Genomic DNA, 72,089 nt, shown 5'->3' with positions numbered 1-72,089 from the left:
CTCTCAAAAATAAACATTAAAAAGAATTAAAAAAAAATTTGTGAGTCTTTTTCAAACCTTATTTAATCATGGCAACTTTTCTCCTACTTGAACCCTAAGGGGATAGCACTTTGCAGAGCAAACGTTTGGAAATGAAATTGCCAAAGAATTTTGAGCTTGGGCTCCGAAACCCTAAACTAGGCTAGGAGATCTAGAAAGAGGCTAATTCTCCTTGCCCCACTGCTTCACCCCCCAACCGTCCCTAGAAAACCAGCCTTAAAATGCTCTGCTTTCTGTTGGTAGTGATTTCCAGAATGGAGCGGTATGCAGATTGGAGGGGAACAGCAAACTAAGAGAGTGTGTGTCCAACAGAGGGACTAGACGGAAGAATTTAGGGTTTAAAAAAATGTGTATAGTGAAATATCTTAAAATACTAGCTGTAGTCCTCTCTGCATTTCTTGGAATGGGAGTCACTCCCCAGTCAACGTTCCTCTTCATCTAGAGGAGGACGATGGCTACATTTAAAAATAAGTTTGTCAAAATCCCTTCAGGGGAAGTATTCTCAGGCTGTATGATCCTGGGGAGGCTGACCCCGTCTTCGCTCTAGAACGGCCACGTGACCCCTTCTGGCTGATGAGAATCAGCTATGGGAACTTTCCAGGAACTTTTGAGAAAAGAGACATTATTTTTTGGCCTAAATGTCCAGCTCTTTGGACAATGCAACCTTAGGGCGACAGATGCTTTTTTGCCACCTGTTTTAGAGAACACTGCCTGAAAATGTGGCCCACACAAAGGAAAGCAGAATCATGAGACAGAAGATTGCAAGTTTCCGGGGTCTTCCTTGGAAACCCCAGATCGGCCTTGCCTCATCCATCAGCTGCGTCTCTGGACTTCTCAGCTATTGAGGAACTACGTTGTTTTTAGGTTTCGGCTCCTTGAGGATGGGTCCTTCTCCAGTGAGAAGAATCCAGTCTAATAGAAGCTACTTAGCTTCATAGGCTTTTAAGATTCACTGGGAATGTAACAACAGTGCCTGTTCCATTGTTAAAACTCACCCACGGTGAGTTTCCATTCCCACACCGGCTTTTCCCCAGGAGAGAATGTTCTAGAACGTGGCGAGGCCAACTAAAGAGAGAGCAAGAATTCAGAAGTGCAGGTAAGCTCTTATCCCAGGACCCCTAACGTTCCGGGACCCTGGGATGGAACTGAGAGGAAAGTAGCTGAGTTTGCTCAGGGTGTCGAATGTGGGATCCGGACTCCAAACACACGCATCCTCATACCTACACACGCGAGCTCACATGCATGGTCTTGCACACAAACACGTATACCCGCACTCACACAAATTCACACACACACATGCCCATGCACGCAGACTCCCGCACGCACACACTCGCACGCTCCCATACATACACACATCTGCTCATACACCCACGCACGTGCACACGCGTACTCACACACGCGTGCTCGTGCACACACCGGGACCGTGGTCTCCAAGCTCCAAACTGGAGGCCTGTTTGCAGACAGCCAGGTAGCACGGCCTGTGCAATTCCCGCCTCCTTCGAAGGGAGCCTGGGGGGGGGGGGGGGGGGGGGCAGGGAGGCAGGGCAGTGGGGGGAGGGTATCCAGGTCCCTGCAGTTTCCCTTATTACGGGGAAAGGAGGAGCGCAGTGACTGGGGAGGAAAAATCGGGCAGAGTTGTGGTTTTGCGCGGGGACACCGCGTGCTGTGTGCCCTTTGGTTCCATTGCTGAGAAATAAACAGGCCGGGGCAGCGGAGAGGAGGGGAGCGAAAGGGAGTGCGTGCGGGCGCAGCTTGAGTTTTCCCTGGAGGCCTTTGGGGCACCAGCAGTTGGCGCAGGCAAACCTCTGCGGGCGGGTAGGCGTGTTGCCAGTGACCGTGGGCTCTGGGGGCGCCCCGGTGCGAGCCCCGTGCTCCGCGCAGCTCTGCGTCCCCTGCGGCATCGCCTCCCCCACTGCATTCAGGCCTCAGCTCCGTGCACCACAGACGGGCCTACTGTGGTCATTTGGTACCAAGGGACCACGTCTTGAATTGTCCCCTCCCCTAGCACATTAGCCGCCTTACAGCCTTAAAGCGCTTTTCAGGTCCCGAAAGTGTCATGCTTGCTGGTGTACGTGTTCTCTGCTTCCGTCCACCAGAAGGTAAGCTCCTCGGGGTCAAGGACTGCCTTCCCCCCCCCCCCCCCCCCCCCCCCCCCCCCCCATCACTCTGAGCCGCTGGCGCTCCGCGAACGCAGTATGTTTGTTGACCGACCCGCTGCGTAGACTGGGGATTGGGAAGCAGTGAGTTAATGAACTTCATTCTCCGATCGAAGGCTCTGAGGTGCAACCAAACCAAACCCTCTTTAACGCGCGTTTCGGAAACAGAGAGTGCACCCTGCTGCGGGGGTGATGGTTCATTTTACGTGTGGACTTGGCAGTTGACAAAGCCCTGCTGGTGACCAGTTATTCGGTCAAACACCAACATAGAAGATGCCATGAAAGTTTTTTTTTTTTTTGGGGGGGGGGGGGGAAGGTTTTTTTTTTTTTTTTGATGTGGTTAACATTTAAATCAGTACACTCTGAATGAACAAAACAGATCACCCTCGATAATGTGGGTGGGCCTCGTCCAATCAGTTGAAGGTTCCCAAACCAAAGACTGAAGTTTCCTGAAAAAAATAATTCTCTTCAAGCCTACAATTCTGTATATTGCAGAAATTACCTGAATTTCTGGCTGACCAGCTGCCCTAACGACTTCAGGCTTGCCGGTCCTCACAATTATATGAGCCAATTCCTTAACGTCAATCTCTCTCTTTATTTCGAAGAAACATAATATATTTACAAATATAAATCAGTATACAGGGTAAGTGTAAGTTAATATACTTAAACATTTCCCCAAACACGCAGATATACATCTTTGATTCTTTGGTTCTGTTTCTCTGGAAAATCCTACAAACACAAGGGATTAGGGCATAATAGTAATTACCACCATTTCCTTGAAAGTTGCCCAGTGACAAACACCATATCACGTGCTTTAATTCTATTATGTTATGTAATCCTCACCACACCCTAAAAAGCAGGCATTATTATTGTTCTTACTTGACTGTGTGGAAACAAGGCCCAGAGAGGTTAGGTAACGGAGCCAACATCACACAGCTATAGCCAACCGTGGAGCCAATATTCACATCTGAGTCTGCCTGATACAGAAACATACGCTCTTTGGCCCCAGGCAACACTGAACCATGGGCATGAAACGGAACCTGCTCTTGCCTTTGCGGGGCTTCTGGTGTATTACAGGGAGATATAGACAGAAATAATTATAAGGTACAAGGTACAAATGGATAAGATAGCAGATGAGCCTTATGGAATTTCACAGGAGAGACAGGTTGATTCTGGCCTCTGCGGATCGTGCAAAGCTTAACGCGTAATAGGTTCCGTGTCTGGGCTCTGAAGAATGGATAGGAAAGAAATAGGTAATATTAAATGCAATAATATGCTTTATTTAGCCTCATATATCCAAAATATTATCATCTCCACAGGTAGTCTCTCTAAAAATCATCAGTGAGGTCTTTTCACGTCCTTTTTTTTTTTTTTTTTTGTACGAAGTCTTTGAAATCTTATGGCACATCTCAGTGCAACGTGTAAACAAGAAAAAACAATTATAAAAGGGGTGTTTTGCTTGCTTGCTTTCCTCACGAAGTCTTCGGGATCTGGTGTATTTTTCCCCTTAGAGTGCCTGTCAATTCAGACTAGCGTGGCGGGGGCTGCCTTATTGGTCACACAGCTCCAGATGGGGAGCCAAGCAGGGCAGAGACACAGGCGTAGGAATCCCCAGATTGTGTTGAGAGAAGACATGGTTACCGGTTACACCCTATCTCCCAGTCACCCAGGATGGGGAGCTTGGCGTCCTCTCTTGCCTTCTCCTGGGGCTCTTTCTCCCTTGCCAGAGCAAGGGAAAGACTTCTCCAGCAGGAAGGAGGGTGGACTACTGAACCCTTAAGAAAATCTCTGCCTTATGCGGAGTTCCCTCCGTCCTGGATGTTGTCTGAGCTGCGTGACTCCAACATCCCGCCGATGGTCTGGGGGCCCGGAATCCTTGGAACTGTCCCCACCCCCGCCGGTGTGGTTAGATAAGCAACTGGAACCCGCCATCGGGTGGCTGGCGGATGATCTGTTATTATATACTCGGTGCTTCCCTAATTGCTCTAATGAGCTGGAAGTCTGGAGGGGGAATGACAAAGATTTACAGCTTTTACTTGGGAAACCTACCTCCTATCAAGGGAGGAATTAACTGGACCAGGCATGACTCAGTCCAGCGGCTGCTGATAGCAACTAACAAAGACCACAAAAGCCTTTGGCGATTAGAACCAAGCACTACCACGGTGCCTTCCTGGCCACTGTTTATTTTAGATTGTGGCCATCCAGGGGGCCCACTCGATATGTGTCAGACAAGCTAACAAGACAGGTCCTTGGGAGGAATAAGAAGGTACCAGATTGTCATGGGGGAGACGGGTGGGCAAGTAGGTCTGGACTAATTCACATGTTGGATTGCTGGATACTTTATCTAGGGCAGGACTGCTGGAGACTTCTCCGACACACCTCAGTTTCTAGGACCGCTCCCCCCCCCCCTGCCCCGACCTTCCCCAAGCCTCCTCATCCACTCCTGGTTCCTTCCTTAATTGCTTTCAGAGTCCCTCTGTTGGGTCTCGGGGCTGTCCACTTGAATGATTCACCTTCAATGTCAAGTTTTGATCCTTTACTTCTCCAAGTGTTTCTCTCCCCCCTTCGTCCTGGTCTCCCTGATTCCCTGATCTCTGTTAGGCTCCCTTCTGTTCCCACTCGCTTTCAACTTTCCACTACATCCATTTAAAATTTCCATTCACCTTTATTCATGGAGGCACATGATGGGTGTGGCTCTTTTCTCAGGATCCCTTATTTTGTTTCCCTTATGCTGCTGCTTATATTTTCTCCCCCCACCCCCCACCCCCACCATTTGCTCTGTTTCTGTAACTTTTGTTACACCTTCCCTTCACCTTTTGCTTTCCAGCTGTCCTTTGATTAAAAAAAAAATCAATATAGGGGCGCCTGGGTGGCTCAGTCGGTTGAGCATCCGACTTCGGCTCAGGTCATGATCTCACAGTTTGTAGTTCGAGCCCCGCGTCGGGCTCTGTGCTGATGGCTTGGAGCCTGGAGCCTGCTTCGGATTTTGTGTCTTCCTCTTTCTCTCTCTCTGCCCCAACCCCACTCATGTTTTGTCTCTCAAGAATGAATACACGTTAAAAAATTTTTTTAAAAATCAATATAAAAAGATCTCCCTAGCACAATGGAATTTATACTAGATTATCTCCCCCGGCCCCAAAATGAAAATGTCCTCAAAGGAGCTGAAGACCCTTACTAGGATTTGAACCATGATGCTACAGGGGTCAGCACAGCTCATTGGAAATGTGACTTTTTGAACCGATTCTTTTGTATTGGTCTTTTTTTTTTTTTTTTTAAACTTGTCAGAAATGAAGCAATTCCAAAGGCTTTAAGCCTCAAAATTAGGAATGGAAGAAAAGAAGGCATATAATTGGGATTCTCTTGTTGACATCAGTGCTGTCACAAAGCCAAAGAATTTTCCATAGTTCTCCAGGGGATTGTTTTTCCAAACCACAAGCACGGTCCGCACAGAGAACTCTGCTCTGGACCAGCCTGCATCAACCACCCCACAAAACACACTGATTAGACTGGGGCTCCCTCCCTCCCTCAGCATCATCCCCAAACACAAGGGGAAACGCTAATAGCCCCAGCTCCCTTCTCTAATAATCCAATTTGGATCAATTGACCATATTATCATTCAAAGCCTTCTTTAACCTCTTTATACTCAACTCACAGGGGCTCCAGGGATAACGCGTTCCATATGGCACGAAGTGACTGAGTCCACCCTCATTTTTTTAGAGGAGGTCCGAAGTGAGCTGCTGCAGCCAGGCAAGGGTCTTCCGGCCTCCAGGTGCCCTCCGGGGACGGCCACCCAGCTGCCCTGTCCCGAGGGGGCGCTGCGCCAGCCGCGGGAAGGAACATTCCTTTCTCAGGGGACTGTGCAACCTGATGGGAGTCCCGGAACTGAGTTTTTCCAGCACTGTCTTCACAGTGGTCTGCAGCCAGGCTGCACCCGTCTGCCTTTATGGGGACACTGGGGTGCCGTGAAAAGGCACTGGGGTTTGCCGAGGCCTCTTGTTCTCATCCCTGCTCTGTTCTTTACTGGCCGTGGGAACCCCAGCAAGTCATTGGATCTTTCTAGCCTCGGTGTCTCGTCTGGAAAATGGACGTAACACCTGCCCCAGTGCCTTCTCACAGCATCTGCGAGGAGCAAATGAGATAAGAGAGTGCTTTGAAAATGGTAACGTGCTGCACAAAAGCACGCTTAGTATTGTGCCCACAGTCCTTTGGGAAGGTGGCTGTAGGAACATGATGGGTTGAAAGCCTAAGGCTCGCTGTTGGTGTGCACCTTTCCACCTTGGGTCTTGGGCACGTGAACTCTCTTGCCTCTCTCTTCTTGGCCACTCACGGGCCTTCCAGGTGGCCTTTTCACTCCTGGGAACCTCTTTTTCACTTGCATCGTGGGCTGGACAAGTCTACCAAAGGCTGGTATTTCAATCCAGAATGGGGTATGTCTTCGCCTTTTCCGAGACACTGTTTTTCTGACCTGCGTGCTTGCATCCTGTGGGTCGGGAAGGATTGAAAGCAGTGAAGAAGGGATGGGCTCATTCCAACAGCGACATCTTCAGAGAAGCTTAGCAGCAAAGGCTGGCCAGGACATCCGCTTGAACAGAGATGGGAAAATCATGTGCGAGGGAGAAACTCGGGCACATTGCACGGTTAGCGGGCGTCGAATTCTCGGCAAACGCTTCTCTTCTTTATGGAGCATTGCTTTGTGTTCATCACACTACCTTCCTTTAATATTTCGTGTGTTTTACACATGCTAGCGTGTTACGCATATTAGCTCTCGGTCCAGCAACCTACGGGGTTCGTGGTATCAGGTCTTCTGTTTTGCAGATGGGGAAACCGAGGTGCAGAGAGGTGAGGTGACTTCCTGAGGTCACCAAGCAGTGATGCCAGGATCCCAAGCACTACTGTGTTTCTCTAAAGCTCAGGTGGTTAACCAAAGAGAAGGGGGATGTTAGCCATGAGTCTTCGGCTTTAAGGAGTGACACCTGCTTGGCCGCTACTGTGCCTTCTAAACTGGAAGAGAAATGACTCAAGGAGTGTTGCAAACAGGGGAAGGACCATATTCATGCCGGCAACTAGGAAACATTCTGGAAACACGCTGAAACATTGAGGAATCCTTCCAACGTAGGATTTGATGGGACTGGAGGGCTCAGGAAGTGGCAGGAAGCTTGAACACACCCCATTTGCCCCTGGGGGGTGCAGCCAGATGGGAGTTTAGCCCACACCACCAGCAGAAAGCCATCGCGGTAAGAGGGTGACTGGGGTGTGGCAAGGTGGTCTCCTGGTTTCCTTCTCTTGTGGAGAATTGCTCTTTCCAATGACAGGGACGCGGAAGCCAGGCTATGGAAGGGACAGACCTCCTTGGCCATTCTGTTTGTACTTTGTGTAGCAGAAATGCCTCCAGGTATCGTGTATGGAGACCACCGTCCTTCTGAGAAGCCACACTTTTCACCACGTGGGTGTGTTTCGTCGGGGGGCATTTCCAAGGGCATCTGGAGGACTCAGGATGGAAGTTCGTGATCATTTTGTTGTCTTGCCCAGAAGACTTAGACCTCATTCTTTAGGGCAGACATATTTCTACGGATTCTTCTTCTCTCCTCTTCCTCCTTCTTCAAATTAATCTTCATTGTATCAAAGGTGCCTCCTTCCGTACGTTAAAAAGTCAAGTCTTGCTTACTCTCCAAAAACCCAAATCTCCCAATTATTTCAATTGTTCCTCTGTCTGTATTTCTAAATACACGCTCATAGGGATCCTCTTCCAACTTTGTGCTTCCCTTTGAATCAATATGCCCTTAAAAATCGTGTTTCAGGGGTGCCTGGGTGGCTCAGGCGGTTGAGCGTCCGACTCTTGATTTCTGCTCAGGTCATGATCCCCGGGTGGTGGGATCGAGCCCCGTGTCGGGCTCCGCGCTGAGTGTGGAGCCCGCTTGGGATTCTCCCTCTCTTTCTCTCTCCCCCCCTCCCCCTGCTCACACACACACTCTCTCAAATAAATAAAAATGAAAAAAAAATTAAAAATTGTGTTTTTTAAAATTATTTATTAAATTTTTTTTAATGTTTATTTTATTCTCGAGAGGGAGAGACAGAGTGTGAATGAAAGAGGAGCAGAGAGAGAGGGAGACACGGAATCCGAGGCAGGCTCCAGGCTCAGAGCCGCCAGCACAGAGCCCGACGCGGGGCTCGACGCGGGGCTCGAACCCATGGACCGTGAGATCACGACCTGAGCTGAAGTCTGACGCTTAACCCACTGAGCCACCCGGGCGCCCCATAAAAATTGTGTCTTAAATGCATCAAATAATCTGGTAGTTTCTTTGTTTTCCTTTTGCCCCCCACCCCCCACCCCCACCCCCGCCCCGGTCCTCCACAGTTCTTTGTCTTTCTGTTCCAATCTGTATGGTGTTTTCTGTGGTTTCATTGCCCGCAGCCGTCCTGGTCTTTCCCTTCATGGCCATCCTAGGGTTTCCCTTCACTTCTCTCCTGCATTCGAGCCCTTGCCTGGACCCTCAATCACCCCCCTCTCGATTTATGCTCTCGTTTTGATGCAGGACATTCTCGAGTAGCTTCCTGAAAATAATGATGCACAAGAGGCATATTTGGGGATTCCTGGCACATCAGAAAATATCTTTATTCCTCTTTCACCCTTGACCCGTAGTTTGGCTGAGTGTAGAATTTTAGGTTGGAAATATCTTTCCCTTGTAGTGTGGAAGGCATTGAGCTGGCTTTGTCTGCTACTCCCCACAAGCTTTGAAGATCTTGTTTTGGGTGTCTTGTTTGTGTCTTTCTCTTGCTGGATATTTGGTGGATTTTTTTTTTTCCTAATCTGAAGACTCACGTCCAGGTTCTGGAAAATTTTCTGTGTTATCTTTATTTTTTTTAATTATTTATTTTTGAGAGAGAGAGAGAGACACAGAGCACAAATGGGGAAGGGGCAGAGGGAGAGGGAGACACAGAATGTGAAGCGGGCTCCAGGCTCCGAGCTGTCAGCACAGAGCCCGACACGGGGCTCGAACTCACAGACCTCGAGATCGTGACCTGAGTCGAAGTCGGACGCTCAGTAGACTGAGCCACCCAGGTGCTCCTGTGTTATCTTTTTTGATCAATATACCCTGACTGCTTTCTATGCTCATTTCTTTTTTCTTGAGCTCCTTATTATAGGACACGGGCTTCCTGCAATATACCTTCAGGTGTTTTCTTTTCATTTTTGTCTCCTCTGGATTGTCCAGCTCTGTGTTTCTGTTCTACTTTATGAGAGACTGTCTCAACTTGGCCTTTTGCCCCTTTTCAGAATTAAAATTTTTTTTTCACTCTTAGATTCGAAATTTTCACATTTTCTGGCTCTCTGGCCATTCTTCCTGTTTCCTTCATATAGTCTGTTATTCTTGTTTCCTGTAGGCAATCTTCTTTCTATGAGGGTACAGTCAAACCTTGGCTTGCGAGCATAATTCGTTCCGGAAACATGCTTGTAATCCAAAGCACTCGTATATCAAAGCAAATTTCAAGACCCCTTGGCTCAGTTGTGATCAGGTGACATTCGGTGTCACGTACGACTCGTATTGCAAGACATCGCCCGTTTGTCAAGTTAAAATGTATTAGAAATGTTTTCTCGTCTTGCTCACAGAACAAGTTACTGGCAACCCAGGCTTTATTGTATTTATGACCTTTTTTCCCCATAAGTTTTCTTTTGCTTCCTGTGTTGTCCCTGTTTCCTCTAAGTTTTTTTTGTTTTTTTTTCCCTCTAGAAATTATTTCTTGTTGGGTGCCTGGGTGGCTGAGCCGGTTAAGCGTCTGACTTTGGCTCAGGTCTTGATTTTGTGGTGTGTGAGTTCGAGCCCCGTGTATGGCTCTGTGCTGACAGCCCGGAGCCTGGAGCCTGCTTCAGTTTCTGTCTCCCTCTCTCTCTGCCTCTCCCCTGCTTATGCTCTGTCTCTCTCTCTCTCTCAAAAGTAAATACACATAAAGAAAACTTAACAAAAATGAACGGGGAATTCTTGCTCTTTTGCTGGTGGGCTTGACTGTGGGGGCCATCAGCTGGCGACCCCACTCTGCAGCTGGTCAGCTGTAGGTTTTTTTTCCCTGTGGCTGGTCAGCTTCTTGGGTGTCCCTAGGGGTGGGAGTGGGGGAGTGTGTTCGCCGGGCCACGTGGCCCCGGGGAGAGGATCTGTGGTATGATCACTACACGTACAGAGCCCGCCCTTCACCCCTGCTTTCCATGACACTCTGTGCTCCCCCCCACCCCCCAACCTTCTGTGATGCCTCCGGGTTTACCAGCCCTCACAGCGGGGGTGGTGGCCCTCAGAAGCCAGCGGAATGGAGTTTTCACAGATCCTTTCTCTCTCTTTGCTTTCTGTCTTCCAAACCCTCCTGCTCATTTTATTCCCATTTAGGTGTCTACTTTTTTTTTTTTTTAAATCCTCTTGTTTTATGAAATGAGGTTTCCAGAGAGCGGGGGAGATAAACACGTGGGTTCCGTCTGCCAACGTTTAACAGGCGGCCGCTGTCCGCCCACGGACAGCACTGTGGGGTGTTGGCAATATACACGTGCAGGGGACACTGATGTGCGGCTGGATGGTTAGGGCATCAGGGAGATGTGGCCGCAGGCAGGGAGGCCAGCTGAGGAGCTTCTGGAGAATCCCCATGAGAGGTGGTAGGAGAAGGAAGAAGGGGCTTTGGTGGGTGTGTGTTGTGTGTGTAAATCGGTAAACAGTGCAGCCGATTTGAGAAGGTAACCAATGTCCGGGGAGGTAGATGAGCTCCATATTCAGTTCCCTTTTTTCTCCCCAAACGTTCTTTAATGTCTATTTATTGGAGAGAGAGAGAGAGAGTGAGGGGAGGGGCAGAGAGAGAGGGGGACAGAGGATCGATGTGGGGCTCGAACTCACGAACCGCGAGCTCTTGACCTGAGCTGAGGTCGGTTGCTCAACCGACTGAGCCACCCAGGCGACCCCACTACAGGTTCTTTAATAAGGACTTCTACTGGCATATTTGGCCCATCGTGTCTCCCTTCCTATGCCTCGTAGTTCTCTAGAGACACGGGGCTAGATTTTGCTGTTGCTGTTGCCCGTTTGTCTTTAAAATCCAGTGTTTCTTCAACTGTCATGCGTGGAAACGTATTTTCAACATGTGGATTCTGATTTGTAGGCCTGATTTCCAGGCCACCGGACGTGAGGTTCTGCATTTCCAGCAAGATGCTGCCGATGCTGCTGATTCCCAAGGTTCTTTGTTCCAGAAGGAGGTTCGAAGACTTAGAACGGCCCAAGCCTGAAGGGCACTGCACCCCCGAGGCACCTGCCAGCCGTGACTCCTCCCCCTGCCCTTCTGCAGGCTTGGGCTGGCCTGGGCCTGGCTCTCCTGCTGGACGAGTCTGTGTTAAGATCGGGTCCACAGGAGAGGGGCTCCGGCAGGCCCCATTGTAGGGACCTGTTGTCCTGGTCCTGGTCTGCTCCCTGGGCACCCCAGGACCATGCTCAGCTTACAGGACAGTCTGCATCACCCACGGTACACCTCTCACCTCTCACGTTGCTTCTTCTTTTTCTAGTCGGTCTCGCTCCAGCCCCATATCCAGTAAGGATCCAACGGGGCAAATGTATAGAAGGAGCAGTTGACTCACTATGGCAAGGTAGCTTAAATCCAGATGTCCAAGGGCACTTGGGTGGTTCAGTCGGTTGAGCTTTGGACTTTGGCTCAGGTCATGATCTCGCGGTTCATGAGTTCGAGCCCCACATCGGGCTCTGCGCTGACAGCTCAGAGCCTGGAGCCTGCTTCGGATTCTGTGTCTCCCTCCCTCTCTGCCCCTTCCCAGCTTGCATGCTCTGACTCCCTCTCTCAAAAATAAACATTAAAGGGGCGCCTGGGTGGCGCAGTCGGTTAAGCGTCCGACTTCAGCCAGGTCACGATCTCGCGGTCCGTGAGTTCGAGCCCCGTGTCGGGCTCTGGGCTGATGGCTCGGAGCCTGGAGCCTGTTTCCGATTCTGTGTCTCCCTCTCTCTCTGCCCCTCCCCCGTTCATGCTCTGTCTCTCTCTGTCCCAAAAATAAATAAAAAACGTTGAAAAAAAAAAAATAAACATTAAAAACAATCCAAACATCCAAAATTTAGGTGGGCTATCACCTGGCTTCTTTTGCCAAGGCAAACTAGCAGTTTTAATCACAGAATAGAGAAAACAAAAGGAGGTTTTTTTTGCCGAGAGGCAGAGAATGAAGCCAGAGTGCCCTCATGTGAATTTTGGCACGGGTGTTTGCTGTTTTCATTTGCCTAATCAAATTCTATTCCTCCTTATTCAGTAGGGATTTCATTTGCCTGATGTGGTTTTATAAGAAGCAAGAGAAGTGGATTAAGGAGGAAAAGAAAAACAAGTTCGTTTTTAATACCTTATCTTGATTTATTTGTAATGACTGTAACTCGTTTTGTTTTGTTTTGTTTTTCACGCATTTTTGTTTTCTCAAAAGCCCAAAATAAATTTGAGAACTCGGACATTAGGTAGCCCGGATCGGTTCAGGGTAGATCCTTTCTGGATGCCGTAGTCAGTCAGGGTGTATCTAGCTTCTGCTCCCCGGGGGGCGCGGGGAGGGGGCCCAGATATCCTGGATCTTTGCCTTAACATTGTCGGTTAGGGTCACCGTGTGCAACTTCCAGAATGATGTCTTATTAGCCCAAGCGAATCACAGTAATGAGGTCTCAGTTAGGTTTTATATCATGCCCAGCCTCCTGCCAAAACTCAAACAGATACGACTGAAGATACAATTGCATCAACAAAAACAGCATGTGCACGTTTTGAAGCGTTCGCCGTTGGGGAATCCGAATGAGTCTCTCACGTTTGCTCCGGATGATGGGACTCTACCTCTAATTACTTATTCCACAGAGGTTGGGAGAAGGAGACCCCGGATGAGGAAGCGGATGTATAATAATCGGCTTGCAGATTTGCTCACTGTGATTTGGTACAATATTAACATCCGTTTATGTTTCTTGAGTGTTTGCCCGGACTGTGTTTTCTCAGCAGGGTGGATGGGGACGTTGATGGGATCTTGGAGTGCCCGGCTGGATTTGGGAGTTGGAGCCGCTATAAATGTGGCCGTTTGCTTGGATCCCTGGCGAATGAGTGAAAGATCGCCAAGAGTAATAAGGCTTCAGCGGAATTTCCTCACTGATTGGCACAGCTCATTAAAAGGAGAAACAAAACAAGAGATGCCCTTGGGAGAGGCTGGGGGATGGGGTGGTCAGATCATGGAGGTGGGGGCTGTGGCTGAAAGGAATGTGGCTTTCACACAATTAGGTGTTTTGAAGGAAGACAGAGCCTGGACACAGTCGAATAATTTGGGCTAATTGAGATTTGCATGGGTCAAAGACCAGAGGTCTTGCTGCCGTTAAGACAGGATGACATCCGTTCTGGATCTCTGGATGAAGAGTGGCCCGTGTGTGTGTGCCTCGGGACAGTGGCGAGGGGTGCCTCCCTGACAAAGGATGGCTTTCATGGGAGGTGCCTTTCCACCCTGCTGCTGGTGGGTCTGATGGCCCCCAATTTACCTAGTGGAGTCACATCCAGTAAGGGCCACCACCCTTCTTCTCTGGGAGCGGGAACTAATGAGGCATCTAGAGGTGCTCACCATTCTGTGTTTGGGAGGTGAGAAAGCCTGACCACTGCTCTAGGCGAGTATGAATCTCCGTCTACAATAGACATTCCAACTCCTGGTTCTACATCGGACTCAAGCCCTGCCCCCCTCCCCACCCACGCCCTTTATACTCTAGTGATGGGAAATTCGTTCACAGTCTTTTGAGATGTTCTTTGCCCAGGGCGGCGCTAAGGGACCAGCAAGGCCTCTGCCGGGTCCTATGGTACCTTTGTGCCTTTTGGAAAAAAGAAGTCCCCTCCTCCGGGCGGAGGTACGCCTGCCCTGTGCTGTGTAGCTTGGCGGGCTAAGTGCAGGCTGGGTTTTAGCTACCGCTGGCCCCAGTGGCGGGGGCCAGGGGCACCCTCGTGGGGGCCACCGTTCTTGTGATTGTGCACGGTCACCCTGGATACCTGGTCTGAAGTGGCGGCAAAGTGCAGGGAAGTCCTTAGACTCATGGACCGTGAGGTCCACTGAGATACCCCCTGTCCATGCTCCAAAACCCCCTTCGGGTCCTATGACCAGAGACCTTCTGTACCACACAGGTGCCTCCTCTGAGTTCTGGCCTCCTTGATGGTTGGCCACACAGACTCAAGTCCAGGCCCTTGAAGAAGGTGCACACCTCTTCCTCTGCAGGGGACCATCCAACCCTCCTTTCTCCCACTTGCTGGACTTTCTTCTTCCCTCCTTTGAGACACAGCATAATCTTGTCCACACCCTGATACAAGATAGGAAGAACCATGGCGCTGGTTTTTCCACTTTCTAGAAAGTGCAAGACGCAACCCTGGCTACCGAGTAGAAAGGGAAGGGAAGAAAAATGTGCAGAAGACGGTCAAATTAATGTTTCAATACACCCTTCTGCTAAATTTACCCCAAACGTGAAATCTCTCTAAGGGAACCATGGAGGGACACCTGTGCTCCCTGGAGAGAAATGAGCAGAGAGTGGCTTTCTAAGTTGCCCGGGCCTCCTTCAGGTCTCGAAGGACATTTTAAAAAATATTTTATTTATTTATTTTTAGTTTATTTATTTATCTTGGTGAAATAGAGAGCAAGTGGAGGAGGGAGGGAGGGAGAGAGAGAGAGAGAGAGAGAGAGAGAGAAAGAGAGAAAGAGAGAGAGAGATAAGGAAAAAGATGAAGACAGGGAATCCCAAGCAGGCTCCTTGCTGTCAGCGCAGAGCCCTATGCGGGGCTCGAACTCACGAACCATGAGATCATGACCTGAGCTGAAATGAAGAGTCGGACGCTTAATAGACTATGCCACCCAGGAGCCCCTCGAAGGGCACTTATAAGTGGTTCACAGCTATGTCAGCAGGGTTGGGAAAACACAAGTCCTTGGGGATATCTCATCTGTATTCCACAAACTTACTAACTTAACGTTATTATTATTATTATTATTATTAATTTCTCAAGATGGATCGGGACCATTGTGTGATCGTCTGAAGGACCATATGGGACTCCTTCAAAAAATCCAAAAAAGCTGAGTTTCTGTCAGATGGCGTGGACGGAGGGAGGGGGCATGTAAAACATGGCTCTGCCGCGGCGCCTGGGTGGCTCAGTCGGTTAAGCGTCCGACTTCAGCTCAGGTCACGATCTCGCGGTCTGTGAGTTCGAGACCCGTGTCAGGCTCTGGGCTGATGGCTCAGAGCCTGGAGCCTGCTTCCAATTCTGTGTCTCCCTCTCTCTCTGCCCCTCCCCCGTTCATGCTCTGTCTCTCTCTGTCTCAAAAATAAATAAAACGTTAAAAAAATTAAAAAAAAAAACCAACAACATGGCTCTGCCATTGACTTGTGTGGCCTGGGGAAGTCCCCTCCATGAAGGGCACGTTGGGGTAGAACTGGCTGATTTCAGGTACGTCTCCCCATTGCTGTCGTAAAGATGTCCTCGTGTGAAAGTCATTGTGTGCTCAAGGGAAGAGTGGGAGAAGCTGAAGAGGTAATGTGAGTCAAGGGTTGGCTTTCCAGTCTCATTTTTTCCCTCTCTGTTCCTTCCTTGCTCTCATCCGTCCTTCCTCGCATCTCATCCGTTTTTCTCCTTTATTCTCTTGTTCTCGCTCCCTCCTTCTCCCACTCATCCTTGTTGGTATTTCCTCCTTCATTTCCCCTTTGTTTGTACTCTCTTCGTGTTGACTACGATCTGTATCAACCGAATCGGATTTTATAAGCTCTGATCTTCAACGTAGCCAAGTTGAAGGTCATCCGTATCCATCTCAATGCAGAAAGCGCAGTCATGCCAAAATTTGAAATGGTTTTAAAATTAATACATAATCCTCTGGGGCACCTGGGTGGCTCAGTGCTCCGTGCTGACGGTGCAGAGCCTGCTTGGGATTCTCACTTTCTCCCCGTCTCTCTGCCCCACCTCCCCTGCGTGCTCTCTGTCTCTCAAAATAAATAAATACACGTGAAAGAAAATACGTAACCCTCAAATATGGTTTTGTCAGAGGATCTCATGGGAGAGGGTTTCCTCCCTCTTGCACTAAAACTAGCCTGTGGAGGAAATGACCTTGTGGTGTCATTGACCTCTGAAATGGATGTCAAGCAGGAGATGTTTGGCTGACGGAGGACAAGGCTACTCTGTGGGAAATACCTCATTGCCTTCATCTTAGACGTGAGACGCCACGAGATGGACATATTATGAAAATAATACCCAGCTGACATGTCACTGTGATTACACATATGTTCATAGGTAGACTTGAGTCAATTTAGGGTCATTAAAACATTAAGCTGCTTTGGAAAATGAGCTCAGCTGCTCAGAATTTCAGGTCCAGCAGGTTAGCCTTCTGTAGGTCAAAGAAAATGCTCAGATTGGCACAGAGCCTCGCTGGCTCTCACGCAGAAACTCTGTGACTTTGATACTCAGTGAAAAATGCACATCTGGAATGAAATCAGACCTCACCCTTTTCAAGCTTCTGCTCTTTGGTATTTAATTATCATGACTTGGAAGTGACTCAGGCTAAAGCCTTTATTTTTAGCAACGCTCACAACTGCTCTTGATGAATAAATCAGGAATGCTGTTTATTTTTGTTTTAATCGGAGCGTTTGACTAAATTTATTTTTCAAACCTTGAATGAACAAATCTGACACTTACGAAAATACATTAAAAAGTGTTTTCGAGCTACGTATAAAAGGCGGTTTTGCGGAGTGCCTTCTGGGGGTCGCCCTCTCTGTTCTCTGATGTGCGGGCAAATGGCACTAGTATTTATGTTTTGGGTCCGAGCTGGAATTAAGGTTATGGGAACTGGAAGGGGCCTCAGGCGTCACCTGGTTCCGTCTTCCTTTGACAGAGGAGAAGGTTGAAGCCCATGGGCTAAAGTCATAGTATGTCTGACAGCGTCGTCTGACTTTCCCACCCACCACCTGCCTCTCGTCAAGTATGAAACAGGTACCATTGCTGCCTCCCAAGACCATTTAAAAAATTTTTCTTAAACGTTTATTTTATTTTTGAGACAGAGAGAGACAGAGCATGAACAGGGGAGGAGCAGAGAGAGAGGGAGACACAGAATCCGAAACAGGCTCCAGGCTCTGAGCTGTCAGCACAGAGCCCGACGCGGGGCTCGAACTCACGGACCGTGAGATCATGACCTGAGCCGAAGTCGGACGCTTAACCGACCAAGCTACCCAGGCGCCCCCCAAGACCATTTTAAAGGGTGCAAGATGCTGGATTAAACCATCTGAACCACACAGGTGGACAGGCCCCTCCAAATCTGCTTTTCTCTCCCTGATCAGCCCACCTTTTTTCAAAACTCTGCCCCAAACGAGGAGAACACAAGGATGGATTGGCTGCAGCCCCTCCACTCAAGACACCGTCAGCGGAAGACCCCGCTCCTGCAGATGAAACCGCTTGCACGCGGGCCCATACCTGCATGCATCTTGTGCGTCTCGTTTAATCGCCAATATTCTCGTAGCGTTTTTTGTTCAGGGCAAACGTATTCTAGGGGAAGACGTCCTGAGAAGCGAAACCCCCCGGTATCTTTTCTTAGTCACTGTAGAAGACAGCCTCTTTGAAGTCTGATATTTGTAGAAATTAAGACACGATCACCACGCTAAGTCTAGTTAACTTTCATCACGTTCTGTTTCTTTCCGTGAGAACTTCTAAGATTTACTCACTTAGCAAAGGAGATCTTGAGGAGAAAAAGTCTGTGTTGGGGGTTCGTCTTCAACCAGAGTGCTTGTTACTCTCTCCCGTGGTCTAACACACAACAAATCTCAGGCTTCCAGCCTTCATCAAGAAACAGTCTAGAAGTAGAATTCAATAGCATTGGCTTCTTTTCATTCTCTTTTTATAGGCAGTGTGTTAGTTCTTTACAACTACTAACTTAGACCAAAGTCTAGCTGTCTGAGGCAACTGTAAATATTTACTATCCCGTGCAGTGCCTGTACCTCAGGAGTTTAAGCGTGTCTTAGCTGGATAATTCTGGATCATGAGGTTATCGTCATCATGTCATCCAAGGCCTGCCCTTCATCCGAAGGCTTGCCTGGGGCCGGCGGGAGTCTGCTTCCTCGGCGGCTTCTCACAGAGTGAGTGATCCAAGGGAGAACAAGGCAGGGTCGAAATGCTTTTTTGTGACCTAATCTAAGAAGTCACAATTTGGGGCACCTGGGTGGCTTCGTCGGTTTCAGCCTCCGATTCTCGATTGGAGCTCAAGTCATGATCTCACGGTCACGAGACCGAGCCTCGAGTGGGGCTCTGTGCTGACAATGCAGAGCCTGCTTGGGAGTCTCTCTTTCCCTCTCTCTCTGCCCCTCCTCTGCCTGCACCCTCCCCACCCGCTCAAAAATAAATAAACATACATTAAGAAAATAATTCACGGTTCATCTTCCTCCAGGATCCTACGGGTTATGTAGATCGCCCTCCTCAGGGTGGGAGAGGAACATATGGAAGCGTGGATACCAGCGGTGAAGAATCATTCGGGGCCATTTCAGAGGCTGGTTACCACAGAATGGGATGCTGGTTCTCTCTTTATGGCCATATCACACATCTACCCTTTTAAAGTAATATAGTTAAGGGGCGCCTGGGTGGCTCAGTCGATTAAACGTCTGACTTCGGCTCAGGTCGTGATCTCACGGTTCGTGGGTTCGAGCCCCGCGTCGGGCTCTGTCTTCTCGGTTCAGAGCCCGGACCTGGCTTCCGATTCTGTGTCTCCCTCTCTCTCCGCCCCTACCCCCCTCATACTCCGTCTCTCTCTGTCTCTCAAAAAATGAATAAACGTTAAAAAAACCTTTAAAGTAGTATAGTTAAGTATTAAAGAGGTCGTCTGATCTAACCCAAAACACTAATCTTTGTATATTCTAATACAGGTGGTCCCCAGGTGTCACAAAAATTGTGTATGTGACTGTTAATTGGGAAACACCTCATCACTCCATGTTGTCCCTCGAACCCAGGAGTACAAAGAAGTCTACTCCATTGGTGTTTGCCCAAGACCACTGGTCATAATGGCTGCTCAAGGCAGCTCTCACCACAGTGGGGAGGCAGCGGCCAGTGGCAGAGGGCCACGTGGAGAGATCCTTCTGTCTTTGGAGATGCCCTCTCGTCGCTGGTGCACGTTGTGCTGACCCCTTGTACGTGATGAGTGGGACCCGGAGTTAGGAGCTTGAGGTGACCTCAGTCCTATTTCTTGTCTCTTCTTTGATTACTGCTCCTGCCTCCCTGTGGCAGTGAGCCATCTGCCCCAAATCAGATATGACTTTGTTATGGTATGGGGCTCACTAGGGGACAAACTCTCAAAAGGGTCAGTAGAGACTGTAAGCTTGTCCTAGCTTATGAAATAACTTTACCTTAAGAATTTTCTTGTCTTAACATCTTTTCAAAAATGTTTTAATGTTTGTTTATTTTTGAGAGACAGAGAGCAAGGGAGGGGCAGAGAGAGACAGAGACACAATCTGAAGCAGGCTGCAGGCTCCGAGCTGTCAGCACAGAGCCTGATGCGGGGCTCAGACCCATGAACCATGAGATCATGACCTGAGCCAAAATCAAGAGTCAGATGTTCAACCGACTGAGCCACCCAGGCACCCCTCATATTTGTTTTTAATTGTTTGGTTTTCTTTGTATGCATTGCTAAATCTCTCCCCTCCTCCCCCCCCCCCCCCACAATATAGACACTTCTTCCTGAATATTCTCAGAAAAAAATTTTACATGGTCAATTATGTTGGGAATTTATCTGTTTCAAATTTTTTTCTGAGATCTATTTCTCTCTCTCTCTTTTTTTCCTATCTGAACTCCACCACCATCATCCTGGGACTTCTCTTTGCTGTAACTATTGTAATTCTCTTTGTCTCACTTCTGGGTTGAAGTCTCTGTTCCTTGGATCTCATGTTTTAGCTCCTTTGTTCCAGTGACGTATAGCCTCCAGTAATCGTTCACGTTGAGGTGATGACAGTGGAATGCATGGTCATGAAGACTTTCAACGTACATGTCTCTTGAGTCTGCCCCTTTGGGACCAATTAGCATCTAGATGTGGCCCACGGCTATTACACTGAAGTTTTCTTTCACACAATTCTGGAACTTGCCATCGCTCCATTCCCGTGTTAAATTTCCTACTTTCTGTGATCCTGGATCTCCTTGTTTTCGTGGAGAAAATCCTCTTAAGGAAATCCACGGGAAGGAAAGTTTTTGAAATATTAAGTCTAACAACACTAATATTAATATTTTGACATGAATTTTGAATTACTATTTTGAACTATCACGTGCAAAAATTTCTGTATCACACCTGTTTTCGGATGACCAATTTGCTGTATGTGGAATTCTGAATGGGGACTCATCTCTCGGAAGTTTGAGAACATCGCTCTTTGGCGTTCTTTCAGTGTTGCCGTTGAGAAGTTCAAGGCCATTGAAACCCTGACCCTTGAATGCAATTTAACTCTTTCTCTCTGGAAGTTTGTAGGCTTTGTCAGGTATGTTCTGAAACTTCACGATAATTGTCTTCAAATGTACCTTTTTCATTTTGAAACTTATATTTCTCAGGTCTGGTCTGCAAAAGTTTACTGATCTTGTTTCTGATGGTACGGATTCTCTACTGTGTTCTATCTGCTTCTTTCTGAAACTCCAGGGTTTTCCATGTTGGATCCCATGGACTACTCTGCTAATTTTCTTCTCTTTTCTTCTTTGTTGTTTCCTCTTCGTCCCTTTACTAGGTGACATCTACAAGTTCATCTTCCAAACTTTCTATTGAGATTCTAATTTCTTTTTTTGTTTTTTGATTGTATTGTATTGTATTTTTAAAATTTACATCCAAATTAGCGTCTAGCGCAACAATGATTTCAGGAGTAGATTCCTTAGCACCCCTCCCCCATTGAGCCCATCCCCCCCCCAACCCCTCCAGTAACCCTCAGTTTGTTCTCCATATTTATGAGTCTCTTCTGTCCTGTCCCCCTCCCTGTTTTTATATTCTTTTTGTTTCCCTTCCCTTATGTTCATCTGTTTTGTCTCTTACAGTCCTCATCTGAGTGAAGTCATATGATTTTTGTCTTTCTCTGACTGACTCATTTCACTTAGCATAATCCCCTCCGGTTCCATCCACGTAGTTGCAAATGGCAAGATTTCATTCTTTTTGATGGCCGAGTAATACTCCATTGTATATATAGACCACATCTCCTTTATCCATTCATCCACTGACGGACATGTGGACTCTTTCCATACTTTGGCTGTTGTCGATAGTGCTGCTATAAACATGGGGGTGCATGTGTCCCTTCAAAACAGCACACCTGTACCCCGTGGATAAATGCCTGGTAGTGCAATTGCTGGGTCGTAGGGTAGTTCTGTTTTTAGTTTTTTGAGGAACCTCCACACTTTCCAGAGTGGCTGCACCAGCTTGAGACTCTAATTTCTAATGTCGCATTTTTAGTTACCAAGACCTCTCTTTTATTCTTTGAATGTTTCTTTATTTAAATGTAGGCTCCTGTGTCCCTGTTCACACCTAGATCATAGAAGCGATACTTTTCTAACATTCTTCTTTGAGGATGTTCTATTGTATTCCCGAAGCCGTCTTCTCCCTGCACTTTATTTCATGGATGCTGTTTTCAGTTGTTTGCTTTAGTCTCAGTCTTAGATGTTTGCCTTGTATCTGCTGAATGTTAAGAATGAGAGACTGAAAAAGCGAATTTGAGGGTCTGGGCGTGTGGGTGTAGTCTCGAAAAAGGATGCTTGAGGGAGGTGAGAAGCATTTAAAACACAGTGCGGTCATTGCTTGACCGGGGTAGTACGGGGCGTCACAGGGAACACATGACTTTAGTGGGTATTTGACTTTGATGAAGAGAGCCAACGGAGCCTGGCTTCATGACTGGGAGTTAGACTCAGCCCATCAAAGAGCATCCAGGCCCAAGGAATGGCATTTACTTACTCACTTATTAAATATCTTTATGTATCAGGCATTGCACCAGGGGTACAACGATGAATAAGAGAGACAAAATTCCTCCTTGTTTGCCTTCAACAGGAGAAGACAGACGAGTCCTCAGACGATCTCAATCTCAGCTGAAATCTCAATCACAGTGTGAGACAATAAGGAGGAAGCCCCGAGTCACATGCTTTGAATTAGAAGTTTGACTGCGATCCAAAAACACTGCCAGAGAGGTAAATGATATTTCAGGTATCTTGTGCGTGATGCTGGGTTTTATTGGGCTGGCCTGCAAAAGATCCCCGCCATTTACATCATTATAGTTTTCAAAGAAATGCATTAATTTTCTATATCCTGAGTGCTTTGTAGGCACTTTAAACTTTAAGAAATGGACTTAAAACTGCACTTTTTGGAGCACAGCGCTTTTTAAATTAGTACCAGATTTTGTCTTGTTGGGGATGATCTCTCCCTTGAAAGCCTTTGATCCTTTGGGCATTGATACTGAGCTCAATATGTTTTCAGCACCATGGCTTTGGGAAAGTCACTTAATTGCTTTGTGTATATTTGTGGTATATTTGTGTGTCTTTTTTTTTTTAATGTTTATTTCCTTTTGAGGGAGAGAGAGAGAGAGAGAGGGAGAAGGAGACAGAATCTGAAGCAGGCTCCAGGCTCTGAGCTGTCAGCACGGAGCCCAACGCGGGGCTTGAACTCACAAACCATGAGATCATGACCTGAGCTGAAGTCTGACGCTCAACCTACTGAGCCACCCAGGTGCCCCGTGTGTGTCTTTTTTTTTTTTTCATGTGTAAAATGAGAGGACTGGTTCTTTCCTCCTCATCTGGAATAGCCATGCACCTGCCCCACCTGGAGTGCGATCAGAAACACCTTGGCCGTACTCACTCCAATAGAACCCAAAAGGGCAATGAATTCCTGCAGGGGAAAATTAATGAAGTAAGAATTGAGAAATGGTTTTCCATTCTACTTTTGTGAGCCATTAGGCGAGTGCCCTTTTCACTCCCTCCCCTGGTGGTTTTGCTCATTTGCAAGGGGGGTCAATCATACCTGACCTGCTCACTTCCCCCACTCGTGGAGGGGATCCAGGGAAGCAATCAGTGAAAAGTCAAAAGCCTGACTCAAATTCGAGACGTTTTTCTGGCGATGACCGCATCACGCCCGTGGAGGTTCTGTGGGAAGGCGCACCCCTCGCCCCCTGTGTTAGGACAGCGGAGCCAGGCTCTGAGAGCAGACCCAGCGGAAACCCTGGGTGGTCGGAAAAGGATGCCCCTGAGTTTTTTCTTACCCTCATTGCTCTTGGCTTCTCAGGGGGTCGGGGGCCCCCAGCAGCAGGCCAGCCCATGGCCTCAGGCTGCCTGTTTGGCAGGCCGCCCTCCTTCCCCGCGGTGTTGACTGCCAACGGCGTGCAGTGAAGACACTTGAAGTTCTCCAAGCGTGGTCCTTCGGTCACCTGCACCAGAATCACCCCGGGGAACTTGTTGAAAAGGCAGCGTCTCTGAGCCCGCCCCACGTACTGACTCAGAAACTCTAAGCGAGCGGCCCAGCGAGCGGTGTTCTACAGGCGTTCCTAGGGATGCTGATAAGGCCTTAAAGTTTAAGAGCCACCAGCCTCAGCGACTCGGAATCTTATTGAAATTCCGATTCGGATTCAGAGACTCTGTGGCGATGCTCGGAGAAGATTCGACTCCTCTAACCAGCTCGCCGGGGCTGCTGATGCCTCTGGGTCACCAGCCACGTGGTGAGCAGCAAGGCCGTGGAGGAAGCAGCCGGGAACGAGGAGATGTAGGTTCCAGGACCAGGTCCGCGCCGACGTGTTGTGACCTTACAGGCAGTCGCTTCCCCCGTCCGCCTCCCGGTTTCCCTCCCCACCCCCCCCACCCCCCTCCACGAGGGGAAAACAGATGGGGGTCAGACCTTCCCTCGGGTTCTTCCTGGCTCTGATGTTGTCGAGCTCCGGTTTTATGAATTATTCTCAGGACATGTGATATCTGGGGTCCTCAGAGATCCTTGGGCAGATCCCCCCCCCCTGGGTAACAGAGCAATAGTGTCAGATCCCTAAAAGGAAACAAGTCCAAAAGAAGTGGCTTCCTAGGCTGGTCTGACAGTGAGCAGGGACATGTCCCACCAAAGGGTATGACTGAGGGGCTGGGAAGCCCATGTCATAGCCTCTGATACCCCCCAGCGTTCTTACCGCCATGTTTGGGAGGGCTTGATTGGCATGTTCTTTGGCACCCCCAGAGGGGTAAGTTCCTTCCTGGCAGAGTGATGCCTCTCAGAGGCACCCCTGGCGTGTGGGGAAATGCTTTGGGGGGGGGGGAAGCTGACCCTGGTTGTGGAAATAACCCACGTTTAAGATCAAGGGACCCTTCCCCAATCTTCGACAGCCACTTGGTATGCCCTTCTCCCGTGTTACGGGACACGCACCCTCCTGGCGCCCCGCAGCTCTCGAGGTTTCCCCATTGCACGGGCTGACTTTATTTCCAGAACTTTTCAAAAACTCTTGTGGGAAGACACATCAAATTCCCAGGTGTGCAAACTGACCGGGCTGTGGTCATAAACCTTCCCAACCCACGAAGCTGAACCCTGCAGTTTCTGAGGGAATTCTACCTGCCCGTGGAGCGCGGCCTACTGTGAGGTCCTTTCCACTTCCTGGGGGAGCAGTTTCCGAGGCACAGATGTTGACGCTGCAGCCCGTCCCCCAGCTGCCCTGACAGGAACACAATTCATTAGTAAGGAACTCTGCCCTCCCTTAGTGTCAATATTTGTTTAGAAGAGAAGGCCTAGAGGGAGAGGCGAATGGTGGGCCAGCGAAATTTTGTCTGCGAGAGAGACGATAATGGACCCCTTCCAGCCTGAAAAGACTGCTGACACAGTGTGTGGCTGGTCCGAGACCGGACGTGGCCTGCTGGGTCCAAAATGGTGCTGGTAGGCCTGTCGCAGAATCAGAATTAAGGTCGCGTTCTAGCCTTTTCTGTTTGCTTTCATGGTTATTTTTCATTAGTAGTTTTATTAGACGAGTTTGTATTTTTTTTTTTTTAATGTTTATTTTGAGAGAGAGAGAGAGAGAGGGAGGGAGAGCGCCAGCGAGCATGCGAGCAGGGGAGGGGCAGAGAGAGGGAGAGACGGAATCTCAAGCGGGCCCCGTGCTGCCAGCGTAGAGCCCGGCATAGGGCTCGATCTCCTGAGCCACGAGATCATGACCTGAGCCGGAGTCAAGAGTCAGACACTTAACTGACTGAGTCACCCATGCACCCCAACAAGTCTGTATTTCTTGAGGAAGTATTAGAAAAGAAACGATTCATAACCCCTCCATCCACAGATTACTGCTAACATTTTAGCAGATAGCCTTCCGGGCACTTTTTCTTTCCATAAGCCCCGTAAGAATGTATCCGTATCCACAAATATTTATATTTTTAGTAGAAGTGGGATCATAATGCACTTACTTTTCCGTAGCTTCCATTACAAAACTATTGCTGTATTACATGCGTCTTAGCATGTCAATATATAAACGCAAACACCACCACAGTGTTTAATGGCTACATAGTGTATCATCATATGGATCTACCTTACTTTTTAGAATCAGTGGTTTTTTTCTTTAAGTTTATTTATTTTGAGAGACAGAGAGAGATGGAGCACAAGGTGGGGAGGGGCAGAGAGCGAGGGAGACACAGAATCCAAAGCAGGTTCCAGGCTCCGAGCTGTCAGCACAGAGCCCGGTGTGGGGCTCAATCTCACGAACAATGAGATCCTGACCTGAGCCGAAGTCAGATGCTTAATCGATGAGCCCCCCGGGCACCCCAGTGTTTTAATTTTTTAATTTTTTTTTTTTATTAACATTTAGGCCACTTGTAGTTTCACACTGTGTTTGATGAACATCTAGGCTATTTTCCTTGGCATAAATCTCTCAGTGCAGAATTGGAATAAAGGGCAGGCCCACTCACTATTCAAGGCATTTGCAACGTCTTACCAAAGTGAATCTAGAAAAACTGTCGCAATTCACACTTCCATTAGTGGTATATAAACATGTCTACTTATCAGTCTCCTGGCCAAGTAGGGATCTTTAATCCTCTTTTAAATGTTTCAAAATCTTGCCAGTGTACCAGATGAAAATGGCATTCATTATTTGAACTTTGGTTACAAATCGGGGGAACCCTTTTCGATACCCTTTGGCCATTTGTATTTTTCCTTCTGTGAATTGCCTGTTCATATTTTTGCTCATTTCTTGTTTAAATCTGGTACTTTCCTTTTTCTTGTGATATGTAAGGATGGTGTTACCTTTTTGCCTGCTATGTATGTTGCAAATATTCTTCTCAGTTTGGTGCTTGCTTTCTGATATGATTAATGTTGTTTTGCAGTGTGGAGATGCTTAGAATTTTTATGTAGGCGAATCTACCCGTCTTCTATTAGCCCTCTGTCTTCTATAGGCTTGCTTCTGAGGTGTCTGAGGCACAGGTGCTGGGGCAGGCTCTCATGTTTTAAGGTTTTACATGGCACTGTTGAAAGTGAGAGTTTAGAACAAGATCTTAACAAGATCACATTGCTCTGAATGGAAGCAACACATGTTCCTCTAGGAACTGCACTGGATCGTTAGCAGGTCCGTAGGCATTTTTGTTTATTTTGAGTTAGCTTTGCTGTCACATATTTATAAAGTCAAACTTCCCAAAGGTTTTTTTTTTTCCTGGAATATTCTTAGCGTCAGGAGAGATGGGATACTTGAGTGGGTATCCAGATTTACGGACTTTAATGTCAGTAGTTTCATAGGGCACAAGGAAACAAAGCCCCGTCCTCATTCAGAAAGTCCAATTTGGTATTGTTTGCTCTCTGTGATGCAGCTCAAATTGTGGGTGCCATTGGGAGAATAGTCAATAACTTAATAATTTAATAAGTCAACCATTTAATTAATAATTTAATCTTTTAATGTGGTAACTTAACGATTACTTAATCTCATTAAATAATAAGTAATTTAATAATTTAATGGAAGGGCAGAGTCACTTGGTTGATTGAAAATCACTACCTTTGTGATGGTGAAATTGGGATTTCAAACTTTCTCAGAGTCTTTTTTTTTTTTTTAAGTGTATTTGCTTATTCTGAGAGAGACAGAGACAGCGCATGAGCATGGGAGGGGCATAGAGAGAGGGAGAGGGAGAGAACCCAAAGTAGGTCAGCACAGAGCCCAATGTGGGGCTCAAGCTCATGAAACTGTGAAATCATGACCCGAGCCGAAACCAAGAGTCGGATGCTTAACCGACTGAGCCACCTAGGTCCCCCAAACGTTCTCACAGTCTTGCCATATCCCAGTGTTTGAGGTTTGAGACCTTGGACTTGTCCCTTTTCTTTTCCTTCTGACCTCTTCTGATCCATCACCAAGTTTTGCAGATGCTTTATGAGAACACTTTCTCTTTTTATTATGATTCTTGCTTGCTTTCTGTTCCCATGGTATATCCTCCGCGATGCCCTCATCACATCACGCCTGGGGTATTGCAATAAAGCTCTCGTTCGTCTCTTCTGTTTCCTTTTCGTCTAAAATCCCACTGAGCACAAGCTTCTCCTCCTTGCTCTCCTTGCCTTTGATAGCTTCCCATTTCGTACTCACTATTGCTCAGCTCCTGGGGCCCCCACCATCAGGTTCCAATCTGTCTCTCCAGTCTGACCCCTCAGGAAGCCCCCCTCCCCACATTCCCCCAATGAAAGGGAACACCTGCCTCCCCAGTTCTGCTCAGGGCCACTGCCCCCAATGAAACTGCCATTCCTAAGGTCAAAGTTCCCAAGGTTGCTTCCCCTGCAGGTTTCCTTTGTATTCGAGGCGTTGAGACACTTCAGTGGGTGTCTAGCTCTAGGGTTTTTCTCTTCCTGCAGATCTTTAGAGAAATTATTTCTTTCACGGACACTCAAACTATCCAGTGTATTGTATCCAGTGTATTGTCCAGTGTTTGTATTGTTATTTCCCATCCTGTTTCCTTGATCTCCCTTTCTGGTGACATCAGCGGCCTCAGAGGACAGGGAAGCATCTCTGACCTCTGTGAATCACCAGTCCCTTTCACTAATACGTGTTCCGTAAGACGGTTCACGGCAATTTCCCTTACTGACTCGTGGAAAGCTTGCCTATTGGTGGCTCAGGAAGTTAAATAGAGAATTATAACATGACCCAGCAATTCCACTTCCACGTATATACCCCGAAGAATCGAAAACAGATGTTCAAGCAAATACTTGTGTACAGATGTTCGTAGCAGCCTGTTGACGACGGCCAAAAAGTGGAAACGACTCAAGCGTCCATCAACAGATGAATAGATGAACAGCATGTGGCATCTCCATCCAGTGGAATATGATGAATAGTCATATAAAAGGAGTGAGGTGCTGATCTATCCTACAGTGGGGATCAGCCTCTAAAACATTATGTTAAATGAAAGAAGCTGGAACACAAAAGTCGGATGTTGCACGATTTCATTTATGAAACACCCAGAATAGGTACCTCCATAGACGCAGAGAACACCTTGGTGGTTGCCAGTGGCTGGGGGTGGGGCAGGGATTACGGGGACTGATACTCCATGGCTACGGGGTCTCCTCTGGGGGTGATGAAAATGCCCTTGAACTAGAGAGAGGTGAGACTTGCACCACGTTGTGAATATGCCCTAAATGCCATTGAATTGTTCACTTTCAAACGGGCAATTTTAGGTTATGTGAATTTCACCGCGATTAAAAACAAAGAGCGAGGGGAGAAGCCTTGTCTGTTGCCACAGGAAGTTGGAGCGACAGATGACTTACCTAGCACTAAAGACACCTGGGACCTGTCCTTGTCTTGGTGGCCACTGGATTCTTCCCAGCGTCTCATGGGAATGTGTTGTGGAGACGAGCCGTGGCCGCTGACAGTTTTTTTTTTTTTTTTTTTTTTGACGTTTGTTAACTACGAGCCTTGGCTGCATCCTCAGGGCTTATTCCCCCCCCCCCCCCATAGCATTTGTTACAAGTTCCGGAATTCATCTTTGATGTTACATTATGAAAAAACAGCTCTCCCAATGTTGTTCTTCTCAGGGAAGAAGGACAGGTAAACCAAGGTTTCAGGACACCCGACAGCAACACTTTGGCTCTGGTTTTCCTCCGAGGTGCTGCTGTGTCCTGATTTTGCTGTGCGCCTCCCTCCATTCCTACACCTCCTGACCCTTTCCCACCACTTCCCTCCAGCACAAGGTAGACGCTGAGCTTGAAATGATTAATCAAGCTATTAGAAGGAGCTCCAGAGAGTCTGGGAAAACACCGTGGAGGGATGGTTTCTGCTCTATTGAAATGCAAATATGCAAGCTGCACCCCCCCTTGGTGATGGACCTTGGAATGATGTGTTTCTGGGAAGCCCTGCTCCCTCCCCCTCTCCCCTCACCTTCCTGTTACCTTGCCTGGCTGACCACCGGCTTTGGGTCGAGAGCGGTTGGCCGAAATCAGTTTGAAAAGAGCGCAGCTAAAGATGTGCATCGAGCAGGTGTAACACCGATGCTTCCTTTATGTGGAGGCAGAAGAGAGAGGTAGAGGGGACCGTATGTGGCTCCGCCCTTTACAATTTTGTGCTTCTAGGGGCGCCCCGGTGGCTCAGTTGGTTAAGCGGCCAGCTTAGATCGTGATCTTGTGGTTTGTGAGTTCAAGCCCTGCGTCGGGCTCCGTGCTGACGGCTCGGAGCCTGGGACCTGCTTCGGGTTCTGTGTCTTCCTCTCTCTCTGCCCCTCCCTCACTGGCACTCTCTCTCTCTCTCTCTCTCTTGCTCAAAAATAAACATTAAAAAAAAATGAAAACTTTGCTTCTAAGGTTGCACACTTCAGACTACCCAAGAACCGTTCATTGAGCACCTACAGTGTACCCACCACGGCGACAGAGGATAGGCGTTTCGTGATGCATCGCTAAGATGCAGTTTATGCTCTCGCTGAGTTTCATGGTTCTTCGTTCCACAAGAGGCAATCGCTGTTACGCTCTGACTGCTGTGAAAGTCATGGGGTAAAGTGATGTCAGCTTTCGATAACGAAGGTCCTCAGCCTCTTCATTCCCTATGTTGAACGCCCGCATTTATTTCCCTTTATGGGGTTCTCTAGGCTTGCGGCAGCTGAAATAGTTCTAGGGATGAGACGTGGTAATGGAAAGAATGGGGGGGGGGATAGCCTTAACAGATTGGCCTTTCCAGCTCTGAAATCATCAAAGGACCCCCTGTGTGGGCAGGAGGTGTGGCTCCAGGTGGGAGGGGCGGTCCTGGAATGCCTTGGTCTCTGCCAGGGCTCGCCACTTGTGGGCTTGCATGGCTCTGACGTTGAGGGCTCCTTTTGACATCTGCTGTGGAACAAAGCCCCCCGTACTTGAGAGGGAGCCCTCTCAAGTTGGGACTGAGGGCTGCTGTGCACATGGCTGGCTCGGAAAACCTTCCAAGACCACAGTCTGCTTGTTTGCACAGCGTGTTGCTGCCATGTTCACTTAAGGGGCCTCAGAACAACCAGGGCTCGGAAGAAGCAGCCGCCATCCTGGAAATGCCTCTCGAAAGGCCTCGGAGAGACCTGGGGGTGGGGGGGAGGTGGAGTCAGAAAAGCACGGCGTTGGCCATCACAAGGGGCACCTCTTTGACCACGCCCGCCTAACGATGTCTCTGGACCTCGTGCTGTGTTATGTGGTTGTCAGGCTGGGTTCCATGTGGCTCTCTTCTCCTTGGATACGAGGAGGGGCCTGAACTGGCTGAGTTCTTCCCCCTGGCCCCCAATAGAACTCGATTAAAAATGAACCCAACCTTGCCTTCCTCGTGGGAATATTGTTATTACTGTTGGGTTGCCTGGGGGCACGCCCGGCTTATCTCTGTTGTCCTGGGGGAGCTGCTATTGGTTCGTCTTTGCACTCCCCTAAGTGTTCTAGTTTGGACATACGTTATATGAGCACCTTAATTGGCGATGACCTTAATTGGCGATGACAGAGAGCCTACAGGCCAACTGCTCTGCATGTGTTTCCTTGGTCAGCTTAGTCAGGCAGGGCAGGCACCCTGGGCTCTTCCTTGGCTCTCACCATCCCCTGACGTCTTGTTCCTACTTCGTGTTTGTTCTGTGACAGCCTTTGTTGTCTTTGACACGTGCAGCCCTTGGCCTTCAGGAATAAGCTACACTGCTCTTGGCCAGCTGACATATCTATCTCTTGGGCCGGCTGAATGGAGATGGGGAAGGTTGGTGGGGGGCCCATCAAATTGGAGGCATGATTGGAGTGGGGTGTGGCAGGAGGAGGTACAAATAGAATGGAAAGGTGGAAGTAAGGTGTGGCCCTTTGGTATAGGTTCAAAGGCCTGCAGCTTATGGTCTTATTTCCTAATAATCTGTCTGGATCTACTTCAGGACCCCTCCCCCAGATTTGGGGAGCCCTGCTTAGTGCAGCGCTAAGCATGCCCCTGAATTTCTGATGTGTCAGTAATACTTTGAGCCGCAAGTAACAGAAAGTCACGGGCCACCTTCCAGTGGTGCCAATGGTGGCTCTGTCCGTGAAGATGAGGAATCATCATGTATAAGAAGAACCAGTGGGCTTGACCTGGCACAGCAGTCATGGCAGCATGCTGGGCCAGCCCCTCTGTGGTACTCTTGTTCTCTTCCTCATGATCACAAGGTGGCTGCAGTGACACCAGTCATTTGTCCCTACACTGGCATCCCAAGTAGGAAGGAAGGGGTAGAAGCAAGGATTTGCCTCTCCTAAAGCTTTGTCTTCTTAGTCTTCGTGGGAAATCCTTCCCAGAAGCCTATATTCCAGACTTCCCAGGACCTATTGTTCAGAAATGTGTTATATGGACTCCCCCACCCCCACCCCCAGCCTCCACTGCAGGAGAGGGATTGTCATGACTGCTGTGTCCCCAGGTTTGGCAGAGGGGGTGCTTTGCCTGAGAGCAGGGCCCTTTCCCCACAACCTGAGCAAAACCAGGTGTGTGGCCATAGGGAAAGAGTGTAGAGACGGCAGTCTGGTGGGCCATGAACAACGTGACCCACATGTGTTATGGGGAGAGATCTTTTCTTAAAACGTCTACCTTCCCTTCCCTAAGGTCCTACCACTAAAACCCATTTTGCACAAACGTCGTGGTTAACACCTCAAAGAAGTCACCATCTTGATAATTTTCACTAACATCTCCTGCCTTATAAATACATTTGCCACAACACCTTTATCAACTATAGGTGATAAAGGAGATTTCTTTCATCTCAGTGCGTTCAATGAGCTTTATAGAATAGGTAAGGCTTCGCCTGGCTAACCAAAGTTAGAGAAAGTTGGTGGGATTTGATCAGGATGGACGTGGGGACTGACATTGAAGCCTCTAGGGTCCTGATTGGTAAGCAGAATGTGGGAGATCTGGATTGGGGGTTGACGTGGGTGTCCGACATATCCCTTGTAGTTGCAAGGACTAGAAAACATAAACCGAAGTAGACGAAGAAAAACAAAAAAGGGAGACGCGTGTTTGTGTGGCACATGACGCCATTTTGTGTTTCTAGATCCACAGTTTAAAGGATGCAGTTAGAGTCTATCCTTCCTCCTCTACTTCCTCTTTGAAGTCTCCATTCCAAGGTGTCTTGTTGTGTCCCCAGAAGATTGAGCCTTGCATGTTCACGATGTCGAATCCAAGGGAAGGGAGCTTCTGTACCCCCCACGTCTCAGAGTCCCAGAATGGAGGCTCACTGGTCCTAAGTGGCCTGACTTAACCAGTCACTGTGGCCCAACGGTATGAAATATGCTGACTAGCATAGTCTAGGTCTGGGGTTGGCAAACTATGTCTTTTTTGCAACTAAAGTGTTTTTGGAACCCAGCTGCACTTCTTTGTTTATGTGTAGTCTATGTCTGTTTTGAGCTGCAATGGCAGATTTAAGGAGTTACATCAGAGACTTTATGGCCTGCAAAGCCTAAAATATTTACTATCTGGCCTTTTATAGAAAAAAAGTGTGCCAACTGGCTTTGGTCTAAGTAATGGATCCTACCCGTTGGAGAATAGGGTGGAGTCAACTTACCCCAGAGCACACAGACTAAAGGTGGTAATCGTTCCCCAAAAAGGTCCCCAAAGAACATCAACTTGCCACAAGAGTGGGGTGAGGACACCAGACACTTGTTTGACAAGTGTTCCTATGGCAGGTATGCATTAACAGTGGCGGTTAAGGAGTAGGGTCCAGGGTGTTGTCCTTGGCTAGGAGTTTGTTGGATTTTCTTATTTTTCAAGGATCAGGCACAATTTAAGCTCAATGGGAAGATTTGCTTTCTGGATCCGGAAGATTTTACTGTGCTGTCAGATGGTTAACTGGGTGTTATTCTGAGCTTTAAGATTAACTTTGGGAAAGTATATCGATGACCTAAAGCATGTCTAAAAGACAAGTCGAGAAGTAAATACAGCTGGATGGTGTACGGGTAACTGACTTATCATCTGTATTGCCAAACTTAACTGTTGAATTTAGCAGTGTGTACCTAGAGGACATTCCTGAGTGGCCTGACATAGGGACAATATAAGGCCTGGTCCTTTTGAATATTTTAAGCATTTTGGATTCGGGGGGGGGGGGGGGGGAAGAAAGTGTATGCTTATTAAATCCATCGAACATAGTAAATATATCGGATGGTGACATGACATTTTATAAATTTCCTGATCAGTGGAAATAATAGGTTGAAAAAAAATAAGAGGGGATTTATCAGTATGGTGCTGGGTCAACTGGGTAGCCATATGGAAAAGAAAAGTATCTTGACCCCTAACTCACACCATACACAAAATCAGTTCCAGATGGATTACAGATTTAAATGTGAAAGGTAAAACAATAAAGCTTTTAGGAAAAAAGCATCTCAAGAGAACACCTTCATGACCTTGATGTAGGAAAATATTTTTTTGAACCAGAATACAAAAAGTGCTTGCCTTAAGGGGAAAAAAATAAATGGAACTATTTTCAAACTTAACAACTTTTTTTTTTTAAAAAAAAGGGACCATAAAAATAATGAAAAGTCCACAAATAGAGTGAGAAGAAATTCTCTGTCCCTCTTTCTGCCTCTCACTTTCTCTCTCTCTCTCTCTCTCTCTCCTATCATTTTCAGTCACCCAGCAAAGGACTTTCACCAGAAAAATAAAAAGACATCCAATGAGTCGGTAAGAAAAGATGAGAAAGTCCAGTAGACAAATGGGGAAAGGACTTCCCCAGACAATTCAGAAAAGAAAATATCTAAATGGCCATTAATTATAGAAAAGGTGCTCAACTTCATTAAATGGGAAATGCCACTGAAAACCAGCATGTGAAAATGTTTCGTAATATTGACTCAAGCTAACCATATACATGCTCTATGACTCAGCGGGTTGATTCATAGGAATATACCCAACAGGAATGCATACACAGATTCACCAAAAGACATATGCTAGAATATTCATAGCGGCATCATTTGTAATAGTCAAAATGTGGAAACCACTGTGTTCCCCAACAATGGCACGGATACAGAAACTCTGCAGGAGGCACACAACGGAATACTGTAGAACCATAGGAATGGACCCATAACTGCAAGGGTTGAATAGGTTGGTGTGTAACATAGTCAGGAAATGCTTTCTCTCTCCTATTACTGATTTATTCATTAATGTAACAAATATTTGTTGAACAGCAGGCACTGTTCCAGCAAAAGAAGGGCAGCAGTGAACAATTCAATGGCCTTGCCTGCTTGGAACCATACTGTAGGGACAGCAGGCAGGACATGTCGATAGAGTTACCTATCTACGTACTTCATGTCCTTACATGCATAAAGGTATGTGGTAAGAAGTTGCTACCAAGAAAAAGTAAGGCTGGTAAGGAGTAGAGTGTAATGCAGTGTGAGGGAGCAGGGGCGGTGCACATCTGGGGAAGAAAGGGCTCTTGGCAGAGTTCGTGGCAAGTGCAAAGGCCCTGAGGCAGGAGTAAAGGTGTCATGTTGGAATAGAAAGGAGGGAGGTCACCGTGGCTGGGGCAGGGAGCAATAGGGAAAGCAGGAGGAAAAGAGGTCCCAGAGCAGAGGGATGGGTGGGGAGAGGCAGGGTCTCATCATGCACAAACCTCCTTATACCAGTCAGAGGCTTTGGAACTTCTGTTAGGTGTGTGTCCATTGGCGGCATTTGAGTAGGAAAATGAGGTCTAGTTTTCTGTTCCTTATGCTTTACTGTTTCTTGTCCTTCTCTCCTGTCTATGCCTTACGTCCCCCAGGAATGATTTCGCCTCATTGAGGGTCCTTAAGGCCTAAAGAGGTTGCCGACACCCAGACGTACTTGAATAGCGACAAATGACAGCTCAGATATCCATCCATCTGACAGGAGCTAGGTAGCTGAACACACGACGTTTGTAAAATAATAATAACAGTAATTACGATTTCTGGATGTTTTGCTAAACAAGTGTTCATTTTTGCATTTAGGCTATTCGTTACATAAAGAGTTCATTGCAAGTTCCTTCAAGGTGTGGGCTTAGAAGGCCCTGTTTTCTGGTGAGATAATAGGAAGGCAGGAAGGAGGGATACTGAGAAAAGAGCGTCTTGTGAATAGAATTTTCCCGACCTGGCTCCCCTCGCCTCCTCAGTTCCTGGACACCCCTCCTGAAGCATTATATTCTGTTGCATGTCGATTGTGGTTTATAGCACTGCGAGTTTCTTGCCTTTCTCCTCCTTTGGAAAGTATTTTAATGGGAAACTGGAAACAATTTTAACCTGGAAAGCCGGAGTTTGCTTCTAAAGAAATCTGTCCATGGAATGTTGGCTGAAGGAAGCCCTATGGGTATCCAGGAGGAGGGCAAGGGTGGTTAACCAGGGCCGCCAATGAAGCCGCTGAGGGAGAAATCTGCGTGAATAAACCCGGGAGACAAAGACCACGGTTTCAGAGTAAGGAGCCCTGGGGGCCGCAGGTTAACCTCAACAGTCCTGAGATACCTGTAGCCTAGTTAGAGGACATGAAACTGTAGCTAGGTTAACAAGAACTCCACACGTCACCATGCATCTTTTGACCAGGGACCGAAAGAGAGCACTGAGCAAAACGACCTCCCCATTAAGGGAGTGGGTGCTCACCTTCGAGGATTGTCCCCGAACGCAGGATGCCGTGTGCCCCTGGGTGAAGAAATCCCTGTGTAGGCTGAAAGAAACACAGTGGCCCAGAGTTAGGGAACTTTCCGGAATTTGTCAAGTTGCGGAAGGGTGGCTTGGGCAAGGCATCCCCGAGTCGGTGTTTGAGGGCTCCTCACCGCCCACAGATGATTTTAACCAGAAAATCCATCTTCAAAGAATAGACTGAAAATAAGGACACGTGTAGTGATGAGATAATAGTTCTGTTGTCTGTTTCATTTCTCCAACAAATATTTGTGGAGCGTCTATGATTTGGCCAGGGCTAGGCTGGTCCACGCAAACAAATAATTAAAATAACTGCGGACAAGTGTGATAATAGAGGTCTGAACAGAATGCCTTGGGAACGCAGATCACTTCCATTTATTGCTTACTTATACTTAGTTTCTTGTGACTGTGTATACAAAAGGTAATCTTTTCATAAACCAAGAAATCTGTTTTCCTCTTAGGCCCCTTCTGTGCATCTGTTTCAAATAAAACGGAAGGGCTTAGCCTGCTTCGCGAAAGTCATCCAAACACCCAGCACCTGCTGGCATCTGGGGTCACGAGGCCCGGGAATGAGACAAGATTTCTGGCCAGAAGCACGCAGGTTTTATAAAGGTACGACTTCAACCCCATCAGAGCCGTGCAACCAACGGCCATCAGGCATAGCGGTGGTAAGATAGACCATGGCATTGAACTCCAGGACGACTTTGCCTTTGGATTTCAGTGCAGGTAATGGATTGTAGAAAAATCGCACCCTCGCTGGCTTCCAAAAGAGTTCCTTCATTCCTTCTGCCTTTTGGTCGTGTCCCTTGTGATCTGGTGCTCTCTTTTTTTTTTTTCTCCCCCTCCCCCCAACTCAAATCCTTAGTAACGCATCGCCTGTAAAGCACAGCTCAGAAGTTAAGATGTGCCATCAAATGACTATCGGCATCAAATAATTCCAGACAAGTGTTGGGGGAAGATAAGTGGCAGTACACGTTCAAAGGGATACATGAATCCGTTCTCTTTCTAAAGGATCCAAACAAGATCTAAGCAAGTCAAGCAAACCAGCAAATCCAAATTCTATGAAGCTAATATGGCATATGCTCTGTCTCCTACATCGTTCTGTTTGGGCAAACTTGTCTTTGGCTATTTTTGCATGTTTTCTTTTCCTTGTGAACTTTCGAATTAGCTTGTTACAGCCCATAAAGTTCCGCAGTGATGTAGATAAGAGTTATTTGAATTTGTATATTAACTGGGGCAGAACTCGAATCTTCTACCACATAAAACTCTCTTGTCCAACAAATGATGTATCTCTCCATTCATTTAGTTCTTTCACATCCGTGGGTGCTTTCTAACAGTTTTGTGCATATGGGTCTTATGTATTAACTTTTAGGGGTTTCATGTTTCCTATAGTTATGGTAAACGAAAATGTTTTTTTCCTAAAATGTCTTCTCGCAAGTTGACATATTAAAAAAAAGTTGTCTGTTGATATCATACCCATCTGTTCTGCTCTACTCTTTTGTGGGTCTAATAGCTTTTGGCAGATCCTTCTAAATTTGCAAAACAGACAATATTCATCTGAAAATATTGAAAGTGTTTTCTCCCCCTCTTCCTCAATATTTAGATCTCTGCTCTTCCTTCTCTTAACGCATCGATGTGACCATACACTAAGTTCAGTCTTGGGTGGCGGTGGGAACTGACGATCTAATTTTCGTTTACTCTTAATCTGATCTCAGTGGAAGCTTAATCAGATTGTTTTGTAGTTTGCTGATGGTTACCCTTTATTAGATTACGATGTTTTCTTCTATTACTGGTTTACTCAAAACTTCTTTCTTTCTTTCTTTCTTTCTTTCTTTCTTTCTTTCTTTCTCTCTTTTTATTTGATAACAGCTTTATTGGGATCTGATTCATATACCATACAACTATTTAAAAGGATCAGTTCAAAGGCTCTTAGAGCTGTGCCATCATACGACAGTCAACGTCGGAACATTTTCGTCGCTGGTAGAAGAAACCTCACGCTCTGTAGCCATCAGCCCCCAACGTTGTTGGAAGGGGTGCTTGTCTTCAGGGTATGGGTCTTCCTTGTGTCTTCTGGGGCTGCCGAATTTTGTTGTTGTCGTTACTGTTCTGTCCCTGACACCCTTACCACGGCTACCTTCTGACCAGCACAGAAGACGAAGGAGGAAGGAGGATTCGCTCCGGATGCCGCCATGACAGCAAGCACCATATGACACTGGCTGGATTCACCTGCTTCTGTCACTGTTGGCTCTGACTTCATAGAGTCCCTCTGAACTGCCTCTCCCCCGGAAGAAGACTCCTTTTGCATAGTTTCTGAGCTGGGATTTTCTCCTTTGGTTGTTGGCTGTTGGTATATGTTCGATCTGATTCCAACCGTCTTGTGTCACGGAAGACTTCCTAAACATTTCTGGCCCACGGATTCACTGGTGGCACCCTGTCTTTTCCGACACTGTTAAAAGCATCTTCTTTGTCCTTCTCCTCCTCCTTCCTCTCCTCCAAAGTTTCCCCTTAAACAGGACTTGGAATATCATGGATTATTTCGATGCCCTGCCACGATTTGACTACCAGTTGGCTTTCTGCGAAATTGAGTTTTTAATCACAGCCCTCCGGAAAATCTTCCCATCAGCTGGACTTTTCAGTAGTAGCCGAAAGCGAGCGTACGTCTTTGGGTATCTCTTTACCAACTTTGACTTGATGTTGGAGTTGATATTTGATGTTTGCTGAGGTGAATAATCGAGAACCGTCTCTCGTGACTTTCATTTCTTGTGTAAGGGGTACTCTAAGCCACATGCAGCGCTGGTGATGAACACATACACATTGAGAACAATCGTCAGCCCACTGTTCTGGGCTTCCGTGCACAACTACTTGAAGAATCTCAGTGATGAGAGGGATATTCTCAGAAGTATTAAGGGACTGATGCCAGAGGAGAAAAATCCTGCCTGACAGCCAAGTGGTATTTCCTGAGTCAAGACATCAATCCACATAATGTGGTGACGGGGCCAGATGCCGTGGAATTTCTTGATCTTAAGTTTATTAAATGCTCTTTCCACTTTGTGGAGTAATTAGAGTGCTAGCTCTCAAGCCCTTGCCAAGGAAGTTCTACAGGGAGTTTGGTGATTGCTTCCAACTTATTTCCTAGTAATCCCACATGCTCTTAAATTATTCTCTCCCTTAACCATGATCGCTTTCTGGTCTGTTACCATTTGTTAAAAAGCAGGCATGTCAGAATGAGCTCTAGTTTTCTGGGATTGCTTTTCCTTTAACAGCTACATGCCAATAGACTGTGCCCATCTGGACAGACAGCATCAGGTTCAGTGTAACTGGTTTGGGGATTTCCTGAGCAAAGTAGCCATCTTGCAAATCCTTCTCACCTTGGCCAGATGCCCCCCACTATCTGCTCTTGTCAGTTAATGACGAGTCCTTGGCTGCGTTGCTCATTCCCCATTGGATGTTTCTCCCTCCCCTAATTCCTCAAGGCACAGCTAAAACCATCGGTCACATTAAAGAAGACTCTGCCTCCAGGGCACCTGGGTGGCTCAATCGTCAGACTTAAGCGTCAGACTTCGGCTCAGATCATGATCTCATGGCTCGTGGGTTCAAGCCTCACATCGGGCTCTGTGCTGACAGCTCGGAGCCTGGAGCCTGCCTCGGATTCTGTGTCTCCCTCTCTCTCTCTGCTTCTCCCCCACTCTCTCTTTCTCTCTCTCTCGAAAATACATAAACATTTAAAAAAAAGAAAAGAAACCTCTGCCATACTTTGTGTGTCAGAGACTGTTTTACCCAATATCCGTTCTTTCTTTTTCACTCTGAGAACAAAATCACAAGTTTTAACTGGGTCTGTGGTTGGGAGTCAATCTCTTTTTTCCAGGCTTGTTTTTGACTTAAGTCTGGCTGGGAGCATCTAAACAAGAGCGATAAAGTAGTGCACAGAGCTTCCAGTCTGTACCCTTAAAAGAAAGGTGATCTCTCTCTTACCTCTTTACCCATTGGCTGACATGTGGGCATGTTGGCTGGCTCTGGGGCAGCCATCTTGGATGACAAGATGGAAGCCATATGTGGTTTCCAGAACAATCTCCAAAATTCTGCAGCTGCCCTATCAGCCTTGAACTGCTTCACCTTGAATGGGATCAGAGAGAAATAAACTTCAGCTGGGTTTCAGCTACTGGTCTTCTGGCCTTTGTTACAAAGCATGACCCATACATGTGGGATAGTGACAGGCAATTTAAAGCTGTTTAGTAGATCTTTCCTAAGACAGAAAGGTAAGGAAACGTGGGGCCCCAGCTAATAATTTTGAGAGTGAAGACCCTCAGAGTTAGGTGTCAGGACTGCTGAATTGCTCAGTTCCTTGTGATGAACCCCAAAGGGAAGGGTTTCTGATAGCTTTCCATATGTTTGCCCTCATTTGGGCCACATACAAACTGTAATAGGAGGTTAATAAAACATTTTTTTGAGTAAACATTGCAGAATTTAAACTTTCAAATTGCTACAATAGAGGCATTATTAAAAAGAAAGGTTTTGGAATTGCCTTAAGACCATATGTATAAGCCATACCACAAAATCCACCCTACTAATTAAAAGTCACACCTCATTTTGACATACATGGATATCACTCAACTTGATCCCCTTCCTAAATCATCAGATTTAGCTCTGAATGACCCTGGGCCATTTCTAAAAATCAAATCTACCCTCCAAGGACGCTGTTGTAAGTGTATTAAAAAAATTTTTTTTTAACATTTATTTATTTTTGAGAGACAGAGAGAGACAGAGCATGAGCAAGGGAGGGGGAGAGAGAGAGGAAGATACAGAATCCGCAGCAGGCTCCAGGCTCTGAGCGGTCAGCACAGAGCCCGACGCGGGGCTCGAACCCACAAACCGGGAGACCATGATCTGAGTCGAAGTGGGACGTTCACCGACTGAGCCGTCCAGGTGCCCCGTGAGTGTACTTTAATGATTGAGCCACAGTTCCAACGTCAAGGAGAAGTCGTACAATTTTAACCTCACTACAAGAATTACCCTTCTTCCCAAGGCAAGACAAAAGAAGTCTTTGGGGGTCTGAACTTGAGCACAAATTTGGTAAGTTTTACTATATTTGCCAACAAGCGGTTACACTGCCAGGCCAACTGGACTTCATTGTAAATTCGACTTGGGTTACCATCCTCGTATCAGTGTTAAAACTCGCGGTGATACAGAAGAGCTTAGGTCTGGTTGCACTTGGAATTTGGGTTTCAGCAGGTGGTCAACGGGCAGAGACATTTCACACCAAACCTGCATAGATCTGTAACTCTGCCTTAGAAGGCAGCTTGCCTATAAATATTTCACTTCGAGGCAGACAAAGGCTGGATGTGAGGCCACTTCAGACAAAAAGCAGATAAATTCCTGCTTAACATGTACCTGATGCTTTATGATTCCCGCCCAGGTTCAGATTTCCTGGATCAAATGTTCCCGAGGCCTGTGAGGTCATGTGGTTTCGGAGACGTAAGCTAAGCTTGGTGTACATTACAGAGAAGCCATCCCATCCGGGTGTGACCACGGGGAAGGTAAGTGTTAATCCCAATCTGATTTCATGTGTGCGCAACAGCTGTGGGGAACATTAGGTCTGTCATCTGTGTCCAATGGAGCGATTTCCTACCACTCAGCCTCATATGGCCCCAAAGTTAATTTAGTGCATATTGGGAAATTCCTGAAACAACATGAGACTTAACACCATTTTCCATCAAATCCTTGGAGTTTTTGTTGATGTTTGGAGAGCCCACGGAGGTGTCGAACTGCAGGGGTGAGGAGTGGAAGGGTCTATTCATGAAATCTGGAATATCATTGGGGGTTCTTTGTCGAAATTTAATTCGCGCGTTCTTCCAGGAATAAACCCAGTGCCGTCCTTGGAGTAAAACTGTTCTTGGACGTTAGGACCCAAATCTTGGTTCCCATTGGTGGTCATTCTCCATACCCACTTGATCATGCCGGCTATCTCTCCGGCCCAAACTATGCGTTTGCATCTGAAAATCTCAGTGACTCAGGTTTGCAGCCAATGGTTTTCCTCATGGAAAGCAGGTCTAAAATAAGTTCATGAAAATCTTGAATTCGAGTTAGTGTCCCCCTGATCTCTCCCAGGTCAGGGCCCATCTCTCTGACATCGTTTCCTTCGTGTTTCTCAGTTCTTCGTCCCATTCAGCCAGCATAAAGAAGATATCTGCCTAAGCTGGTTTCTCTCCAAGCGTGAGTGAAGGAGGGTCGATCTGAGCTGTAAACCACACTGAAGATGTGGCTTTGCATTTTTTACCGTGATGTTTGGTACTTAATCTGAGTTGAGCTAAATGACTTGATTCTGTCTTTCAAGGAGCTGCCGAAATACCCGTTCTTGGAGTCTCGTGAGAATTATTAGGACGGAATAGGGCTGGCAGTCTCTCGCATTTTAACTTCCCTTCTCGATAAATCCAGTTATCAGCAGTTCCAGCTCTTTGAAATGTAACTACTATTAGAAGTACAACTTCTTACAGCTACAACTGGTAATATTGTCCATTCATGGGTGATTTAGTGCATTTGTAGCCCTTTAAGGGAGGGTAGTCATCTGAATGATTATTTGCCTATTCTGCACCAGTCAGGTCTGTGCCATTATTTATTATTACTATTATTATTTTCTGAGAGAAAGGGGAGGGGAGGGGTAGAGAGAGAGGAAGAGAAGGAGAATCCCAAGCTGGTTCCGTGCTGTCAGCGCAGAGCCTGATGTGGGGATCGAACTCATGAACCGGGAGATCATGACCTGAGCTGAAATCAAGATCCAGGTGCTTAAACAACTGAGGCACTCAGCCGTCCCTGTGCCTGTGCTCTCTGTGCAGGTTTTTGCATAGTGCTACATGATATAGGTACGCGTGAAAGGATTTGTGGTGATGGAGAACCCATGGTTTTTGTTTAGCATCTTTTATGCCGTCCTTACTTCTCATTCCCATGGGTACCACTCTGCCAGACCCTCAGCTTCTCATGGATGCAGTCACTGTAGCTTCCTCATTGAGGTTCTGACATCCAGATCAGGTGACTCTAAGTCAAGTTCACTTTGTTGGCATTTCCCCCAAAAAGCTACGGGCGAGCAGCGAGCCCAAGAGATCAGGATCACGTCTCGCCCACCTCTGCATTCTCGAAGCCCAGTATCGTGCCTGGCACACACAGCCAGCAAACATTCCATGTGACTATGCTTGTATCCCACCTTGACTGTCTTAATGCTTCAGCCCTCTTATAATTCAATGGCACTGTCCCTTCGTACCATTGAACCATAAGATTTAACATGATGCGAAAAAGGATAAAAATCGAACTGCTTAAAAACATGGAAGTCAAGTTGTTTCTTCCTGACTTCGATATTCGTAGGCCAAGGGCACCCACAGATGGGGAAGGTCACCAGGGTGGGCTTCCAAAGTCGACACTGCTGGCATATCCATGGGGGTAGGAGGTGCTCAGAGATTATTTTCCAAATCAGAAGACTTCTCCCTACTTGATGAAAATGACCAAGACCAGATGCAGAATATCAGAGAAGAAAGATACCTTTAGCTCCTTTCCTAAGCGTGTTGTGTCTCAGGACTCAGCATCATGGGGGGAAGCCAAGGAGAGGAGCTGTCTCCCTTTTTAGTGCCCGGCATACGGGCACAAAGTAGAAAGTCAAATATGCCCATGCGTACTGTCATGAAATCTCCATCTTCGCTCCTAGATTCCGCAGTATTATTTGGAAGGCAAAGCCTCTTGCTGCCGAGAGTCTGTGAGGGTATTTATTCATTCATTCATTCATGCATTCATTCATTCATTCAACTTAATGTTTACTGAATGATCACTATGGGACAGGGACAGTGCATCCCTGGAACCTACCACTTGAGCCACAGACACAGGCGTTTTCCTGGAAGGCTGGCTGAACATAAATATTGTCAATGTCACGTATATCCATTGACATTTGTTTAATAAAACCTGAGAGGCAATATGCCTTAGCATTCAGAGCACAGATTCAGGGACAGGAGCCTGGCCCCAGCACTTTGTAAATACGTCACCTTGGGCAAGTGATATGAACCTACCTCCGTCCCCTTCTCTGCTCACTAGACTATTAGTGCTTACTTCAAGGGGTTGTTGTGTGCATTAATTTTGTTAAGGCATGTAATGTGCATAAGAATGCTTAATATATAACCAGTGTTCGTCACTGTGGACCATCATTATAACAGAATTTAACATTGAAATGGTCTTGGCACCGTGAACTTGAATAAATTGCTTACAATCTCCGAGGCTTCAGTTCGCACATCTGTAAAATGAAGCTAGTAACACCTACCTACCTACTTCACAGAAATATGGTTCCAATGAGACCATGTGCACAGGAGTATTTTATCCATAGGAGTGTCTTAGGAAGCTCAAAGTTGGTTTAATTATGTCAAACTCTTCAAAGATCACTTTAGTGAAATACCTTTGTCCAGTCCCCCACGTTTCACACCTTCTGGGTGAAAACATAAAAAAGAAAAGCAGGCTCCAATGTTTAGCAGAGGAGAGGGACGTTCTCCGTCATGATCCCACCAAATGGTATCTAGGGGAGGGAGAAATGACTCAGAAAGAGACCGGTGATGGCATTAGGAAGAGACGATGCTGGGCCCCCAACACGCAATATATCCTCACGATGAGGGGCGAGGGCAGGCATTTGGCTCAGGCTAGGTCAATTGGATGCTCTTTCAATGGCATTTAATTCTTGGGGAGAGGAGTGAGCAGACTGGAAACAGTCAGCAGCCTCCTGACCACACTGTCCCCGTAGTTGTCATGGCCCCTGAGCCCGGGCCTCCACGGCTGCCTTCTTCCTCTCTACGTCCTGACCTGGCCTTCTGGCCTCTCCTCAATTCTGGGAGCTCCTGTCCCTTTTAAACAAATTGCCTTTAGCCTAAGCCAGATTTAATTTCCATTGCTTGCAACAAAGGAGAGCTAAGGAATCCCTGCCCGAACCTGTCTTATAATGGCAGCCCCTGACATCAGATCTCTTCCTAGCCTCTTTCATGCACCATGCATGTGTCCTGGTGAATCTACAACGCCTCCTTTATCAGATCAGTGCTTTTAAATGTCACTTACTTGGAGCGCCTGGATGGCTCAGTCAGTTAAGCATCTGACTCTTGCTTTCGGCTCAGGTCATGATCTTGTGGTTTCTGGGTTCAAGCCCTGCGTCGGGCTCTGCACGGACAGCGTGGCACCTGCTTGGGATTCTCTCTCTGCGCCTACCCCCTCCAGCTCATGCTCTCTCTCTCTCGCTCTCTCTCAAAATAAATAAATAAATGTTAAGAAAAAAAGTCACTCATTTGTTCGCTGGGCAAATACATACGGAGCATCTGGGCATCGTATTAGGTGCTGGGGATGTATCAGATGAACAAAACAGACAAAATGCTGTGAGTGTACGTTCTAACTCTCATGAGTTTACATTCTAATTCGGGAAGAGAGACAAAAATGAAGTAAAGCTATATACAAGGTGTTTGATGATGAAACGACTTCTGGAAAACGATGAACCCGAGAAAGATGACAGAGAGAGCCAAAGGGGAGGGGCTGTTGCCACTTTAACAGGAGTTATTAGGGAAGGGTCACCGACAGGGGGACCTTAGGTCAAAGACAGAGTGGCAAGATCAAGAACCATGGTGGGAAGGGCATTTCTGGCAGAGGGAACAGAAAACGTGGAAGTGCCGTGGTGGGAAATTGCCTCCGGGGTCGCAGGAATGAGAACGCTGGTGTTGCTGGAGCTGAATGAGCAAAGGAGAAAGTCGTAAGTGTTGGCACCAGGGAAATAATGGGCGTGGGGGGGGGGGAATCATTAGGACTTTTTTTTTGTTAAGTGTTTATTATTTTGAGAGAGCGAAAGAGCACGAGCAGGGGAAGGGCGGGGAGAGAGAGAGGGAGACACAGAATCCGAAGCGGGCTCCAGGCTCCGAGCTGTCAGCACGGAGCCCGATGCGGGGCTCGAACCCACGGACCGCGAGATCATGCCGTAAGCTGACACTTAACTGTGCCACCCAGGCACCCCAGGACTTCGGTTTTCACGGTGAGTGGAGACATTGGGGCGCATGGCACAAACCAACACCACCTGGTGACCCAGACGTTCCTTTCTCTTCCGTGCCCGGCGTCGGCCGGCTTTCACAGAACTTCTCCAGCTTGGCACGACCCATGCGTCCCGTCTCTGGCTTCACCGCACTGCCCTGCGGCAGTCGGGTCAGTATCTGCTCTCCCGCCGGGATGCCCCACGCACTTCCACGCCTTGATGCACACTCTCCGCCCAAACCATAGTGTTCATCAGGGGGCCACTCCTGCTCCCGCCTCGTTCCCGAACGTTTCCTCCGTTGAGCCAGCGTAGAGCAATCTTGCCCACTTCTGAACCTCTCGGGGCCCGACATCCACACACGCCCGCCGAGATTGAGCACGTACCCTCTTGTATTTTATTGACTTTTTTTTCGTGTGTGCCTGCCTCGCCCACCAAAAAAACTACGGATTGTAAACTCTTGGAACAAAAAGCACCGCGTCCTGCCGCTCTCGGAGCCCCTTGGGTGCATGATGAAAAGCAGTTCCTTGTTGCTTGAAAGAATTTCCAAGGCGCTCAGCATGTCTGGGTGCTGTTCCAAAGGTTTACAATGGCCCCTTCTTTCCTGGGGGTCTTGGAAAGTTACAGACGAATGTGTAACTACATGGTTTGCTCAAGTAACAGAACAGAGTTACAGCGTGAGACCAGTCATCACAGTCCATTAAGTTGGGGTTGTTCAGGGAAAGTCAAGCTCCGGGCCTTGGTCGAGCAATCAAGGGACTGGAGGCCATGCAAGCCGGGGCCTTGCCGGGGCCCCGAGAACAAGCCGTGATCGTCCATTCTGCCATAGCATGCCATTGGAACTTGCTCGAATGGAAATGCACTCTTCAGCTCTGCAGCCGAATGGCGCACACAGCCCTGGGATCCCAGATCCTGTGCGAGGTTAACTAGCCTCCTATAAACATTAACACCCCTGGGAATGGCGTGCTGTAATTACGGACGACTATACCCTGACCCCTAAAGTACTCGCCAGTTTACAGAACTCGATCTATAGACCAGAGTGTAAATGTAATTTGCGTAGCCATGGTTACAGCAGTCACAGCTCTGTAAACAGGCTGCCTGGGCTGAGGGCGCTGGGTTTGTGTTTTCATGGAAGCGCACCTGTAAAACCTGGGTGCAGAAGCTTCCAGAGACTGACCTGGACCGAGGACCCCTCCAGATCCTTCATATTAACCTCCCTCTACAGCTCGCAAGAATGCCAAGGGCGCAAATGGAAATGGTCCAAGACAAACAAAGGCCCGTTACCCGGTTCTTACTCCCAGGGATTTTCTCTGACGTGAGAGAAAGAAGGTTTGCCTATTTCTCAAACTCTTCCATTAATAGTTACTAGAGCCAGGAGACCCGGGATTAGTTCTAGCAATGCCATTGTGTAGTTGTGTGAGGTCGGCCGTGCGACATTCCTGGTATCTGAATAGAGGCGGGGCCAGAGGATCTCCGATGTCCCTTTCCATTTTCACATTCTGTGACTCTGTGTTCCTTTGAGCCCCAGGGTTGTGCCTGCCTTTGAATGAAGAAATGGAGATCGTAGCCGTAGTCTCTGGGGGCAGAAAAAAGAACTTTAAAGATAATCTGGTTGTTTTGGCCTATTGTGAATGGAAGACCCAGAATCTTGAAGTCCCACAGCTATTATCTACCTACCTATCTATTTATCTATCTATTCATTTTTAAATGTTTATTTATTTTTTGAGAGAGAGAAAGAGTGCATGTTAGTAAGCACGAGCAAGGGAGGGACAGAGAGAGAGAGAGAGAGAGAGAGAGAATCCAGAGGAAGCTCCATGCTGTCAGCACAAAGCCTAATGTGGGGCTCTATCCCATGATCCCTGAGATCATGGCCTGAGTCAATATCGAGTCGGACGCTTAACCGACGGAGCCATCCAGACCCCCCCCGCCCCACCCCCAACAGCTATTTACAGGGCAAAGTTTCAAGCCCTAGACCTCTGGCTCCCGATCCAGGGTCTTCCCATGATCCCCAGGGCTTTGTAAAAGTGACTTTTCTCAAAGATTTAAACAGACGCTTTGCAGAAGAGAACTATATGAATGGTCAATACGAACACAAAAAAAGTGCTCAACATTATTAGGCACCAGGGAAATACAACATAAACCCACAAAGACACTGGCTAAAAGGAAAATAAAGACGGACAGTACCAACTGTTGATGATTATATGGAGAAACTGGAATGTTCACACATGGCTGGTGGGGATTCGAAATGCTGCCACCGCTTTGCAAGCAGATATCAATTCATTTTGTTAAGCTGAAAAAAAGTTTATTTATTTTTGAGGGAGAGAGAGAGAGAGGAGAGAGAGAGAGAGAGAGAGAGAGAGCACACAAACAGGGGAGGGGCAGAGAAAGAGGGAGACGCAGAATCCGAAGCAGGTTCCAGACTCTGAGCTGTCAGCACAGAGCCTGACGCGGGGCTCGAACCCAGGAACCGTGAGATCATGACTTGAGTTGAAGTCAGATGCTTAACCGACTGAGCCATCCAGGCGCCCCAGGTATCAATTCTTATACAGTTAAACATACACTTAGCGTATGACCCAATAATTCCAATTAGGTATTTACCCACGGATCATGAAAATGTGCACCCTAAAACTTGACCATAAATGTTCATAGCAGCTTTATTCAATAACAGCTCCAAACTAGAAATGACACAATGACCATCAGCAGGTAAATATTGTGATATATCCATGTCGTGAAAAACTACTTAGGATTAAAAAAAAGAACCATCTACCATTATAAGCAGGAACAGAGACGAATCAGGGTGCCTGGGTGGTTAAGCGTCGACTTTTTTTTTTTTAACTTTTTTTAATGTTTATTTATTTTTGAGAGAGAAAGACACAGAGTGTGAGCAGGGGAGGGGTAGAGAGAGAGGTAGACACAGAATCTGAAGCAGGCTCCAGGCTCTGAGCTGTGAGCATAGCTTGAACCCACGAACCACGAGCTCATGACCTGAGCTGCAGTTGGACGTTCAATCTTCTGAGCCACCCCGGGCGCCCCAAAGCATTGACTCTTGATCTTGACTCAGGTCATGATCTCACGGTTCGTGGGTTCTAGGCCCGTGTCAGGCTCTGTGCTGACAGCTCAGAGCCTGGAACCTGATTCGGATTCTGTGTCTCCCTCTCTCTCTGTCCCTCTCCTGCTCACACACACTCTCTCTCTCTCTCTCTCAAAAATAAATAAAATATTTAAAAAAATTTTTAAAAAAAAGAACAGAGATGAATAAAGCTGGACTAAAGAAGCTAGACATACGAGAGTACGCACTGTAGAATGTCATTTGCGGAAAGTTCTGGAAAAGGCAGACATGGCGCTTGCTCAGGGAGCTGGGGCGAGGGTAGGTTGCAAAGGGACACGAGGAGCCACTCGAGGTCACGGACATGTTCTCTCTCTTGATTCTGGCGGTAGGAACACACACACATATGTTTGTCAAAACGCACCCCCCCCCCCCGTATACTTAAAATGGGCATATATTCTTGCATATAAATTATACCTCAATAAAAGTGGTCAAATCGATATACTGAGAACAAACTGAGGGTGGATGGGGGGTGGGAGGGAGGGGAGGGTGGGTGATGGGTATTGAGGAGGGCACCTGTTGGGATGAGCACTGGGCGTTGAATGGAAACCAATTTGACAATAAATTATAAACATAAATATAAATATAAATATAAATATAAATATGAATAATAGTGATTTGCCCCAAATCACTGTGGGTGCTGTGCAATCACAAAGGATGCGTGACTTTGAAGTTTCTGATCAGGAAAGCGCCTCGGAGGCAGCGGCCCTAGGGTGGGGGGCTGGGGGGGAGGGGGGTAGGGGGGCAAGGCCCCTCCCCTGAGTGCGCTCACACACAAGCTCATCCCTTCAGGACCCGGCTCCAGCCAGGCCCTTCCGTGCCCGCGGGAGCAGAGCTGGCCCCAAGCCAGGGCAGATGTGGAAAAGCCACGTTGCCATTTTCATCTCTGATGGAGAGCCCTTGTTCGGCTGGGCCGAGATGTGTTTACAAACCCGTGTTCTGCTGTGGTTTAGATCCGCAGCTGGGAGCGGGGACACGGCTCCTCTGAAAGGAAGCAGGCCCTTCAGGGAGCAGACATCCCCAGAGGAGGCTGAGTGGAGGAGGAGAGCCGGCCCGTAAGGACCTGACACGTCCCAGGAGGCCAGGGGTTGAGGCGTGGGTGACGGGGACGGGGGCAGGCGTTAACTACAGATTTTGGCACGGCCGATATGGCCTTGACCTCGCATCTCCTTTGGTGTCTGACTGTGGAAAAAAGGGGCTTTTTAATAAAATGTAACTGATCCTCGCCGAGGATCCAAGCGTGTGAGTCAACGTGTCAGATGCTTGGGGATGTGAGATGCGTAAAAAAAAAAAAAAGGTTTCTTTGAAGAAGTGTTCGGTCTAAAGAAAACTCTGTACGTAAATCACGATTCGGCCCTGCCCCAGGCCCCTTCCGTGAAGCCGGAGCCCTCTGGGGCCCCTAGCCTCGGACGCCCAGCCCCGCACCTGCTCGCCTAGAATGACCTTGTACTTTGGCCGGCCTCTCTCCAGCGTGTTTGTACTCCTGCTCTGGAGCCTCAGGCCTGCCTCAGCCCTCCTGGCCCACGTGTCCCCTATTTCCTCTGAAACCTGCCCCCGCCTAGAGGGTCCCTGCCCAGAGGAGTCTGTCCACCAGCTTACCCTCCCCCTCACAAGGAAGAAAAATTGATGGACTCTAGGACTGTACCGGATTCTTCTGCTTTCCAAATTAGAAGTCCTGGAACAGGATCCATTTTCAAACGTAGTCCCAGATCCATAAATAATTAGTTCTCAAAAACATAACCAAGGGAGGAGAGACTGGCTGGCTCCGTTGGCTGAGCGGCCCCCCCCCCCCCCCCGCTCACGCGCGCTCTCTCTCTTTCTCTAAAATAAATAAAATGAAAAAAAAAAGAATAACATGACCAAGGGATGGAAATTGGGTCAAGCCAACTTAAGTCATTCCGGAAACTGACATCAGTATCACCTTTATGGCGAATAAAAGGCACGTATTGGGCAACAGTGGGCCATCGAGTTAGTCATATTTCTATCCTGATCCTTTGCTGCCCTTCCCAAGAAGCTTCAGTAGCTCCCCGTTGCCTGTGGGTGCTAAAAGAAATCTCTGCTCGGTCCCTGTGCTGTGCATCGAGGATTGAGTGTCGCATAAACCTAAGGCTGCCGGAATGTTACACGCTTCAGCGTGGACCTTACGAGAACCAGTCCCGTGTAATGGATGCCCCAGTGACAACACAGGGTAAGAACCATTGGTCCCAAGGGAGACTTTTCGGTTCTCAGTCATCCACCATAAAGGACTTTTCAGAATTCTCCTTTGTGTATATCATGTCTCCTCCCCCCCGCCTCCGCCGCACACACATTTGGGGAGATTTGCTGAGCCTCCTTCAGAGCAGTGCAGCTCTCCTTTCCTGGCAGGCTAATCACTTCACCCCCAATAGACACTATGTGTTGTTCTTCAGTTACCGAGCTAGACTGATTTGCAGAATTCCGTAACACCTAAGTTCACCTGACCAATCTGGTATCCCAGTAGGTGTCCAACATGTGCCTTTCCTTTTGGGCCAACGAGAGTCAATGCCCACAAACACTTGGGTGGTCATTGACTTGGTTTTAGTTGGCAGATTATCGGGATATTACTATTTTCTTGAGCTTCCCTAACATCTGCTCGCCAATTTGAATCACTGCACCAGTGAGTGATCGACTCGGAGTGATGGTATTCGGGTTACAGTTAATTCACTTCTCGTTGTGCGTAAACGTCTCTTCCAACATGCGGCAGGAGCTGCCCACGTGTCTGGAAGGCAGGTCTACAAGAGCATGGACCACATTTTAGGGGTGTTTTATAGTGAAGCCATTGTTGGCACAGCTTGCTTTTTCTGTCATCTGTCTTGTTTTCAGTCGATGCAATCGGTGTAAAAATTCATTGCGGTGAGGGGCGCCTGGGTGGCTCAGTCGGTTAAGCATCTGACTTCAGCTCAGATCATGATCTCACGGTTTGTGGGTTTGAGCCCCGCCTCCGGCTCTTGGCTGTCAGTGTGGAGCCCATTTCGGATTCCCTGTCCCCCTCTCTCTGTCCCTGGCCTTCCCCCTGCTCTCTCTCTCTCTCTCTCTCAAAAATGAAGAAACATTAAAAAAAAAATCATCATGGTGATAAAAGTCTGTATCTTTGCTTCAAATTCTGGTTTGATCCTAGCCTTTCCTGGAAAGATCTCATTAGCAAAATGCCAAAGGTGTCATGGGATGTTTCTGCATGTTATTGGTGGACAGTCGCTATTCTCAGGAAGGGGAAGGGCACGAGGACATCCATAAAGTTCAGCTGCAAGGTCCCATCACTGGAGGATCCATTACACAGGGCTGGTCACACAGGCCCAGGGTGAACTGTGTAAACCTCAGGCCATCTTAGGGTCATGCGGGACTCGATGCCCTATGCACTGTTGAGATCATGACGTGAGCCAAAGTCGGACGCTCTATCCACTTAGCCACCCAGGCACCCCTGGAGACATTCTAGAGAATGCACACATATATTGAACACTTCCAATATTTAATGCTCTATACGTATCAAGTAAAAGATAAACAGAGGCTTGAAATGCCACGACATCGTCATATTGTTCTTCGTGTCTGTTGACATGTTATCTTCTTAGACGTGTTTGGGCTCCATGAGGACTGGGCTTCTGTCTTTCCATCTCTGGATCCACAGACACCTTGACCAAAGCAACTACCCAGCCAGTTGTTGGGGGAAAGGGCCGACATGATTTTTCTTGTTCCTTCTGGGCATTACCACCAGTTGAGGGCAACATTTTGTTAAACCAAGCTTGACCCTGTATCTAAACACGTCAAACCCTTTCGCACCGTTCATCATACTGGAGATGCCAAAATATAAATAATTTTCCACCCTCCTATATTTAGCTCCTTGTGGACTTTGTTAAGGGCAAATGTGAAACCATGCAGAAAACTACATACAGATTGACACAAGAGGATATTCATTACGATGTTATGTATGCCACCAAAAAAAAAAAAAAAATTAGGAAAGATCTTGAAAAAAGGATCCAGGGGCATCTCAGGGGTGCAGTCAGTTAAGAGTCCAACTCTTGATTTCAGCTCAGGTCATGATCTTACGGTTCGTGGGATAGAGCCCCGTGTCGAGCTCTGTGCTGACAATGTGGAGCCTGCTTGGGATTCTGTCTCTCCTCTGTCTGTCCCTCCCTCCCACTCTCTCTCTCTCTCTCTCTCTCTCTCAAAGTAAATAAATATTAAAAAAATAAAAATAAAAAAAGGATCCAAAAACAATAAATAAATTATAGACCATCCATATGGTAGAAAAGAGTAGACACTATGGTGTTGAAGAACTTTCAGGAATGATGAAATGCTATTATGTCAGTAAATGGCTAAGACAAATAATAAAAATATATGTCATAGAATTCCAATCAGGGGGACACAGGTACAAATACTATTAGTGATTATTACCAGCCTTTGGCATTCTACACGCCTTACACGTGTTTTTAGTTTGCTTTCTGTTTTATTTGATGTTATTATTGCTATACCAGTTTCCTATTCTTTCGCTCCTTTCTGGGTTATTGTTGTTGATGACGGAGGGTTTTTTTTGCTCTTGTTTCTTTTTGTTTGTTTGTCTGTTTGTTTGTTTGGCTGCTCTTGCTTTGTTTACTTTATTCTGTTTGTATAGTCTATTCTTCTTTCCTTTTACTTTTGAATTGGCAGCATAGTTTTTCAGTAGGGGCAAGATGTCTCTTATAAATAGCGTAAGACTCATTTTTTTCTGTATCAGATTTGAAATTCTCTAATGTGTGAGTTATATCTACTCACATTTATTTGGAAAACTTATGTTTGTAATTTTTCTTTGGTTTGTTTTTGTTTCTCTTTGCCTTCAGTTGAATAAAGAAAGCCTTTAAAGGATTCCCTCTTTTTGGGGCACCGGGTGGCTCAGTCGGTTGAGCGTCCGACTCCGGCTCAGGTCATGATCTCGTGGTTCGTGAGTTCGAGCCCCGCGTCAGGCTCAGTGCTGTCATTGCAGAGCCCGCTTTGGATTCTCTGTCCCTCTCTCTCTCCCCTCCCCCACTTGTGCTCGCTCCAAAATAAACAAACATGAAAAAAAAAAAGAATTCCCTCTTTTTTTCTTTCTACTGTTTTGGAAATCATACATTCTATTTGTATGCTTTTAGCTGTCACCCTAGGACCTTCTACCACATTTACTGAATTTTATGTTTTGCTAACAAAGTCTAAGGATAATATCTTGATCTTTCCTCTGAGCATATAAACCTGCTTTGGGACACCTGGGTGGCCCAGTCAGTTCAACGTCCAACTCTTGAGCTCAGCTCAGGTCTTGTTCTCAGGGTCATGAGTTCAAGCCCCACACTGGGCTTGGCCCTGGCCATGAAGCCTACTTAAAATAAAAAATACATAAAAATAACTCTGCTTTTTATTTTTCTCTGACTTCTGTTCTCCCTTCCTCCATATAAATTTTATCTAGTATTTTACTTGTGTTTTGTAACACAACAGACAATTAATGACAGTCATCACTTTTTTACTGTCCACAGTCATTTAAATTTCCCGACAAGGTTCGTAACATTTCGGCGAGCATCTGTTCATTGTAAATTCTCTTCATATTTGCCGTCTTGGAAACATTATTCTTTGGATACAACTCTTCCAATTATTATGATTCTTTCACGTCATTACATGTTGCCATTTTTGGCTTCAGATATTTTGGAAGTCTGCCTAAATGGTGCTCAGATCTCACTTCCCATTCTTCGTCTCCCTGTGCCTGCACCCATGCTCTGCTTTCCGAAGCAGGCTCTGAGCTGTCAGCATAGAGCCCGGCGCGGGGCTCGAACCCACGAATCGTGAGATCATGACCTGAGCCGAAGTCGGACGCTCAACCGAATGAGCCACCCAGGGGTCCTGTCACACCGCCGTTTAACTGGACATTCCCTCACCCGAGGGTGGTTGGCTTTTCCACACTATTTCAGTGTTCCACACAGGTGGCGATCACGTTTGCTATCAATGTGACCTTGGATACATATGTGAAAATTTCTGTAGGGTAGAAACTGGAAACAAATTTGTCGTGTTGTGAGCTGAGCATCTTTACGCAGGCTAATTAATGTCAAAATTAATTGTTCCAAATTATACTTCTCCCTGCAGTGCGTGAAATGTTTGTTGCCTTGCGTCTTCCCACACTTGATGTTATCAGATTATTTAATTATTTCCAATCTGATGGGAAAGATACGCTATCTAATTGCTGTTTTCAATGGAGTCTTCCTGGTTACTCACGGACCCAAGCATCTCCCCATATGTTAACCAACCCTTTGGGGCTTTTTTTTTTTTTAATTGAGTTGTCTCTTAATAGCCTGTCCCATTATTCTCTTTGCTGGTTTAGTTTTTGTTAAATTTTTTAGGAGTTCTTTATACATTGGAAATACTGGAAACTTACTGAAGAGCATCACTTTCAATATAGCCTCTGCTCAATTCAGAAAGAATTTTGTTCTTTTGGAATCCCTATTAAATGGATATTGAAATACTGCTTTATATGTGTAAGTTTCTTAAATTTCCTCCCTCCTTCCCTCCCTCCCTCCCTCCCTTCCTTCCTTCCTTCCTTCTCTCCTTCCTTCCTTCTTTCCTTCCTTCCTTCCTTCCTTCCTTCCTTCCTTCTTTCCTTCTTATGTCTGGTCTCTTTGCATGTTTTATGTGATATTTTTAGTTCTATCTTCCAATTCACTAATCTTCTTCTGCCAGTTCTACTATTCAGCCTACTAATTTATTACAGTATTCATTTATTTTAAAAATATTTATTGACTACACACACACACACACACACACATATATACATATAAATGTATATATATATATATATATATATATATATATATATATTTCAGATACTATCTTAAGTGCTAAGGCTTAAACACTAAACAAAGCAGACAAAACAGACAAATTCTGCCTTCAGGTACATTACATTCTATTAGGCGAAGTTCTGAGCTTTACTTTATATTGGTTATCCTTTTGGTTTGCAGGTATAAAAGGTTTGGTTCTTTTACAACTCTTTTTCAAATGATCCTTTTTTTAATTATTGCATACGAGATTCACTTCTTTGTTTTATCTCTCTTCCATCCATTTTAACATACCGATTTAATATTCTGTTTGGATTGTTTCTCGTTCCTTGGGTATATTGTTTGGGTTCTCATCTGCCGACTCCTCGTGTGTCTGGTCATTTTTTGACCTAGAGCTCGTATCTGAGCCTAAGCCATAGACCGAAAGCAGCCTCCCAGGAAGGCATTTTCAAGCAGTAGTGGGAGGACTGGTGCTCCTAATTCAGCTGAAGGACAGGGATTCAGGTGGTCTAGCTGGAGTTAAGCAGGGTAGGAGTGAAAAGCCAGAGGGTGGGGTAGGTTAAGCCCTGTGACTTAGCTGTTTACCTGTAAATCTCCTGTAATAAAATACGCTTAAATTCTAAATCGCTGCTGACTTAGCAGGGACAGAAATTACCAAAAGAGTCATGGCTTGTGTCGTGCTTTCACACTCACACACTAATAAGGGAGAAGCCTAAATTTTGGAAGGTTGTGCTTGTGGTGGAAGTGACCAGTAGTAATAAATGAATGGTCACCTTCCACATGAAGACATCCTTGCTCGTTTCACTAGGGAGCTTACATTGTAGCTAATCTCTATTTTTTTCTTGCTGGGAACAGTAGGGAAATCCCAGGTACACAACTGAGACACGATGTTCAGTTAGTGGCGAGACTACGGTTCAACAGCTGGACCTTTCCCTTTAATGTTCCATGGAGATCGTAGGACCTAGAGCAGGTCAGGGGCCAGAGAAAGAGCCACACTGATTCAACCCGGGTACAAAATAATGTTTTCTAGATTCAGAACCTAAATACTCCAACTACCTTCCCAGGCTTCTCTTTACATGTTGCCAGAACTATTTAGGCAAGTGACCGTAGACCATTTTGGCTCCCTAAACTCCCCCCCCTGCCAAAATATTCAGAAATATCCATTTATGTTGGTCTCATGCAGTGAGGGCTCTTTAACAGTAACGGAAAACGCCACACCAATTGGCCTCAAACATAAGAAATTTATGGCCACGTGACTGGAAGTCTAACTATAGGGAATGGAATCTGGGGTTGGGGAATCCAACAATTCAGCATCATCACCACGGACATAGATTCTCATGGGTTTATTTTTGTTTTTTGTTTTGTTTTGTTTTTTTGCTTGGCCATCCATGATGCGAGCTTCTGGTGGGTAGCTCCTCTCGCAACTGTAGGATCCAATGGGAGAGGGAAAGAGCCTCTCCTCCAGGCATACGATGAAATTCTTTCCTCCCGTGTGATTGTTAGATGCACGCTTTGGACCGATAACGGCTGCTAGGGGCAGGCCATGCACTGCTTGGTTTCCGTCCAGGCTCCTCCAACAATCTGATGAAATTGTTCGGCTTTGCTTAATCAATCCTCAGCTCATTCCTGGAGCTGGGATTCTTTCCGGGAGCACCATGGATGTTACAAGATGGAGGGGTGGAAAACACATGGGGGAATGGGGAACACAACTGGAAACACAACGCCTGCTGTACTGTTTAAAATCCTCCAGTTAAAGGGTGGAGGAGGGAAGAAGAAAGAGGAAGGCGAACCAAGCTGGGTTGAGCAATTTTCTGGCACCACGAACCACAGACTCAGTGATGCAATAGAGAATACCCACCCTGATGTGTAATTGATTAGGAGGTGCCCCCTTTTGCTTGATTCGTGGCCGAACACCAACCAGAATGAGTGACAGGAATAGAATAATTTTAGCTACGCTTTCTTTTCTTTCCCCCCTCCTCTCCCCCCTCCTCTCTTCCCTCCTCCCTTCCCTTCCTCTCCCTTCGCTTCCTTCTCCTCTTTCTTCTCTCTCTTTTTGGCTCTTCCTTTGCTTACTTCTTAAAGAGATCATTACTCCTCCCCTCAGCCCATTACCCCTAAGACCACGTTTTGGTCCCTCAACGAGCAACAAGTTAAAATAAGAAGAAGAAAAAACCAAACTTTCTCAGCCAGATCATGTGTTTGGAACTACATCAAAATGCTGTTTAGTCACAACCATGTGCCTCCCACCCCACTATAAAAGAATACATTCCTGCTAGACCCTAAGAGGTTAGGAAAGTGAGCAAGTTAAGTCCAAACACATACCAGAATAAATTAAATAACAGAGTTAAGGAATTTAAATAAATATGGCATGATTTTGCAGAAGTGGTAAATTATGTTTTGAGGAGGAAGTCTTTGGTTCAAGGCTATTTGCTTGGAAGTGATCTTGAAAAGTAGCCTGGACTAAAGGAACGTTTTTAAAGGCAAGACAAAGGATGAATTTGGGACTTTTGGACTGGCTAGTACAGCAGGGCTGTTAGCAAATGGATTTTTTTTTTTTTTTACCTGGAATGTTCTACAGGGTGTGCTGCATAATTTAGTTTGCAATGATGCTCAAATAAGAGTTAGTTAAATTTGCCATAGGGAATTTACCCTGGGAAGCGCCGATGAAATATTTTGGTAAGAGACAAAGGCAGTGAGCTAAGGTAGTGAGCTACCAGGGAAATTCCCAAAAAAAGCTACACTGCCATGGCATTTGAGCGTGAAGGTTGGTTGTGGCTTCCGATTTTAGATTTAAGTTTTGATGTACCTGCCGAGTCTTCTGCAGACTCGGGCGGGTGTGATACCTTCAGTAGACAAGTTTTCATAGCATCTGCTGTGCATCCAGAACAGGTCCCATAAACGCCCCTGAGAGCGATCTTAGTTGGGGTGTCCAGCACCCGCAGGGTGTGGTGTCCCCAGCAACCCCCCGGGCCCGACCCAGAGTCTCTGGTAGGACTCCTGCAAATGGCGGAGGTAATTTGAAGGCACGTCTAGGGAGCAGAAAAGCTATAGCGAGCTCCGCCAGGCGCCCAGGTAGGAGAGCCCCTGGAACCCTCCCCACCTCCCCTGCGGGAAGTGCATGTGTTGATAACACAAACTCTAGGGACGATCCCACCAGCCTATGGAGGAGGGACACAGGAAACCCATTGGTGATGGAGCCTGCTCTCTGTCACCAGGTCATGCACTCCCTTTCCTGTGTCCTAATCCAGGTTCGGACACAAAAGGTTCTCTTTCTATGGACAGCAGAAGGTGGAATGCAATTTCCCATCTCTATGCCCGCGTGAGCAGAGTTCCGGGCCTTCCTATTACACATTGACTCGCTCCTTTTTCATGATCCCATTTTCCTTCTGATGTTAGCCCTTTGTATATAGTACATCAGGAATTCATGAATACCTTCTTGTTGTAAGAAAGTTTTGAATAGAGGGGCGCCTGTGTGGCTCAGTCGGTGAAGCATCCAACTTTGGCTCAGGTTATGAGTTCGCAGTTGGTGGGTTCGGGCCCACGTCGGGCTCTGTGCTGACAGCTCGGAGCCTGGAACCCGCTTCCGATTCTGTGTCTCCCTCTCTCTCTCTGCCCTTCCCCCACTCACATTCTGTCTGTCTGTCTCTCTCTCTCAAAAATAAATAAACATTAAAAAAAATTAAGAAAAGAAAGAAATTTTTGAATTGAGAGATTTCAAAACTTCCTTTTTGACCTGTTCAATGCCATCCCGGGTCATTCTCAGCTTGGTGAGGAATTTTTTTTACTTTTCCTGTTCATTTGCATTCACCTAAAAGTAGACTTAGGAGTACACAGTTCTGCCTCATGATTACTTTCATATAATTAGAATGATTCTCTAAAATTTTTTTGTAAGTATTTCATTTATTCTTGAGAGACAGAGAGACAGAGCACGAGCAGGGGAGGGGCAGCGAGAGAGGGAGACACGGAATCCGAAGCAGGCTCCGGGCTCCTAGCTGTCAGCACAGAGCTCAATGCGGGGCTTGAACTCACAGACTGTGAGATCATGACCTGAGTTGAAGTCGGCCGCTTAACCAATTGATCCACCCAGGCCCCCCCCTTGAAGGATTCTTTATAAATAATTTGCTACATGTTTCTTGGAGATCTTTCTGCACGCAGAAATGTGGACCCACTTTATTCTTTGTGAGGACAGCAAAATCTTTAATAATGTGTGAAATACTCACCTCCTGATATTTATATGCTTTCCATTTTTAAATAATGAGCAATATTGAAATAAAAACCTGCATATTTATTTCTCTGTGCCTCTGATGTTTTCTTAGATTCATACTTATAATTAAGCTTCAGTTATGTCTTCTGACCCTCAAAAGGCTTGTATTATTTCAACTACCAGTAGTGTAAAAAAAGCACTGAAATGTATCAACTTGAGATTTCATTAATTTACTTCTGTTTCTGCAAGTTGATAAGTAAAAACTATTTTAACATTTTTTGTGTTTTTATTTTCATTTCTTGATTACATATTTATTGGCTTTCGCCCCACTTGGCCAATATTTTATTCTTATTCTTTGCCCATTCTTTCCATTGGGCATATCATTTTCATTTTTTTTCTCTCTGTCTCTCTCTTTCATATCTTCTTTATGTCAATACCAATTTTTTTTTATGTTTTCAATGTTGCAAGTATTTCTTTCCATGTGTTTTGTGGCTTTTCACTTTTATGTCTTGTGGTAGATGTTTTAAATTTTAATATGGATAGACTTTGATCTTTTTTTCTACATTGTATATTTTTGAGAAATTTTTATTTTTATTTATCTTTCAAAATTACACGCATATTTTTTATCCCTTCTCTTTATGTATGCTACGGCGTAGGGCTCTGTATTTATTCTTCTCTTAATAAGGATACGTTTGTCCCAACTCCATTTACTGGTCAGTCTGCCTATTTTCCATTGATTTGATTTCCAAATCAACCATTAAACTAAATTTTTTTCAGTAACTAATTTCTCTATTCGCATGATTTGATTTCAGTTTGTTCCATTGATCTATTTGTCTAGTCCTACAAGGAAACCAAAAATTACTTTCCAGCATACTCAGGTATGTGTTAGGACAGGTTCAATGGTGTGTGGGGAGTGTCATATTGACTCTTAAGAGCCCACTATACACATCTCTTCTCAGCTCTGAGATCAGTGACATCACACTGATAGCATGAAGTAATTATTCCAGCACCAGTTGTTGAGAAAGACTATCCTTTCTCCACTGAATTGCCTTTCCGTCATTGGCAAAAACCAATTGCCAATATTCGTGTGGGTGTATTTATAAGATTTCTCTTCTGCCCCATTGATCTGTGTGCCCATTCCTTTACCAATACCACACTGTCTTGCTTATAATAGTTTTACAATAAATCTTAAAATCAAATATTCTCACTCAGCCAACTTTATTCTTCTTTTTCCAAGTTGTTTTGGCTATCTCTTTGCTTTGTCTTTCCATATAAATTTTATAATCAGCTTGTCTATACCTACAAATAGTCCTACTGAGATTTTGGTGGGAGCTACATTAAATCTCTTGATCAATTTGAGGAGAATTCATATCTTTATTATGCAGAATTTTTAAATCCATGAACATGGTATGTCTCTCCATTTATTTAGTTCTTTCACCCATGGTTTTCAGTGTTCAGCATATACATCTTGCACATGTTTTCTTATATTCGCACCCAAGTTTATGTCATTTTTGGAGAAGCTATTGTAAATGTATTGTTCTAAAATTTCGTTTTCCTCTTGTTCATTGCTAGTAAATGATAACATGATACATGATTGATTTTTGTGTATTGACCTCATATCCTTTTATATCAGTAAACTCATTAGCTTAAAGAATGTTTTTGCTATTGTAAGCTCCTTGTATTTTCTACATAGACAATCATGTTGTTGACAAATAAGTATAGCTTCTTTCTTTCTTTCTTTCTTTCTTCTTTCTTTCTTTCTTTTTTCCTTCTTTGTCTTTTTTTTAAACCAATTTGCGTGCATTTTATTTCTTTTTTCTTGCTGTATTTTACTGACCAGGGCTTTTTGTTGGGAGTTGAATGGGGAGTGGTGAAACATTCGCCCTTCCACTGCTAACTATCATGTTGGATATATACTTTTGCAGATGCCCTTATCAGGTTGAGGAAGTTCCCTTCTATTTCTAGTTTGCTAAGAGATTTTATCATGAGCGAACATTTACTTTAGATGGCTGGGAAAGACATTGAAGAAGAGATCTGAAGGAAATAAGAGAGGCAGCCATACATTTATATGGGAGAACAGTATTTCAGGAAGATGGGAGATCATGTATAAAGGTCCTCAGAAAAGTTCCAGGCAGGCATTTCAGGGAATAGCTAGGATTTATAAAAATGTTTGGAGTGGAGTGAATAAAGAAGGCAGGGTAGTAGAAAGATGAGGTCAAAAGATAGCCTAAAGCAAGATCAGATAAGGCTCTGGATGCTGATGTGAAAACTTTGGCTAAAAACTTTGGGAAATAGGGAACCATTTGGAGTGGGGATTGGCTTTATCTGACTTACTTTTCAAAAGGTTCATTTTGTCTGCGACGTGGGAACTAGAATACAGGAGACTAAGTGATGGTCAAATAAGAAGGTACTGATTATTGATTACGGCAACCCAGAATCCAGCTGACAGTGACTTGAGGTAGGGTAATAGCAATGGAGGGGTGAGAAATTGTATTCTGGATACATTTTAGAATTTTCTAGTCACCAGGAGACTGGAAGAATGGGGGTGTTCAATACCAAGAAAAGAGTGGTGACAAAACCGATCATTTGAGCACTCACTGTGTTTTAAATTGTTTTTAATGTTTATTTTTAGAGAGAGAGAGAGAGAGACAGAGAGAGAGAGAGACAGAGCAGGAGTGGGGGAAGGGCAGAGAGATAAAGGGAGACACAGAATCTGAAGCAGGCTCCAGGCTCCAAGCTTTTGGCACAGAGTCCCATGTGGTGCTCAAACCCATGAACCGCGAGATCTTGACCTGAGCTGAAGTCAGATGCTTAACTGACTGAACCACCCAGGTGCCCCAACACACTCACTGTATTTTGGACACTGCCGTAAAAGCTTTACGTGGGTCAACTGATTTCGTTCTTGCCACAGTTCCAAGAAGTATGGATTATAAATATCAGCCCTTTTCTCATACAAATAAATGCACATAGAGAGGTTAAGTGACTTTTAAGCATGCCCAGCAGAAAAACAGAGCCAGGGTGTGACCTCAAGCATTTGGGGTCCAGAGTCTATGCCCTTCACCATCAACTAGAACTATCACTTCAAGTTTCTCAAAATCCCATCTGTTTTCAGCTATATCTCCTTCTTATTATAAATTGTCTATTCTCCTTTTATCCTCGATTCAACTTCCTAAAGGTTTATCTATTTTGTTGCTCTTTTCAAAGAACCAGACTTTGGTTTTATTGAGCAGCTGTTCTGCCTTTTTTCCCCCCCATGTTATTAATTTCTGCTTTTATCTTTATTAAATCCTTTCCTCCTCTTTCTTTGGTGTCATTTTGTCTCTCTTTCTCTGTCAACAGTGTAAACTATGGAATGATGATAAATGAGGCATAAAAGGATTATAAAAAGGATGGGCACAGTTTTAGTCTAGGTGAGAGGGTTACAACTTTAAGCATCTCCAAGTATTTTTCAGAAAACGAACGTTCCTAGAATTTAAATGATGTTACGGTTTAAACACATGGCATATTAAACTTGATATAAAATGGTTGTTGAAGAGCTGGTTGCTAGAAATGGGGGGTAGTAAAAAATTCCGGGAGGACAAGACTGAATTAGAACTTAGTAAAATTAGTCATAACGAACATCAACATGAATTTACCTTTCAGAAGAGAATTAATTTTTTTTCTCAGTCATCAAGGAAATGTAGGAGGAGTGTTTTTCCCTTGTCCTCATGTGGGTTAATCATAGACACATATTGGGACCCGGTGTTGGGCATTAACACTGATACTCAGCAAGCAGCAGCCAAGGTTCCTTGGGAAGTAATTGATCCCATGCTTTAGCACGGAGAAAATCAGTGTAGGCCTGAACATCAGGGATATTTGGCACAGAGCTGAAATGACAAAGGGGCCAGCTTACCCCCGCTTTTTACACCCATCCCTTATCCAAGTGATGATAATTGGAAGACCACAATGCAGGCAATAATTGTGGCTGATACAAATGAGGTCTGTGGGAACCATGAGAACTTAGGATGCTTTAGAGAACAGATCACACGAAGTGCGCTATGCATGGTTCTCCAACAAAATTTCCAGAAAATAATGTCTTCTGAACAGCAAAACTATATAAAACGTTGCATTCAAAATGTGTTCAATGGTTCATGTGCAAATCGGATGCATTCTAGGTTTTGCCACAGGAGATGGTATAACGGTGAACGTGATGGTTAATTTTATCTGTCAACTTGACCGAGCTAAGGGATACCCAGATAGGTGGTAGAACATTATTTCTGGGGGTGCCTGTGAAGATGTTTCTGGAAGACATTAACATTTGAGTAAAGAAGACCCACCCTCTGCAGTGTGGGTAGCATCATCCAATCCTGAAGATCCTACAGGGAAAAGAGAAAAAGCTCTTTTCTTGAGCTGGGATGTCCATTTTTCCCTGATCTTGGACATCGGAATTTTGGACTCCAGGAATTACCACAGTAGTCCTGTGGTTATCAAGATTTCAGACTCTGACTGAATTACATTTCGGCTTTCTTGGTTCTCCAACTTGTGGACAGAACGGCTTCTCCGATTCCATAACCACGTGAACCAGTTCTTATAATAAATCTCTTACCTCGATCTATCATCTATCTATCTATCTATCTATCATCTATCTATCCTATTGGTTCTCTTTCTCTGCGGAACCCTAACTAATACACTTACATAATGGGTTAGATCTCAAGGCTCAAACATTTTCACTTTGGAACTTATAACACCAGAAATGTTGGAAAGTCTCAAGGGTTGAAAAATTGGAAGATGGATGATCTCAAAGATACCAAAATGGAAGTGAGAAGGTTTGAATCCCCAGAAGAGACCATTAAACCTCAAAGGCCAAAGAAGTTGACTTTTAATTTAAAGAAGACGTCATTTCTGGGGTGCCGGGGTGGCTCAGTTGGGTAAGCGTCTGACTGCGGCTCAGGTCGTGGTCTCGTGGTTCATGAGTTTGAGCCTGGCATTGGGCTCTGTGCTGACAGCTCAGAACCTGGAGCCTGTTTTGGATTCTGTGTCTCCCTCTCTCTCTGCCCATTCCCTGCTCACATTCTATGTCTTTCTCTCTCTCAAAAATAAATAAATGTTGAAGAAAATTTAAAGAAGAGATCACTTCAGGAAAAAAAAGCGAATATCTTGGAAACAAAGAAACTTAAGTGACTGGAGAAGTCCCAGATGAGATGTGTCCATTAAAAACCATCTTTGACATGGCAGGTACGTCTCTACTTATAGAATGGGGTCTAGCTTAACATGTGAAGCTCAAATTCTGGAAAATATTTCAGGATTTTGTCCAACCCCACATCTTTAACTCGTAACCCAAATTCATAACTTCAGTTTGTGATGTGATAAGTCTGTTCCTTCTGTTTAGTTAGATAAACGGGAATAATTAAGTAGGAATAATTAGACCCCATATGAGCTTAAATTCAAGTGTAGCCTAACTTTTAATAATCATTGCAGTTCTTGGTATATACTTTCATTTTAGGTATTTGAAAGGCCTAAGATAATTTGATTTACTAAATTTATCAGGTTGCATTGTCAAACTTAAGAGTTAAGTACCTCTTAGATATATGTTTGATTTGCTAAAGGGTTGAAGTGCTTCAATGAATCAGTTGTATTGAAATTATGATTGTAATTTGAAATATTTGAGGACAGTTTGTCAAACTTATAAATATCACGAGCTCTTTAGAATAAATATTTATCAAAGTTAAATTTTAATTAATCAAATATTGAGTAAATGGATGCTGTAAGCCTTGATACAATTCCTGGATTGTAAACAAAACATAATCCCTTTGTTCAAATGTTTAAGGAAAAAACCTTATACTTTCAGACTTATCTTTAATAAATTGGTTTCTGATTAAAACTCAACTATGAGCAATATTAATATTTTTAATTGAGCAAAAATTCCCTCTTTTTGCATTTAGACTTTACTATGCCCAGCTTTTGAGTTGAATCCTTAGTTTACTTATTTTCAGTATTTTTCTCCCCAATAATTCATTTGAGGCTATACATCTTCCTTGTTAGTACTGCTTTGGCCATGCCTCCCATCCCTCATTGAGATAACCAGTGCTATCATTTTAATTTGTTTCAAAATTGATTGGTTTTGATTCTTTCAGCACTTTGAAGTGGCCACGCCCTCTCCCCAAGTTTCCATGAACTACTGAGTCTCTTAAGAATCTTCTGCACAGAACCCAGCCCCCCTTTTTGTGTATTGAACTCCTATTTACCCATAAGTTCTTGACTCAAGAAGGACTTCTGCGAGAGGGCTTCCCACCTCAGGGCAAAGGCGCAAACAAAACCAAGCAGACAAAATCAAGACTGTTAAGCAAACAAAAGTTAATTTCCAAATAACTCTAATTCATGCTCTTTATACAACACGGGCATATCAAGCAAGTATGACTTATGACATAACTGAAATTCAACTGTGTGATTTCTACCATAGTTTTAACTTTTATTCGTAAGTATATTTGCTCTCTCATCCCCTGCCTCACTGATGGAAACCCCGGCACTTATGTTTCTGCTCACACTGAGATAATATAAAGTCCTACAAAGATCATTCTAAGGCTCCAATTTAGTTTATTTTCATAATTAGCATGTAAATTTTATATGAAAAAGTAAAGCCTCAAACTCAACTTGGCATTAAGTCTTCTTGTTCTGCACCTGCTTCAGGCTAGATCCCCACAATGGGGAGATGAGACATCCTTGGTCTTCCTTCCTTCCTTCCTTCCTTCCTTCCTTCCTTCTTTCCTTCCTTCCTTCCTTTCTTTTTCTTTCTTTCTTTCTTTCTTCTTTCTTTCTTCCCTTCTCTCCCTCTCCCTTCCTTCCATCCTCCCTTCCTCCCTCTGTCCTTCATCCCTTCCTTTCCCTTCCTCTGAATGACTTATTTCACTTAGCATTATACTCTCTAGCTCCATCCATGTTGCTGCAAATGACAAAATTTCATTCATCTTTATGGCTGAATAATATTCCATTGTATATATACACCAACCCTTCTTTATCCATTCATCTATCAATGGACACTTGGACTGCTTCCATAATTTAGCTGTTGTAAATAATGCTGCAATAAACAATGGAGCACACGTATCTTTTTGAATTAGCGTTTTTGTATTTGGGGGGTAAATACCCAGTAGTACAATTACTGGATTGTAGGGTGGTTCTCCTTTTAACTTTTTGAGACTTACTTTTAAGCACATGACATCTTTCCATACTTATACCCATTTAGAAAATGTATCTCCATAAATCTGTCCTTTTCTTAAATTTATTTTTAAGTATTCATATATCTTTATTTAAAAAATGTAAATTATATTCAGCTGTATTTTCTAGGTAGCCACTGTTGATATGTGGTAAAATTATAAAATTTTGTATTTTGCTTTTACCAGGGCCCATCTTACCACATTCTTTTTAATTTTCATGAATTTTAGTGCATTCTCCTTGATTTTCTGTTTACATCCATAAATAAGATTTGATTTCTTATCACTGTTGTTTTGTTTGGTTATCGCATTGACTAGTGCCTTAGAATTACATCAAATGATGTTACTATAGCCTATATTTCACCAAAAAAAGAATGTCCTGATTGGTGATTTATGATGGATATTTCCTCAACAAGAAATGGATGTTACATTTGGTGATATTTCTTATGGGCATTTTCACAATCAATGAACATTTTATATCCTGAAGCCTATTAACATGAAATGATAGAGTTCCATTATTATTATTTGAGAGAGAAAGGAAAGAGAAAATCTTAATCCAATTCCTCACTCAGCACAGAGTCCAATTTGGGACTCCATCTCAGGACCCTGGGATCATGACCTAAGCCGAAATCAAGTCAGATGCTCGCGCTATCGACAAGAGCCAAATTATGGAAAGAGCCCACATGGCCATCAACTGATGAATGGATGAAGAAGATGTGATGTGTATATATATATGTATATGTATACATATATATATACATATACAAGGGGATGCTACTCGGTGGTGAAAAAGAATGAAATCTTGCCATTTGCAACAACGTGGATGGAACTCAAGTGTATTATGCTCTGGGAAATAAGTTAGGCAGAGAGAAAGAACAAATATCATATGATTTCACTCATATGTGGAATTTAAGAAAGACAACAGATGAACATAGGGGAAGGGAAGGAAAAATAAGAAAAAAACAAAAACAAAAACAGAGAGAGAGGCAAACCATAAGAGACTCTTAAATACAGAGAACAAACTGATTGCTGGGGTGGGGGTGGGGGATGGGTTGGGGGATGGGCTAAATGGACGATGGGCATTAAGGAGGGCCCTTGTTGGGATGAACACTGGGCATTATATGTAAGTGATGAATCACTAAATCCTACTTCTGAAACCATTATTACACTGTATGTTAACTAACTTGGATTTAAATAAATACATTTTTAAAAGATGCTCAATTAACTGAGCCACCTGCGTTCTCCTAGAGTTTCTATCAAAGGAAATCTGTTGCATCCCTGAAGGAAGTTTTACTTGGTCAAGAAATATCTTTTAACATTTTGGGGAATGGGTTAAACTTCTCTATAAAATATGAAAAAAGTACAATAAATCATTGCACATTTTTTTTGCAAGTGTTTCTTGAGCTTCTAGATTAGATGATTTATTTTCTGTGACCTCAATGTTTAAAGCTTGGATGATCACTATTTAAGATTATAACCAGATTGTTAAACCTGGGGAGAGAAGCACAGAAGTGCTTGGGAAGGGACATGTAGCAGAGGTGTGTGTTTTGGGTGACATTCTATTCTTTTTTTTTTTTTTTTAACATTTATTCATTTTTGAGAGACAGAGAGACAGAGCATGAACAGGGGAGGGGCAGAGAGAGGAGGAGACACAGAATCTTAAGCAGGCTCCAGGCTCTGAGCCGTCAGCACAGAGCCCGATGCAGGGCTTGAACTCACGAACCATGAGATCATGACCTGAGCCAAAGTCAGATGCTCAACTGACTGAGCCACCCAGGTGTCCCTAAATGTTTATTTATTTTTGAGAGAGAGGGAGAGACAGAACATGAGCAGGGGAGGGGCAGAGAGAGGGGGAGACACAGAATCCGCAGCAGGCTCCAGGCTCTGAGCTGTCGGCACAGAGCCCGACGCGGGGCTGGAACCCACGAACTGCGAGATCATGACCTGAGCTGAAGCCGGCCGCTTAACCGACTGAGCCACCAAGGTGTCCCGACCTTGTATTCGTAAGTTAGGTGGTGAGTACATGTGAGTTTACCGGACTTTTTTCTTTTTCGAACTTTTCATCTTTTTTCCTAGATTCTTTAAATCTATTGAGAAATATTAGAAATTGCTAGGCCCACCCCCAGAGTTCCTGATTCAGTATGTCTGGGATAGAGCCTGGGGATCTGCATTTCTACTGAGTTTCTAGTTGGTATAGGTGTTGCTGGTCTAGTAGGGACCACACTTTGAGAACCACTGCTGTAGGGATTCAGTTCACTTATTTTCCAAGTGCTACTTTTACTACGTCTTGTAGGGTAGCCACCTGTCCGTTTGCTCTTCTGGGGGAGTCTAACCATACACAGCCTAAGTGACCAGGTAGTGACCTAAAGGAGCATCCATCTGTCCACTGGCCGCTGACCCTTGACCTGTATGACCTCACTCAAAAAAAAAGGTGAGGTAGACCAATCCACCAGGGATTTGAATGGGGTGACATGGAGGGGAGTTGGATTGTAGACCAGCAGCGATGGGGCTGGTGTGACCATCGTGGACCCTGGTTGGATGAAAGCCGCGAATCAAAGAAACAGTGGACATTCGTCAAGAACAGGAGATCTAACCATCCCACCTTTTGTTAAGGTTTCCCTATCCTCGCTGCTTCCTCCCTGCCCCTGGAGCCCATCCCAGTGCCAGAAAGAATCAGCCCCTGGGCTTGAATTTCAGTGAAGCCATGAAGAGAAAATGCACCATGAAATTATATGGCTCCTGCAAAAGAGGTTGCCATCTGCTTTTTCTTTAGGCCTTTTCCCCTACACAGTGTATTAAACCATTATGGTCTGGTGCTGTCTCTCCTTCCTGGTAATGCTGTGCACATTAAAAAAGAAAAAAAAAAAAAAAAAAAAAAAGAGAAGCCTTCATTTAAACAACACAGAACGCAGGATTTTAGACGCTAGTAAATCCCCCAAAGCATTTGTGGATTCTCTACCATTGTCTAAACATTAGTATTAGTAATCTGCCAACTCAATTATTTCTAACTTCCTCTGTCCCAATTTTGGAATGGAAACGTGTTGCCTTTTGCTGAACATCCGTAGGTCGCTCTGTGTGTGTAAAGATTTCTACCCCAAAACTTGTTTCAAATAACACATGACGTTAAGGTAGCTTTTTCTCTCACCGTCTTCGTCTCTCCCGGATTTCTGAGCTTTGGGGAAAATGTGGTTTGCTCTTTTCGTGGTGAGTAAGACGAAAAACATCCTTTAGTAACAGGCAAAAACCAACCGAACAAATGTTGAAGCTAAAATGTATTTGCAACCTTCTAGATTTTATTTTAGATTCTAAGGAAGCCCAGCAGTGATTAAGCACAGTAAAAACAAGGAGCTCTTCTGGTGCCGGGTCTGAAGACGAACATCTTAAGACGCACTTGGGAAAAGGCCATGTTGGGTTTAAACAAAAGGAAACTGCTGTTACAAGGCACATTTTCATCCTGTCCCTTTTATTGTTTCCAGACACTAGAGCTGTCCCCCCTCACCCTGACACACCTCCCACCACCCCCCATGCAACCTGTCCTGTTTTCCCCAAGGGAGGGCTGGAACTCTCACGGATAAACCGAAACGTGAGACTGTCTAAGAGTGGACATCTGATATTTCTCAAATTATCAGTTCTTGCTACTGACCTCGCAGGGGGTCTCTCTGTGTGTTGCCCACGATCGTCGCCTTATTCCCCTTTTCGAAGAATCTTAGAAATTGGCCCCGATTCTCTTCTGGTTTCTGGAAGTCCGTCTCTTTTACGGGGAAGCATAGGCTGTCAACCCTCAGCCTGATTCTGCTTCTTTCCATGTACCGATTTTTGGGTTTTCGTTTGGCCAGTGACTTGTGGGGTGGGAACGGGGTGTAGACAACTGGGTTTCTCCGCTTTGAGCAGTTGGGATGGATCTTCTTAGAGCCTTAGGGTCCCTGTTCAAAACTGTCGCACTCAGAGGAACAGAGAGGGGGCGGATGTAGGTTTCAGGTCTCTTCTGCGGGGCTGGAAGCCTGTGTGTGTGGGGGGGGGGGGAAGTGGCTTCATCCAGTCGTCAGAGTCCCCCTTGTCTGCACAGCCCATGGGGCAAATGCTTTGTTTCTCTCTCTCTCTCCTTCCATGCTGAGTGTGTGCCTTGAAGTCCACCACACAGGTGCTGGATGCTGATCTAGAAGAATCTCCCAGGCCGACACTTCCTTCCTCTCTTTTGACTTAAAGGTCCTCAGTGCGGGTGTGTTTCTGAGCATCAGCTTGCTGCCCCAGAGGGTTTTCCCTTCAGATAAGGCCGATTGTGGATTTGTAAACTCTCTCACAGTCCCTCCATTGGAGGGAGAATTTCCGGAAAGGTTCAAACCCATGGTTCACCGTCTTCTGTAGTCCTGAGCCGAGTCAGCTTTTTCTTTGGTCATTTCAGGGGGTATTTGGAACAGCTCCTGGTGGATAGGCCTGGGAGGCTCTTCCGAATGGGATGCTTCTGATCTTCCAATGTTTCCAAGGTTTCTCATCGTTCATGCTTAATCCACCCGAGACGTAACCTCTAGAAACAAACTTTCAGCAAACGATGGTCGGCATCTCTCCCCATCTATTTCACGTTTGTTTCTTAAGATAGACAGACGCA

The sequence above is a fragment of the Panthera uncia genome, chromosome E1, assembly GCF_023721935.1.
Source record: "Panthera uncia isolate 11264 chromosome E1, Puncia_PCG_1.0, whole genome shotgun sequence".
Lineage (NCBI taxonomy): Eukaryota > Metazoa > Chordata > Mammalia > Carnivora > Felidae > Panthera > Panthera uncia.
Note: the sequence above shows the minus strand (reverse complement) of the source record.